A 72,089-nucleotide genomic window follows, 5' to 3' on the forward strand; every position below is an offset into this window, starting at 1 on the left:
TGTGTATATATTTTTTTTTTAAATATGTCAACTTAGAAATGTTGAGCAGTTAAGGCAATTGTGAGTTTTAAATCAGTTGAGATGAGTTGGCTTACAATGCGCTATAAATATTCACCAACTTGTGCAAAATTTAATCTTTGCGCATTTTTGGACTCCCAGATAAATTTGGGTTGAGAAGTTTCAAATAAGTGCAAAAAATGTTACCTTTTTAATTGTATCTAAACTTAAATGAGTTTTAAATGAGCAAAAATTATTCACTAAATTTAATACTTAAAAAATATACATAAAAATAGCGAAACCCGAGTTATCTCCCACATTCTGAATAAATTGAAGATAAATCGTCTCGTCACCAGTCTTTGTCGGATATTCGTACCTAATCTCTGGGCAACGAGTTCGATTCCCCGAACAAGCCGTGAGCCTGATCGTCACCCGGAAAGGTTCTGAGAGGAGTGCTTCGTAAATATTTGTTATACTCCGTATAACCAAGTTATACTGCATGTAGACAGCCAACATGGGAGAGAATGACAACCCATGTGGAGAGATTGAGCATACAAAGTTATTGCGGTTCATTGATCCGATTCCAGACCAATCCTTTTTGCATTTCAGGTCAGGTTTTATCAGCATAATAGTATAATATTTGCACACATTTCACATTGTCCTTATGGCAAAATCGGAAAATTTTTTTGAAGCTTTTTTTGAAGAAGCTTTATCGTCATAGCGTGTTAAGCTCGCCAGGATAGAGTCCCGGAAGAATAACTACCACTAATGGTTTTACAACACTGTCAATGTATACTTGTGCATTAATCTTTACTTTTGGGGGCACTTTGATAAGATCAACTGGTCCTCAGCCAGTCAGAACGCAGACCACCATTCTCCGTAGCTTCCGCGCCCGTGCAACGCTCAACTATCTTGAATTATTTCACCCTTGTCGACGTACAAATTGTTCTTTCTTCCTGGCTGTAATCAAGATAGACTCAAGCCTCATCTATTGTGGCAACAAACTCACTTCTATCCTTCGCCAGGTGGTTTGTATAAAGCTTTCTTGAGTGGTCCTCCGATTTGCAATGTGAGATGGCTTGTAGACGTTTACCTTCCTTTTGCGTCGAACTTCTTTGTTCAAATCTTGAGAAATGACTCACCTGATTGTCGGTGTGCTGATTTCCGCAACTTTTGCAATCCATCTTTGTCTTTGGGGGGTTTCTTTCTCGATTCCCTCTGGACGCGAGAAATAAGCGTTTTCGTCCTTTTCACTATGGGGTCATTTGGGTGGTTCTGTACACCTCGGTTTATTGCATCACGCTGAATTCCATCACCTTGAATCACATTATACAAAAATATCTTACTTATTTCGAATCCATGGTTTTTAACTTCTTAGCAATCTCTCTTTGGGAGTATTTCTCCTTGGAAAGCGTTTTTACAACACGTCCAACTGTGGTGGGTGCCAATTTGGCATTTTTGAATAAAACTTTTTCAAAAAATTATGCTTAGTGGTGGAATATCTACCCAACGACATATGCAAATTTCGCGGCATTCGCATTATTGAATCTTTTTCTATGTATATTCTTAAGTGGTCTCAGTAAGTGTTCCCACCCTGTACATAACATCATGCAGGATTTTTAAAAAAGCACGCAAACCCGAGATTGATGGAAAGAGTTATAGGTTTTGGCAAGTAAATCATGTAATCCGGACCAGAGTGCGACCGGTGCAAATTTACCCCGACTTATACTAGACTATCTGCAGTGTAATAATTGCCTACCGGATTGGTAGTGGTTTATTTCTCAGTGGTAAATTTTTCATTACTATAACTTATATGACAGCACTGCTCGTTATTTCCACGTCAGTTGAGCGCATTCCGGTAAGTAATCAGTTAATACTAGTTTTCTTAGAGTGTGTCAGATTCGTCCAGTGGAACAAACAGCACACGGAGTAATAAAATATACTGATACATTTACCCTACTCATGCGACAAAAAGATATACGGAATCATAAAGTGAGAAGATATGAAGACCAACGTGTCAAAATCCTTTCCACGAATTATTTAGGATTTCTCTTATCCCGTGTAATCTTCACTTCACGCATACGAAATATTCTGCCCAATGGCCTAGTCGTCCATGCAGACAAAAATGATTGATGTAACTTATCTACATTATTACCAAATGGTTTATATCACATCATGTGTTAACATAACCCATGCAGTGTTACTTCGTATATTGTACATGCCAATTTTTATGGTCTCTAATACTCTCATCTGATCATTGCTACACACGACATTCAAGTGCAGGGCAACAATTCATAAAAGTAAATTAAATAAATTCAAATTCAAATTAAATTTATTTTTAATTAAAATTTAGAATGAATCTCGCAATTTTAATAATTTCTGGCTGTGTACTAATTAATATTGTTGCTTTGATAATTTACATTAAGGTGAGGTTTCCGTTTTGTTTTTATATTGTGTCCCTGTGTTCCTTAATTATTTGGGTATCTGATTAATTGCTGGTTACTTATTTCGACTCGACGAGATCAAGTAATTAATCAGTTAATTACACTAATTAAATATTAAATTACAAATTAACTACGTTTCTTAATTACATACTCACATATCTAATCATGTGGGTAAATGTACATATAATTATTAAAGAAAAATATTAAGGTGCGTCTGTTATATAATGTAAAGATTATTTTGTGATTGGTCATTAATTTTTTGCAAAACTTTGGAATTTTCTTAGGCATTCGTCGAAAAAATTTCTGAAAAACTTGAACCGCAATTTTTTTTGTTTCTTAAGAGCTCAGCCTTTGTGGTCATTTTAAGCCCAAAATTTGGAAAATTATCTGGAAACTGAAAAAGTTATTAAGGTTTGAAATTTGTAGAAAATGCAAATTTTTAAGTTTGACGCCACGCCAGGCCGCCAAATATACGCCTTACACGGAAATATGGGCGAATCATACATACGCCTAAGGCCCTAACAAATTCTAAAAAAATTGTGGATAACCAGGACACAAGCAGCAGTCGGGAATAGAATAGATCAATAGACTTTTTTAGAATTAATAATCTAATTAATTACTTTTGTCATTAATTACTACAATACTATCCAAATTGAAACATCAAATATGTCGATTTTCAGTTGTTCCGTGGCACTAACTGCAGAACATGTCAAAAGGAAACGGGACGTGATTCCACAATTGATGCTCCACTTCCACGGGATCCTGCCAGGCCCTTAGAAATTTGCATAGTGCAGAACGATCTCGTCCCAAATTACGATTCGGTCATGTTTAGCTCATAATTCCGACTGCATTTACTTTTCAGAGGGGTAACATTATCTTTAGTAGTGTAAATCTAAATAGAAGGAACCAAATATGTAGCGTTGGCTGAAGTACTGTGACAAAAACCTGTATGTGAATAAATGAATTTACGAGTAGGCTAATACATGAGGTGTAGATCGAGGATATGTTCGAATTTTGGTCACGCACTGACGACTTTAGTGACCCACGGAAGGGTCGCCTATAAGCTTGTCGGAGGGGAGGTACCCTCACCTCGTTATACATATTGCTAATTGCATCCTCTTACGATGTGTCATACATAATCAATCCAGGAAAATAAGAAGTAAGTAAAATGAGTAATAAACCGTTGCAAACGAAATGTAGCAATAGGATGAAACCAAGTCGTGGACCCGTCTATACGGTAACGGGGTCATCGTACGTCGAAATCATTTCGATTTTTGAAATCCCCGCCCCAAAATACGTTTAGAACGATCGAAACGACGCAATTAGACAAATTTCGACATTTTTTGACGTCTACACGGTCACACGGTCATCGTCAGTCAAAATAATGTCGATTTTTGAAATCCTCGTCCCAAAATATGTCTAAGAACGTGGAAACAAAAAATTCGACACCTATTCGACACGGCGTCGTCCCCATATCGCCGTGACCTTACGACCTGCAACGCCCATCTTCGAACTTGTGCGCACTTTTAAAATCCGTTCAGTAGTTAGAGAGGGAACAGACGGACGGACGGACAGACGAACAGAGCATTCCCATTATAGGGTTTCACCCTATAATAAAGTGCGGCAAAGCACGATACATAAGTAGCGCAAAAATGCTGAGAATGCTGGGCCGTGACCTTAGTCGCCATATTTCGACATGTCGACAACACCGAAAAACATGTTTTGCCCAAATTGTGACCATGCGACCACACCCCTGGCGCCGAGGGGGTATGGCACAACTCAGATACACGTAATTTAACTGGATTTCATCCATAGATTAATTTGCGCTATAAATCTCATTTTGCCCCGATCACACTGCGACCACACCCCCTGGCGCCGAGAGGGTGTGGTCCAAAAGTTTTCCGAATCCTCCCCCTGGGGTCATGTGTATGATGCCGCAAACCGATTTCGATTATCTTGATGCGTTCTCGAGTTATAGTGTTGACGGACAGACAGACAGATGGACGGACTAACTAACCGATCGCATAAAGTAGCTTGCGCTACTTAATAAACTACGTCTTTACTTACAATGCGATGGTGTGAAGTGCAACTCTCGGATTTGGCTGAAATTTTAAAATTGAGTTGTCCAAGTCAATGCAACCAACCAAAGTTTTTCCAACTTTGAACTCTTTTGAGAAATCCCAACCATCACACAAACTGCCTCAAGAAACGTGCGTTGGATTGACTTGGCCTACATAATTCCAAAATTTCAGCCAAATCCGATAGTTGCACTTCACACCATCGCATTGTTAGTTCTGCTGTCCATAAATACTTGCATATTTATGCAAACGTTTTATTGCTATGACGCTTCACCCCGCTATCGGTGGAATACTGCATGTATACGTACCATCTAAATGAGTAAAAGTATGGTGTGCATGATATCTCAATCACTTATATCAATTTAACATGTTGGGTTCAGGTACTGATAAAAGAATAAACGGCGATACAATAATGTATCACATCAACATATGACATGGTTATACCGATGAAGTTGTAGCACTTATAGCGTTCCAAATAATAATATTCTCATCATTGCATCCATATCATTGCTACAAGCGAAGTTCAAGTGCAGCGTACAAATTTATTTTATTTATAATGAATTTCGCCATTATAGCAATTTCTGGGGTTGGATTAATTCTTGTTATAGCTTTACTAATTTACGTTAAGGTGAGGTTTCTTCTTGCAATTGTACACTCTTAAAAATAATGTTACCCCTTCAAAAGTAACTCCAGCCCGAATTCTGAATTAAACAAACTGTACTAAATCCAGAGTAACGTTAACCAGTTAAAGTGGAAAGTTTCCTCTCGATTTTTTGGTAATTTACTTTATTCAGATTTTAGAGTGTCTCCACTCTTCTGAAGGGTAGCATAATTTGTAAGAGTTTTTGTATTAAATATCTTATGGCAGCTTCAAACATTGGGTATTTTGATTTGCAGTGGATATGTAGCATTAACTGCGGAACGAATCAAACGAAAATCGGACCTGATTCCACCCACATCATCGTTGATTCTCCACTTCCAAGGGATCATGTCGTCGTAATCAGTTCCACACAAATTTGCATAGTGCAAAACGATCTGGCCCCAAATTACGATTCCGCCATGTATCGTGATACCGTCAAATCTCCAGATATTGCGGACGAAACTTGTCCGCCTCCAAGTTATACAGAATGCTTACAGAATAAGACTTTGAACAGATGACAATTCCCTGCTGATGTACTGTACAAATTGTATCAGAGAAATAAAAAAAGCTATTTATAAACCACTAGCGTACAAGCCTGTCTCCCGTCAGGCGGGACTTATTTAAATCTTTATTTATTTATTTTTTTGACTTCATTGTATCATTAGCTGAAACTCTCTGTTGTAGACGTAAGTCCAAGAAATTTGTAACGGACGTGAAAGTGGAAAATATTTAAAAAAGCTAGACATGATGACATTCTAACCCTGTGGGACCTTTAAGACATTATTAGCCTCCCCCACACGGTCACCGGAGCGCCCAAGGTCAAATTGAGTATCAAATTCGTGCTCAGCGTTAAAAATCAGTTAGAATTGACGCGTCTGACGTGTATTCGACATGTGTGACCTTTAGCCTCCCCCACCCGGTCACCGGAGCGTCGAAGATCAAATTGAATGTCAAATTCAAAATTGAATGGCTGGCTCCGCTCGGCTCGGCTCGGCTCGGCCTAGCCACCTAAGGTCACCCGGCCTGGCGGCCTCAGCCCTCAGATCACCTCCCTTAGATAACAGCCATCATGCTACCACACCAAGATAATCTCCGTAGGATAACCTCCCTAACATAACCGTCCCCCAGATAACCTCCCTAAGATAACCATCCCCCAGATAACCACCCTAAGATAACCATCCCCCAGATAACATCCCTAAGATAACTACCCCAAGATAACCTCCCTAAGATAACTACCCCAAGATAACCTCCCTAAAATAACCATCCCCCAGATAACCTCCCTAAGATAACCATCCCCCAGATAACCTCCCTAAGATAACCATCCCCCAGATAACCTCCCTAAGATAACCATCCCCCAGATAACCTCCCTAAGATAACCATCCCCCAGATAACCTCCCTAAGATAACCATCCCCCAGATAACCTCCCTAAGATAACCATCCCCCAGATAACCTCCCTAAGATAACCATCCCCCAGATAACATCCCTAAGATAACTACCCCAAGATAACCTCCCTAAAATAACCATCCCCAGATAACCTCCCTAAGATAACCATCCCCAGATAACCTCCCTAAGATAACCATCCCCCAGATAACATCCCTAAGATAACCACCCCAAGATAACCTCCCTCTGATAACGCCCGCAAGATAACTAGAGATGCACCGAGTACTCGGCCTGGCCGAGTACTCGGCCGACTCGGCCTGTATTTTCACTACTCGAACTCGGCCGAGTATTTTCTTCCACTCGGCCGAGTATTTTCGCAATTTTTGTTTTCAATTTGATAACACTTTCTTCCGGCAACGGAACTCATACAATGCAATTTTACGCACCAAAGGTGCCCATAATGTTGTGCCAAATTTGGTCGTTCGATATTTTTCTTGTAACATGCGTTATTCGACACGTCTTTTTAAATAGATACAAATAACTACTGGTTCGAAACTAGGGCTAACATGCATAAGTCATGGATTTCTTAACTTTAAAATAAAAATCCGGAATCGGTGGATTCCCGAACCTCTACCTTGTAAGTTGGCTGTGGAAAAAAGAACGTTTTTATTTGAAAACTAAAAGTTTGGTGGTTTTTGCTTTCTGTTCTGAGTTTTGAAATTACAAATCTGGGTATAGCAAGCCTGGTGTCCTACTTGTTTTCACTAGTTTGTTTGAATTACTTGATGACCACAGGTTAATCTTTGGCTGAGCTTTGCTCGGTGCTCGGCCGAGTACTCGGCTCAAATTTAGCAGTAGAAAGTACATTAATTTTTGGTTGACAATTAGCCAGTAAAATTGTTTGAATAAAATTGTAGTTTGTTTGTCAGTTAACAATACGACTCTCTAAAAGTGTATTATTTTCATCTCCCTTCAAAATAGCGACTTATTTTCACTTTAGAAAGGGCACTTATCATCTTCAACCGAGACGCGTCTAATTAAGTAGACGCGTTTTCTCGGGTAGAGATTAGTCGGGCGTTCTACAACGCCCATTCTGGTAAACACACAAATACGGCATAACGATATGGTATAAAAATACGTTTTGTGCCTGAACAATTGTAAAACTAGTCCGATCAAAAATCTAAGGTAATGCCACACCTCCTCATTATCCGTTAATTCCTCAGTAACTTTCAGTCGCAAGGTAGACATCTCGTTATTTAATTAAATCTAAAAAATATTTTTGTTTAACGTAGTATTAAAAGTTGCAGAGAAATAAAGGTACTATAAAATCTAAGTAATCTATGTATTTCATAAGCATATGAACTGCACATACATATCTCAAATAGCGTCCATCACTAAAAAAAGTCAACTAGGGGCCCCGCGATAGCTTAAGCCGCCACTGATTGGTAATACGCTCAACATAAGCTGTTGAACGCTATTGTTAGAAATATCAAGCGATAACACAAAATAATATAATTCGGATGTAGGACAATTGTCGTTTTCTTGGAAATGGTTTGATTCAGGAGGACGACAAAAGTCGTCCTGAAAAATTGTAATCATGCGCGGGACGAAGCAAATTGTCGTTTCCGGAAGTTAAGCGATTTTCACAATTTTCTCTCCGCGGCGTAAAATCTTGTCGTTTTGATGGATTTCCCCTAAACATGCCAAATGTTAAATTTGAATATTTTCTTGTCGAAAATTTTGGCATTTCCTACATATTAACGCAATGTTAAGTTTTTGATTTTTCAGTTTTTTCGAGCTTTGGCAAAACTTCTGAATTCCGCATGACCACAACAAACCTTGAATGTACCCGAATTAACGCAATTTCTTGTAGTTAATCATGCTCCTTAAGGGTTAAATCGGACTAATTTTTTGTGGTGGTACGTACTTTTTGGAATCTGAATTATACATAAATAAAACTCGGTCTGTACATGTACCTATACTTAAACAACAATATAATACAATCTTGGTCTCAAGAACCAAGCACCGTATTTTCGATATGCATGCGCTATTGTAGGAATCTGACACCTCGTAGTCTTACCAATTCACATACATATAAGTAGAGAAACACCTGCAGATACCAATCTTGAAGATACATGTATCATCCATAGTGGTATTGAATCTGTACATATATAGTACCTTACTACTGGATGGACAGATTGCTTCAGATTTGCAGGATTGTCATTACCAAACATTACGGTAATGCTCTTTGTTGCAAAATAGAACAGGTAGAATCATATATGTACATAATCTGACCAGTAATGATTTAATGCCAGTTGGCTAAGTGTGTTCTTGGAAGTCACGTACATACGCAAGCTACTACAATTAATGGATTTCATACCCTTTTATTTGCGCCCATCTTTGGTATACTTGTATTAGGATTTAGTCATCCAAATATTTAATCAAGAAGCATAATAGGTGAAAGTTGATAGGCTTCGTCTTTAAGGTGCGGGTACAGGTGGATAAATGTACCTGATAAATTTTTGTAATTCGATGGTAAATTATAAATTGGTAACTTTTACATGTTTATTTTATTAAAACATAATGTTGTACAAAAATGAACAGATAAAAGTTACGAATTAATAATTTACCATCGAATTACAGACATTTATCCGGTACGTTTATCCCACCTGTATACTAGGCTTTAGTAAAGGATAGCCTTTCCTGCACGCTAAGGCTTATATAAAATGAGGGCTTGGCAGGCTTACTTTAGTATTTCTACCCTCTGAAATATTTATAATGTTCGTAATGTATGTACTTAAGTTAATTTAGTCGTAGTGTGTAAATACATGGAATACGTAGTCTTTCGTAGGATTAATGTGCAGTTTCTTTTTTAAATGCGTAAAGTGTAACCGAATTCGAGACAATAATCCAATCGACATTGAATTGGGAAATATGGCCTAAAAACTTATACATATTTAGTTTTACAAGTACAGTTTATTCAGAGATATTTTAATCATTTTCGAACCAAACATGGAATTTAATTATTTAATTAGTCAACTAATATTATGTCATTCACTTCGTATGCAAAATTTTTAAACTCACTTAACTAACTTATTAATGTAGAACTCATTTAAAATATTAGTATTTTTTAGATATTAAATATTTTATTTATATTATTTACTTATATTATGTAACTCTATGAGCCTCGGCTTGGAAGAGTTATGAAATAAATACAAAATGCAAATGCAAATACGTAGTCTTTCAATTATTCTAATGGAATACATTCCGAAGCTTTATATATATTTTTTAAGAATGATTGTTGTACAAATCGTTTTGGCTTGTTTGTAAGTATTGTTGCCGTACAGAGGACTATAGGTTCTGCGAATTCGAAGTTATATACCACTGTCTAATTCAGGTCGTTTCGAATATGTTTAAAACTTCTTAATGAAGGCTATCTGTACTGTATTGCAAAATTGAGGAACTTTTAAGTATCCAATTTTGAAAGTTATTGGAGTCCGACAGAAAATATGAGACTTATATTGTTTGCGAAAAATTTGGCGACCAAAACCAACCACGATATACTATACATACATATATCGCGATTATAATTCTTACATTTAAAGTAGTAAATTTCAACTGTTCTTTGATTCTAAGTGGGAACCGCTGCAGACACATTTTTACATACACATGAAGATTTCTCGAGATGAAAAGTAATTTTAAACGCCTTCATAAAAAGGATTGCAGCATTGATGTTCCAAAATGTCTGCAAAATTTGAAAATAAACTCATCCACTTATTACTGAGAATGCCGCTGAATAATTTCATTTTGTCTGTTACACACATACACCTCCATTTTAAAATGTCAATTTATTTGTTATGTTCACCACGTGGCCTCCATATTTTACAAATGGGAAACTAATCCCAAAATAAAACACCATTCGTCACAGTCCAAATCATTCTCGGATTCCCCGCATCACAAGTGATCGTTTTAATGGCGGATCCCACTCCTCCGACTGGAATTGCACATCGCCCCGTTACTTTATGCACGAGAAGGAAATTATCCCCTCCCACACTTCTAAATTCCCAGGCATGCCACGGATTGTCATTACTGCATCGATCCGTCCACATTGTGCCCCCATCTGAACTGCCCGTGTACATGCAGCGATCCCCACTCTCCGTGTTTCCGTCAGCGATAAAAGGCGTCGCCAACCTTGAAAATTTAAAATTGGAAATCATCCTTTAACGTCAAAAAATATCCCAGCCGGTGGAATCGAACGCGTGACTGCGTGGTGACAGCCAAACCCTAAATCCTCTATGCCAAAAAGCTTTGCTACCTGGGTATTACCTTCTCTCGCCAACCCCCGGCCCATCCCGGATCTCAATCGAATTAAGCGGATTTCTTCGGTTGGAATACGGACAATCAATAATCTTGGCTTGAATCATATGTCCAAATCGATCCGGCGTTCCGATACACGTCTTATCTGCCACATTCCGGATAAGTTTCCCTTCCGGACGACACCTCCCGCGGAAACAACGCCCCGTTCCCACCCCACATTCGACGTTTTCCAGAGACAGGTCGTGGACCGTGTGATAAAATAAGTTTGGCCTGACGCTTCGTGTGCATTTCAGCTGTTTACAATTAAACGTGTCAGCATCGTTATGATAGGCTGCGGACATGTTGGGGGCTTTTGGATAGTCGAAGGCGCGATCCATGTAGGTGTCTATATAGCCGTCAATCCTTCTTAGACAGGCGCCAGAGTTGGAACTATTTAAGAACAAGAAGAATTGAATATTCTTAAAAAGAATGTTACCCTAAATTCAGTTAACTATACTAAACCCAGAGTACACTTAACTCCACTTACTCTAACTTTATCAAGCCAAAGTTGCGCAGGATTTATTATAATTTACTCAATTTAGCTTACTTTTCAACAAGGTCACATAATTTTCGAGGGTGTAGGTTACATAAAATACATACTTAACAAAGCTGGAAATCTATCGATCACTACATTCCGAGAAGAAATAGCGATATTGATCGTTTCCGTCACTCATGATGAAACCGTTCGGTGCGGAACAACCTGCGCTGGGGTTGTCGTCGTGTTGGGCGCCAAGTCTGCGTTTTCATTAAGGTTTAAGTACCCACCGCGCGGTATTATTATACCGGAGATGGCGAGTTTACCGAAGTACATTACACATACTTTACCTTAACTCTATTTAAGACCCCTTTATTATCTACGGTAAAAGGCTTCTTTTGGCAGAAACATTCGGTTTTAACATAATCACTAAATTTTTTGGTGTTAAGTGTGACATGTGACAGAATTTAAATTTAGAGGGACTTTTTACCTTAACGCTACCTTGCACACAACCTTTTTTGAAAATTGAATTTGAATTTAATTTGAATAATTCAAATTGAATTGAATTAAATGGAATTTGAAATTTTTGAAAAAAATTGGCATTTGTACCTTAAGTCGCAATCTCCCTATTGTAATAATGTTAGCCAAAAATTGTCCACGACCTTAACAAGCTCAATAATCGCCGGGCCTGATCCCAGCTTTGACGAGATCCTGGGCGAGGATACATTCCCATCAGGCACCACTACTTTGAAAACAGAATAAATGTATGGGGTAAATTGAGAACAGAATGCTGGGATAAATTGAGAATACAACGCTGGGGTAAATTGAGAATAAAATTCTGGGGTAAATTGGGATTAACATTTTTACAAGAATCCACTTCTCTGTCGCTTAATTGATCCACGTTTTTCGTACCAGATATTTGAACATCTCTCAAATTCTGCACATGCTGTGATGGAGCTGGGAATCGTGTGTGTCAATGATTTTGTGTAAACTTGGATCGGTACTATTTGCCCATATATTTAGAGGTTTATTTAGTCAGTAAAAATAGTGTACAAATTAATTGTGGGGCAGATGAGACCGATGGAGAACAGACCGACCGTGACTGGTTGACATTGGGTAAAAGAGTGGATAGGAATGATAATGATAATTTGGGTTTTATAGGAGGCCGGTCAAGGTGATCAGAGTTCAAGTAAAATGGAGACATACATAATAGGATAATTGAATTAGTTATGAAATGAGTTTACAATACATTGACTTAAATAGGAGTTTGAGAATGGTTCATAATTAAATTAGTCTGGAGATTAAAAATAAGGGAAATTAGTCATGAGATACAATAAGTTAAGATATGGAAAAACTGCATGGCATTCACTTTACAAACGTTGATTTAGCATTCTTAACATGCTGTGAAACAAATATGTAAACTGATTAGTTTGAAAATTTAAAATTTTGCACAACTACCTGCACGGGGTCGCTCCCTTCTGAGACCCATTGACTGACATGGATCTTCCCACTTTCATCCGCGTTAACAACGTGAACCTGGAAATCTGGGCTGAGCACGGTTTCTGTGGGAATTAGTAGAAGTTTGGGAATTAAGTTTTTTGCATGATTCTTTTTAATTTTTAAAAAATATTACTTTGAATTAAATTATTATAATTGATTTACCTGGCGAGGCTGCCACGCCCTGAAGAAGCTGCACCGCTGCTAAGAACAAAGCTAAAATATTCATTCTGCAAACTTCTATCCCAGCTAAGCAAGAATTTAATAATGACTAAAAATCCTCACCAGCGTGTTTATATATTAGCCAAGTTAACCCGGAATACAAGATAAATATGAAAATTATTTAATCCAGAGAGTTTAAGCACTTGGAGACTTAATCCATTCAATCAAATTAAATTCTTCCGAAATACATTCGTAATTATTCCGTTATGATATAAAGCCACACTCTAAGAAATCAGGCGACAAGCATACCTGCTCTGGTGATCGGGGGTGTTATTATTTCGGTGTGGTGTATACTTCCGCCTGGTGAGAAACTAACACTCTTAAAAATAACGTTACACTTTTTAATTCTATACTTAGTAAAATTTAGTAAATCCATGGTTGTGTTAACTTGACAGGGTGGTGGCTCAACCAATCGTGGCTCTATCAATACCCAGTATAGTCACATAGTATTGTCGCTGTTAATTAAGTACTGAAATTTCTTAGAGTGATATTTACAACATGGATTTATCGACAAATTATGCTTAGGAAAGTAAGTATATGATTTTATTGCTCATTTATGGTTACTGAGAAAGTATGATGATGTCGTTTTAGCATATGTAAGGCGTTAAGCTTGCAAAGCTACATATGCATTTCTGCGGATTAGCTTCACCATTTCCGAGAATTCGAGACTACCGTAATCAACAAACCGGCAACGAGCAAAACTATTTATGATCAAGATTATTTATCGAAACTTGGTACACTAAACTCGGTAATAAACGATTTAGCATTAATGACCTATATAAAAATTGGCACACTGAGTTTTCCTTGTATAGATGTGGCAATTATTAAAGTTGTATAAATCGCAGCTACATAAATAATCCTCTGTGACGTAATACGTGTAAAATTAAATAGGTTTACTTTCCTGATGCTAATCAGAAAGAGCCGTACCATCAAACTGTCGGTATTATATCTTAATTACGAACGTTGTCATAATTTAACATCGCCGATATTTATATGACTCTTCACCCTTTAAGGAGTATGATTAAATACAAGAAAATGCATTAATTCGGGCACATTGCAAGTGAATAGTGGACACGGTCAGTGGAGGAGTCGACGGGGCACACCATGTAGTTCGATGACCATTCCCATCGTTATTCGGACGGATTTACCCATCCAGCGAGCCGAATGGGTAAATTCGTCTAAGGAGGAAAGCTTCACTAGTTGCAACCAACAGATTTCGATGCCCTTTGGATATGTGGTAGTACCCCATGAGAGAATAGAACATATTGAACGGTTTGATGCCATGGCCCCATTTGCACCCGCCACACCCACTCAAAGGTGCGCAAAATGCTGGACTAGCCGCACTCAAATCTTCACCAAAAATCCCATTTTGCTCGGATTTTCAAAAAAGTTACATGTTCTTTATCCCAGATAGTTGCTTAATCATATCCAATAGCAATCTCAAGTTTTTTGAAATTTTGCATTTTTTCAAGTCAAACCCTTGCTCACGAAATTTTCGAAAATAGTGAAAATTTCAAAATAGTTGAGATTGCTATTGGATATGATAAAGCAACTATCTGGGATAAAGAACATGTAACTTTTTTGAAAATCCGAGCAAAATTGGATTTTTGGTGAAGATTTGAGTGCGGCTAGTCATGCCTTTGGCACACCTTTGAGTGGGTGTGACGGGCACATATGGGGCCATGGCATTAAACCGTTCAATATGTTTTGTTCTCTCATGGGGTACTACCACATATCCAAGGGCATTGAAATCTGTTGGTTGCAACTAGTGAAGCTTTCCTCCTTAGATCTTAGTTTATTTTTCTTCGAATTTATCTTTTCATAGTATTTTAATATATTATGAAGCATGAAGGCTAACGCACCTAATATTTCGTCCAAGGTCAAGCAGGGCGGCGAGACAACCCCGTCAGTGATGCGATTTCCAGCCTTTTGTTCAATAACACAAGTTTGTAATGAGCAGTCAGTCCATAAAAATTCAGTGTGAGATTTACGTTTCTTAAAATCTAATACAAGGTTCTCCCACGGTAACTGATAACGACTTTCGTTATATCTGCAAAGTGTACAAGTTATATCAAATTGTAAGAGAATACTGTAAAAAAAGAATCGTAGAGGTAACTTTACGGTACCTATAAGTGTCATGAAAAACTGCAACCTCGCCTTTGCCTGCCAACTTTGGCTGTTATTTTGCAATATCTGTTACAAATATACTGTAACTTCTCCGTTTAAGGTTTCAACACTGTTACCTTTATATAAGGGCAGAGGAGTAGAAAATCTCCCAATAACTTCAGACCTATTGTACTTCTCAAATCCTATACTAAAATTTTCGAGAGATTTTTATACAATCGACTACTAGCTCAGGTCACCCTTTGTGACCAGCAACATGCTTATCGTAAGCATAGATCTTGCCAAACTGCTCTGTATGAATTTACCAACTTTGTTTATTGTAAACTAGACAATCACAATGGTAAAGTTGGTGCAATTTTCATAGATATAAAAGACGCGATTACTTGTATCTCTCATGGCCTGCTTGTTAGTCAATTGTTACATAAATTTAATATAAACCCACACCTTGTTAGACTAGTTTATGAATCACTTACTGGTAGATCATATATTTTTGTGAATGGTATAAAATACTACAAACTACACACAGGTGCGATTTTAGGCAGTCTGATTTTTTGTTTAATCCTCAACGACATTGCCGAAGTCATTGATTTACTGTTTTTAATTTATTCTGATGATATAGTGATATGTACATATGGGAGTGACATCAACGACATAATGTTTAAGTTAGAGACATGTTTTGACAAGATGTGTACATGGTTTCACGAGAACCAAATGTATGTCAACTTTGCCAAAACTAAATTTATGTTGTTTTGTAAAGATCATGATAAGTTGCCATCTAATATCAGACCCTCCATTGTACAAGGTCATGTATTAGAGCGTGTTACAAGTTTCAAATACCTTGGTATCACTTAAGTGATACCATATTTCAAAGCAGGATCTAAATTTAGATCCTGCTTTGAAATACAACCTACATCTCGATTTAGGAGGACAACCCCTCACCGACAAATTCACCGATCTTGATGCCCTTTGGATATGTTGGATATGTTGTCCATGGCCCCATTTGCACCCACTCAAAGTTGCGAAAAACACGAAAAATACCCTGTTTTGGTTCCAAAATTCACCAAAACTCCAATTTTGCTTGGATTTTCAAGCTCTTGGATTTTCATATTTTTGATCCCAGATAGTTGGTTTACCATACCCAATATCAAACTCAACTTTTTTGAAATTTTGATTTTTTCAAAGTCCTACCCTTGTCAGGAAATTTTCGAAAATATTGAAAAAATAAAAGAAGTTGTGTTTGATATTAGATATGATAAGGCAACTATCTGGGATCAAGAATATGTAATTTTTTTGAAAATCCGAGCAAAATTGGACTTTTGGGGAAGGTTTAAGTGCGGCTAGTTTACCATTGGGCGCTCCTTCAAAGGGTTATATTTGACAGTAAATTTTGCAATTCAAAGGTTAATCCGATACTTGGGGGTTTGATATATTCTAGGATAGAATTGGTCCGAACATAGTTGCTGAATTTATTTAGAAAAGTAATTCTAAATTGTATCCCAAAGTATTTAATTTCGGCCCAGCTACAAAATACATATTCCGTATAGATATAGGAAATAGGAAATATACGAAACAATCAATAGGAAATAAAACAATTTCGCCGTTATCATAATCACATTTACTTATATCGTCGGACTAATTCTAAAAAGGACTAAGTGGAGTCGATTCTTAATTCTAAAACAACCTAAATGCCCAATAAAAGCTATAGTTTATTGTGCACTCAGGCTGTTTTAGAATTAAGAATCGACTCCACTTAGGTTAATTTCAAATCAAGAAACGTTCATTATTGAATTAAGAATTGATCACTCATATGAATGAAAGTGAACAGGTATGTTCAATAATAGTAGTTGAGGAGCATTTTGATACATATATCGTATCCCAACATATATTTTTGACACACGTCTTCTTAATTCTTAAATCACGTATATAACAAAATCTGATTTACTTAATGCATCTTGACAAACATTGTTCTAATTTTATTACTAGTTATGTTACCGTCTAGCGTAACAAGATTTTGGATTTAAATCAAGCTTGATGAGAATAAATATTTTTTCCTATTCATTGGTAACTAGATTTGTACTTAATGATTTGTAAATGCGTACGCTTTATACAGAATAGGCACCTTCTAAGAGTAGAGGGGTACAAAACCCTTAAAACTTAAAAAACTATGGTTATGATTATGGTTATTATTATGATTCTGGTTATAGTTACGGTTATGATTATGGTTATGGTTATGGTTATGGTTATGGTTACGTTAAAAAAATCCTTAGCAACCTTAAAAAATTCCTTAGCAACGTTAAAAAAGTCCTTAGCAACGTTAAAAAAATTCCTTAGCAACGTTAAAAAAGTCCTTAGCAACGTTAAAAAAAGTCCTTAGCAATGTTAAAAAAATTCCTTAGCAACGTTAAAAAAATTCCTTAGCAACGTTAAAAAAATTCCTTAGCAACGTTAAAAAATTCCTTAGCAACGTTAAAAAAATTCCTTAGCAACGTTAAAAAAATTCCTTGGCAACGTTAAAAAAGTCCTTAGCAACGTTAAAAAAGTCCTTAGCAATGTTAAAAAAATTCCTTAGCAACGTTAAAAAAGTCCTTAGCAACGTTAAAAAAATTCCTTAGCAACGTTAAAAAAATTCCTTAGCAACGTTAAAAAAATTCCTTAGCAACGTTAAAAAAGTCCTTAGCAACTTTAAAAAAAGTCCTTAGCAATGTTAAAAAAATTCCTTAGCAACGTTAAAAAATTCCTTAGCAACGTTAAAAAAATTCCTTAGCAACGTTAAAAAAATTCCTTAGCAACGTTAAAAAAATTCCTTAGCAACGTTAAAAAACGTCCTTAGCAACGTTAAAAAAGTCCTCGGCTCATCTACTTTCTCCGCTGCGCCCCGTCATGGAGGAAAATGGATGCCCTCACTCATTATGACGCTACCCTTAAGGACGCGCTCGAGGGGATCCTCAACTGTACTCTCTCGGAGGCTGCATGGATGCAGTCGTCCCTGCCGGTGAAGGAAGGCGGCCTCGGGGTCAGGCACGCTGTGGATGTGGCGATACCGTGTTTTCTTGCGGCCGCCCACAGCGTCCTGCCCCACGTCGAACGTCTCCTTCCGGAGTATCTCCATGGCAACGACATCGCCATGGCAGAGGGGGTGCAGCGTTGGACGGATCTCGGCCTCACGGACCTCCCACCTGAAACCGTCAGAGGAGTCCAAGCCGCGTGGGAGCGCCCTATTCTGGACAAGACTTTGTCCCATCTCTCCGATTTGGCAGTTATCCCGGAGGATATTGCCCGACTACGCTCCCTCCGCAACAAATACGCGGGGGTGTGGCTCAACACCCTCCCTTCTCCACAACTCGGCACCTTGCTTTCCAACGAGACCTTCCGTGTCTCCGTTGCTCTCCGCCTCGGCTGCGACATCTGCCAGCCGCACAAATGCTCGTGCGGAGCCCAGGTCTCCTCCCGCGGCCTGCACGGTCTCTCTTGCCGCCGGTGCGCCGGTCGTTGGTCCCGCCACGAGGCCGCCAACGATGTCATCGCGAGGGCCCTCCGATCAGCGGAGGTACCCTGCATCAGGGAGCCAGCGGGGTGCTTCACCACGGACGGCAAGCGTCCTGATGGGATGACGCTTGTGCCGTGGGCAAGGGGGAGGTCCCTCGTGTGGGATTTTACGTGCGCCGACACCTTCGCCCCCAGCCATTTACCCGACACGGTGCGCCATCAGGGCGCTGCAGCCAGCAAGGCGGAGGACGCAAAGAAGAAGAAGTACGCATTTCTGATGGACCGGTACATTTTTGTCCCGGTTGCCATGGAAACGACTGGAGTTTGGGGGCAGGAAGGACTCGCCCTTATCGAGCAAATTGGGCAAAGGATTGCCTCCACGACTGGACAGCTAAATGCTGTCAATTTTCTCCGTCAACGAGTTTCCCTCGCCGCGCAAAGAGGGAATGTGGCGTCGATTTTGGGTACACTTCCTCCAGGGAAAGAGTTGGAGGAGGTGTATTATTTGTAACCCCGTAGCTTTATTTTCTGGAATCTTGACTTCGATTTTGTCACGATTTTTCTGCGATCGTCGTCTTTAGAAAATTTAATTTAAAATTTTTTTTACTTAAGTAGGGCCTTTTTTTGTGCGACTCCCGCGTAGTCAGATTTTTCGTGATTTACTAACTCTGTGATATACTTTTCTGTGTAATTCAATTAATTTCAATGGAAATAAAAATTCAAATCCGTAGTAATAAGATGAAAAATTCCTTAGCAACGTTAAAAAAATTCCTTAGCAAGATTAAAAAAATTCCTTAGCAACGTTAAAAAAGTCCTTAGCAACGTTAAAAAAATTCCTTAGCAACGTTAAAAAATTTCTTAGCAACGTTAAAAATATTCATTGTCAAAACTAAAAAAAATATTAACTTGATTAGATTTACAATATACAGTTCGAGTCGTATTGTCGGTCTTGATTCATGATCTTTACATAAGGATAAGGATTCACTGGCGGAATTAACCCGCGTGAATTTTGTCCGCCAAGTAGTCAGAAGCTGAAAGGTTTTTAGATGACTAAATGCATTTCTGCCAGGTAGTAAGGTCAAAATATTTCTACTCAAGTTGAAAAACAAATTCTTTGAACTACATGATTTCCCTGGAGAGCATCATGCAACTATAATATAATAAATATGATTGTAGAGGAATTTGTTCTCAAAAGAGATATTTTAGGGAGTTTTAGCTGTATTGTGTACTTGAGTATTTTATAAAGCATTTCTTAAGCAAAACTGCTTTGAACCGCTATGATTTAATAATTTTCATAGTTTAGTATCCAATTTTAAATGGGGCCCGTCTTTAAGACGGGCTTATAGGCTAGTATACAATAAATTGGAGAAAATCAGTCGATTTCTGAGGTTGAAAACAGAATTTCAAAATATGTGAGAATATCTTGAAAAAAATTAAACGAATATTTTCTTCGAAATATATTTTTATGTAGTTTTGTTAAATACATATATGCGTCGATTAAAATTCGACGAGGATTAAAATAAAATGCATATCATGAAAAAGATGAGCAACTAACATTGCACAAAAATTGAATATGTTACTTCATACGTATGCATATCCAGAACAAAGAGCGGGGACAGAGAACAAAGAAATTTCTCCATACCTTACTCACTCACCTGCAATTAATCCTACTATTCCATACACAAATCTGTCAATCAAAAACGCAGAAAGGTAAGAATACATTCTTTTTAAATTCTTTTGTTCTTATCATACGTGTGTTTTTCTTAGTCGTGTGACCAATGAGTCATCCTGACCACACCTAGTTTCTCAGGCCAACTTTCTCTTGCATACTTGTGTTTTTACGATTCGCTAAAATATTATTCGTATTTGAAGTAACTTTACTTTTTAAAACTTTTTTGAAACCGTCTAAATACTGAGGCTGTTGTTTCTGCCTGACTTAAAAATGTAAACTTCACGAGTGAAAGTAGCAAAACTTTGTCTCAAGTGGAGATGTAGCAGTTATTTAGTTGATATGTACGTGGACAATTATCTCTGCATGGTGTAAATTATTATATAAGTTGTGACCGCGGAGGTCGGCGAGGACATTAAACTTCGAAATCACCAAGACGACGAAATGTAACGCATATAAATCCAAGATTATTTTTACTGTATGACTCAAAAACGTGACGTCAAGAGTGAAAGTGGCCACAAAAATTTTACTGATTTGTATTCTTAGTTAAAAATATCCTTCATATTTCAAGCAAATTACTCTCATGCTGTTTAACAAAATCCTAAGCCGCCTGCATCCGAGTTTGTCGCAGGTAAATTACATAAAAATGTGAAAGTGAAAGCAGTAAAACTTTATCTCAATTCGAGATGTAGCAATTATTTGACTGACAGAGATGTAGACAATTATCCAATGATGGTGTTAATTATTACTTCCGTTAATTAATTGGAGATCATGGATGTCGAAGGGGGAATCGATATGCGAGCTGCCCAAGACGACGAAGGGTCCCGCGAGGTCTGCCGTTATATTCAGCGTAGCTCTTATCCCCGGCTCGTTGACATTATAAAACGGCGATGGAGAAATCTTCGCATCCGGTGGGGAAATTTGATGAAGTTCCAACCATCCCAGGAAAATGCGTGTGTCCGAATTCTTCACAAAGTTCCCGGTTTAAAGCAAAGTGCACAAGCTGGGCTGCATGTTTTAGCCAGGTGAGAAAAAAAAGTTTCCATGAATAGACATTTTATTTCAAACTTCCGATAAAATAATTTTAGGAGAATGCCCCATACTTAGTAGTATGTAAACAGTGACGCAATTTGCATATTTACATATTTATATGCAAGTATTACAAGCGACTTTCATGCGTTGAATCTTCATAGAATTGTAATTTAAATTATCCACCACTCGTACATATTTAATCCGGATTAACTTCTACAGAGCTTATGAGTATGGATTTTGCACGTTTCACATGGTTCCCCTTTGAGAGTCTTAACTTGTGGTATGCATTTTTTTCCAAACTGATTACAGTCTAGTTCCTGCACTGCAAAATGTCCAGAATTGGTGCACCTGTAAGTACCCTCCGGGGCACATTTGATCGTGCTGTTCTGAGGCTTTAATTCGTGCCCACAAAAATAGCGGTAGGTTCCTAAGGCATTAGTGGGACATAAGCAGCCTGATACAATTTCACCCTTATGTATCGTGTCGAGCCAATTGACATCCTCGTCAGTTGGAGTAATTTCCCTAAACATTATGCAACAGATCAAGAGTACCAGGGTTGAGTGAATTTTCACACTGGAATTGAAGTGAGACACCATTTCTGCAAAATAAGGTGTCAAAACAAGAGTTAAGTATTCAAGTTTCTTTGTAAAATCATTAGAAACGAACAAAATCTCACCAGCCAAGATTGTTCCAAATTATTCTCTCAGCTCTCCAAATTTACGGCTTCGTTAAACCAGAGTCAAAGTTAAATGTGTGGGGAACGAGAAGCAAAGCTTCATTAATTTAATAATTTTTTACTGTTTCAGGGCCTTCTGGCTGCTCGTGTTCGTATTGTGTGTGGGTATTGTTTTTTACATCATCCGGGAAGGAATTCGGAGAACAATGGGGCATCCACTGACTGTTACATTCGAAACCGAGGAAATAAACATTGGAGATGCTAAATTTCCACAAGTTGGCATTGGTCCAAATGGAGGATTTAAGTTGTCCTCAATTAATGATGCTATGAGGTAGGTCTAATTTGTGTAATTAGTGTTTATTATATTTGTGCCTATGCTTGCAATTAATGACAAATTACTATAGAAAATTGCACCAACTGGGAATGGGCATTGAGGTCCTGGCCAACGATGGATCTGCATGGACCCAAAACGACGTTGAAGAAGCAATGAAGGTCATCGATCACACCTGTGATGGTGACGCAACATATGCTAGCAAGAATGGTATCAAAATTCAGGACGAGCACACCTCGTTTGCCAGGCATATAAACGTACATGAAACTCATGTGGACAACGTTTCATATGAGGGAGTGAAACAGAGGATTATCCCTTTCATAAGGGAGGTATTTGAGTATACGTTACTTTTTAATGTCGCGTAACGCTAGCTAATTCAATACATTTAAAAATGATCATTATCTCTAGGGAATGACAAACTGCGCTGAAATCATAAAAGGATGCCTCTTGAACGGGCAAAGTTACGACTGCAGTGTTTTATTTAAACAACACTATTCTGCATGGGGAAGCACATGCGTCTTCAACGGGATTCCTGGGAAAGCAACACGGCGGTAGTCATAGGCTATTTTATTATTTTAAGCGAATGCACAATTAATAATAACAATAACATTTGGATTTCCACAGCCATTCAACAATTCAATCCGAGTTGGGGGGAAGCACCAATGAGGAAGTCGAGCAGTGGAAGCAAGCAGATTTAGACGAGGATGTTGCAAATGTTAACAAAAAGAGCGATACAACGGAACGCCCTGCGGTACCATGGAGGCAAATGGCACCAGGTAAATTATCCGGACTAGCATTCTCCATAAGAGAAGAACTGGACAACAAAGCTTGCATTCACAGCGATGGCACCGGGTTTACGGTAAGCTGATAATAGGATAATTGGCAACAAATTTGCATCGTAAAATTAATTATTTCATTTCTGTCCAGTTGGGCATTAACAATCCACGAGACGAGATGCAAGTAGAACAATTTGGAGTAACATTGCCATATGGCCGCGAGATCGACGTTGCGATATACCCAGAAGTCCTCCTCGCCGAGAAAGATGCCAAAGATATTGAATTGGTTAGCATTTCAAAATAAATAAAGAACCCACTAATCCTCAATATAATCATTTAACTAAGGACCGGCGTGGCTGTTACTTCAGCGATGACGAGGGTGATGCTCATTTGGAGTTCTACAGGAAGTATTCCAGACAGAATTGCTTGGAGGAATGTTTCGCAAAAGCAGTTTATGCAAAGTGCGAATGCGCCAAAGTCTCATCTCCTGGTAACACATGAACCGAGTTTCCTCATATCTTAGCGGCATGCATCATTATTAGTACTATTTTTAGGACCCCGAGGGCGAACTTTGTGCTCCCTTAAACAATTAAACCTTTGCGTTCTAGAGGAAGAAGGTGAGTATTTTAATCAGACAAAGGCGCTTATTAATTGTCAAAGTGCAATATTAAATATGTTATGTGCATTCAAGAAAAAATGCATAACCAAGGACTGAAACGTGTGTGCCCAAAGTGTTTGCCTAACTGTCGAGACATCAAATACCGGACTTCAGTGACCTCGAGCCAAATGACAGAAAGACGTATGAATGATTACAAGGATATGTACGATGGTCCCATGTATGTGATGTAAAAATATAACCACCAAACACAATGACGCGAAAAAATTGTTCATACAGGGGAGATAAGAAGTTCACCATATCAGTTGTGAACGTGTTCTTTATGGTGGACTCGGTCCATCCAACACGAAGGAGTGCAAGATACAGCACCTTTGAAGAAGTTGGTAAGGCGTGCATAATAATGTAATGTTAATAAAATTAGAGCGAGAATTTGTTTTTAATTCCGGCAAGGCCTCGTTGGTGGGACAGTCTCAATGATAACTGGCTTAACGTTGTTGGACGTGATTGAGGTTCTCGTACTAATCGCCGTAATAGCCGTTGCAAGGTACAAGGTGTGGAATAATCTTCGAAATATGGGAGGCCCCAGTTGTAAGTAACTTGCGCCAGTTTTATACAGATTTAAATAACATTTTGCTTTTCAACAGATTAAATACCCTTATTCATCTTTTGCATATTAATTATTTTCAGTTAATTGGACCATGAGGATTTTCAAGTTCTTGAGACGGAATAATAGGGTGGCTCCCGAGGAAATAGAGATGGATACAGTCCAACCGCGACCTGTCGAAAGGCCACAAAGGTCAGCATTGGAACGCCCGTTCCATCCATACGAGAATTTTCCTGGATTTATTCCCTAAATCGTGAATCCGAAAAACCGTTCGAGATCAAAACGTAAGGTCCTCTAACTAAAATTCATTGGTATAATGAATCTGAACATTGAATCAGAATAGTTTGCTACATAATTGCTTAGCGCTGATGCAAGGACATAATAATAAAGTTAATATTAGGTCACAAAATCCATGCACGATTCCCTTCCTACAAACTCAGCTTAAATTTGCTTACATTGTAAAATTATAAACAATAGCACAAAGTAGCGTTGTAAATATGTATTGTTCCTTTTATTGAATCGTTAAAATTTAGGATAAAGTGCTTATTTCAGCATCACAATAATACAAACTATGCGCAAACGTATATCTCTTCAATTAGGGATAAATTTAGCACAAAAATTCAGAAAGCTTCCAAAAAATATTTGCGAGCAAGCAAGTCACTTAAATTGATATTACTTGTTACGATTATAAAATAATGCAGCGAGTGAATAGTACATAAACTAGTCATGTTTAAAATTGCTCAAATTAAATCCTTCATCGATTCAACCTTCTAGCTGCTACGTATTGTCTAGATCGACTACATTGATTTATTAGAAACAAATTGAATATAATTTCATCCTTAAAATGCTTTTTTGTCTGAATACGGTACGATTATTTTAAGTAAGATGATTTTACATCAAAGTATTGAATTTGATAAATAGTGATGCGTTTTGAGAACACGACTTTTTGACATATGTTAAGTTGACGGCGAAACACTAATTTAATCATTACCCACAAATAGAACACTGTAGTGACGATTTGCCAACGAAAACAAGTTATTTAAATTTACCATTATGCAAAAATAATTCATCCAGTTATGTATAAAGTATCCTGCTTGGCTTCAAAAATAAAAAAGTTAGAATTTGGCCATACATAAATATAAGCGAATGATATGCACAAAAATATGAAAATATGAAAATTTGCACGTATCTATTTGAAGTCCATAATTTAAAGAAAAAAATATTCGTCTATCGATAAGTGTATTTCGTGCACATTTACAACTGGTTTAGTACGTAGATGCACATGTACTTAATTAGTAATTTAAGTAATTTAAGCACTTTAAATATTTTACATTCTTCACATACTAGATGAATATGCAAATTACACTGGTCAAAAAGCAATTACTTTTTTAAATAAATATAATTTAGTTTCAGTATTTGTAGTTTAATTTAAATTTATTAAATAAATAATTTTAAAAGAATAAAAAAAATCATAAAATTATAGCAACACGTTTAACATGATCTTTGGGTTAATTATGTGGGATTTTAGTGCTTCTGTGTATACTGATAATTGTTTGGATATTTAATTATATAATTATCGTAAAGTTAATATTTGCATAGTTTGCACGTTTAATTTAAATTAAGTACATTTCTATTTAGACCTTATTCACCATACACATAGATAAGTATGTATGGTTTGATATTCCGATGAACATCACCTCCTAAAAAACCAACATATTTAAATAAATCACGCTACAATTCCACGCACCCAAATTCGAACGACTTCGCATTTATCCTGATTTACACATTTGCATATATTTCCAACTAGCTTCCATTTTTTGATTCAGACAGCGTGATTCTCTCAAAACATTCATCATTATGCATTTATCATTAAATTTGAATTGCTGGAAACAAAATCGATGTTTTCTTATGATTTTGACTCAAGGAACTTAATGTTTAATATTATGTCAATCGCATTGTAAAATTAGATGAGATGAGCCGGAGTAGTTGGTATGTGTGATACATAAGGAGCTTCCCAATGCCAAATGCACCTTATACTTCCTAAGATCCAATTTCTATGTTGTTAATCCAAACTACGAAGCCATACATTGCTAATGCATTATAAAATTAGTCAAGTAACATAGGGAATCTGACTAACTTGGGTAACAATTTAATGTTTGCATACAAATGTAATGTGTGGGAAGTTAGCCCAGCGCAGCCCAGCCCAGCTCAGCGAAGCTCAACCCTCGGGTTGAGCCGAACCGGATCTTGTCTTATATGGCCATATAACCCACTGGGGCGTAATTAAAAGGAAAAGGGGTGTGGCTCCACATGACCACACCCCCTCGGATTGGGGCAAAGTGAGATTTTGTACCAAATGCACGGATTATCCAAAAATAACACGATATACCCTTTTTGTTACTCTCCCCCACTCGACCACACCCACTTTTGGGGCAAAATGAGATTTAAGTAAAATTCATTGTATTTCTGGAATTAACCATATGGAAAGTATGTGGGGGCTGCATGCACTTGACCACACCCCCGTCTGGGGCAAAATGAAATTTACATGTAATACGTCATTTTTTCGTCACTTTCACCTACCTGCGAGCCAAATACTTACAAATTCAAAACGTTTCACAAAGCTACCATGTTTGCACTAAATTTGAATAACCTTCCGGACTGTTTGCAAAACCCTGCATGAATTAATACTGGGGAATAATTAATGATATGAAATATAATAAGGAAGGCAACCTGCAATTTGATCCAGGGATACTTTGCGCTCCCGCCACGGGAATTCGGAAACGCTAATGAATCTTGGCTTACAATGAAATTGCTGGCAAGCCAATTGTTCACCGAAAATAAGATGCTAATGTAGGCTAAGATGATAGTAAAATCCTTTTAGTCGTTACCGACTTATCCACCACTCGTTCAAATTGCAGGATTATTAAAATATTTTCAAGTACTTCGTGAATTTCTGGATTTCTTATTCTAAGCGGCGCATGCAATTTTACGAGCGAAATACGATGAACAGGAAGTAAGAATCCCGCCCAATAAGTTTGGACCAATTCTTAACCTGGGCGAACTCAGAATTTTGAATTAAGTGAATGCAAGATTATTAAAATATTTTCAAGTACTTCGTGAATTTCTGGATTTCTTATTTTAAGTGGCGCATGCAATTTTACGAGCGAAATACGATGAACAGGAAGTAAGAATCCCGCCCAGTAAGCTTGGACAAATTCCTAAGCTGGGCGAACTCAGAATTTTAAATTGAGTGAATGCGGGATTATGTAAATATGTTCAAGTTTTTCGTCAATTTCTGGATTTCTTATTCTAAGAGGCGCATGCAATTTTGCGAGCGAAATACGATGAACAGGAAGTAAGAATCCCGCCCAATAAGTTTGGACCAATTCTTAACCTGGGCGAACTCAGAATTTTGAATTGAATGAATGCGGGATTATGTAAATATGTTCAAGTACTTCGTGAATTTCATAATCCCATTACGGTTTCAGTCGTAGTACTTATGTACATATGCAGTGAAATTCGTAATTCTCGTTATTACCGGGCAGTTAGAGTATCTAATAGATACTATCTATGTATGTGCCTTGGCCAGTAGGGATTTAATGCTAGTTTTCTAAGAATGAACATGAAGCGCAGTAATGCTGATTTTCGAAAATCTTCAAGAACAGTTGCCGGAGTTACCTTCGAAATATGGTTTGATTTTTACGACCTCGCTGTAGTTTATGAATTTATTAATGTGATAATCTAATTGAAGCAGATGTTTCCTAACCAGAAAAACTTTAGAATAAAGGAACTCGTTTCTAAAATTGTATGCAGGTATTTAGATCAATTTTATTGGAAACTGTTCATTTTTTTATATCCCTGTATTATGTATATATAATTTTCTTTGACAAATGTGGATTCAAGCACGTATGTTAATAGACTGGAATTGCAAATTTGAATCTGTATTTGACAATATGAAAGTATTATTCATAATCTTGAGCTTGCTGTATTTGCTATCATATTTCGCTACATCCCTGGTTTCCAGGGTTTTTGATTCCTGGTCCATATTGACTGCAAACTTTACCTGAGGCTTGACCCCTTCGAACAGAACTAATTTCTTCTTAATATTTGAAATTTTACTTCTTGTCGTCAACATTGTTGAGATTTCGTTTCTCACTGCTTGTCTTTTTTGTATTTGTTTAATGACTTCTGCAGCGTGTCCACATTTGTCAAAAAATGTCCTCCCAATTGGCGTCGTCTTCATTAAATCTGCCACCATCTGATACCGAAATTGTCGAGCGTTATTGCGATCCACATTTTTAAGATGGTCTAAATTCTGAAGTCGAATTTCAAGATTCATCAAACTAATAACGACACAGTCGTTGTGAAATTGTTGAACCGAACCTCTGTTAAATACTTTCCAATTACGAAGGGAATACTTGTTGAACAGCAAATTCTTGAAACTGTTAAACATTTGGTTCATTTCTTGCTTGTCTATGTAGCCCTCCAACGAATCAAAATAGTTGATAGATTTATTTTCAAATTTGAGCTCCACTAAAAAGGAATGTTGCTTGAAGAATAAAATCGTGTAGAGCTTCCCATTTATTATGTCGAATTCTTTTTCACTCGGCAGAAGGCTTGGATTTTCCTTGAAAATTGGCAAACTGACCTGGAATTCGTTTCTGCTTATGTGGTAAATTACTTCCGAACTTACGAGCTTGATTGACCGCTGGGATAAGTATTCCTGCACGCGTGCTTCCATTATTTGATTCGCATACGGCATTGCAACTGCAGACGAGACGCATGTGTCAAAACGTAATGAGAGGAGCTCCGATTCAACGCCACTAATTCCAAACTGTCCTTCATTGAACACGACCAATTCTTCAGTATCCGTTACCCAGATTTTATCCAGTATATTTAGTTGGTCAGGAAGATCAACCGAGTTGTGGTCTTCGGAATCTGAACTTAAGCACACAAATTCTGGGGTTTCATTTTCATACTTGGTTTTCTCAAATTTGGGCAATTCTTCGCCAGTCGCTGGTCGAGGTTTAATTGATTCTGATAATTTGGTGGTCTCCAGCTTAATTCGATCCTGATAACTCTTCTTTGAGCGGTTCGTTGACCCAGATTTCCATTTTGCAGTAGAGTACTCAAAAGACTTCTTATTTTTTACCGGCATTGTCTCGGCGGCGACCGTTTCCTTTAAATTAGGCTTGAAATCTTGATTTCTCACATTCTTGCTTCCCAAGGTCAGAGCTCTGTCGATCAAGTTTATCACCACATCTGCATGATTCTGAATGAAGTCTGGTCTGCATTCTTTTTTGGTGTGGAACGAATGTTTCGGGTCCTTGAAGTATGACTCACAAGTTGCATTGGTTATTGACCCAACGGGGGGTGGACCGGTAGACACAAATCCCATTTTGCTCCATAATGGTAGGTAAGTAATCCATCTCTCAAATGTATTTAATACCATTGGAGAGTAAAATCGATTGGAGTTCTTATTTTGCAGGTCGATTTCTTGCCATTTTTTGCCGAGTTGGTCTCTTCGTTACCGAAAGTAGAGGAAAAATTTGGATTTGTCCCTCTGCAGCTGCGGGTCAAGTTTTGGGAACATTTGCTTCATGGTTTCGTCATCCCGCATACACATTTCATAATCCTCCTGCATCTTGTCAAAATCTGTACGGCGGCCCGCAAGCTTGGCTGCATACGAATCACATAATTCCTCAGGAAGGTTCTGATCCCCAAACAGGCAGATAATTTTGGAGCAAAGTTCTTCGAAATCTTCTTTGTCGCAAGTTTCCACCAGTTGAGCAAATGAGAACATGGTTGTCTGAATAATGTGTTTTTGGATCACTTTCTTGTGTAGATATCTCGATATTGCGTGCATAAGATGATTGGTACAAACAAATACCACAGTTTTCTTCACCTTAACATTCTTGTCAAAATTAAGGATACGATCGTACACGTTGTTTATGTAAACATCCAATGACTCCTTATTCAGGGCCAGAACTGCAGCGTGGAGATCACGAGGCTAAACACATGTCGACTACAAATAATTGAGGCTGCCAGTTCGATTTATATTTGCGGACATCTGACACAAACTGTAAGAGAAATCCAGCGACCGCCGTGACGTCCATTATTGGTACGGCGGGAGTGTTGGGACATAAATTTAATTTGGCCACCGCCGAGTGGAGGAGAACTTGTTTTCGTTCCTCAGTGTCGCCGATATTTTCAGGATGCACTATATTTCCAGTGGCGTCGAAATATAAAATGTCGCATCCTTTAGCAAATCGTAATTGTGATGGTGCGTAAAGAAGAGTAATTTTATGGGGGGTGTCCACGTTTCCTTTTACGTAGCCAGCGAGATCAGGGAACCGATTTTCCTGAAACCTTGAGTTTGCCTTGAAAGAAGCTTCAACATCTCGGATTGCTATGACTGCGTCTACGCCACGACGACTTCCAACCAGGTTGCCTTGACTTCTCAAATTTCTCGCAACATCAACACTTCTTGTGGGCAAGTTTTTATGAAGAAACGAGACGTTTGATAATTTTGAGTACTCCGATAAATGGTGGTTGAGTGCCGTTTTATGCTTCATTTCTTGTTGAAGCTGCGCTCGAGTTTCCCCGCGACATTGCCGCCCCGTACTGTTCTCTTGAAAAAGTTGGAATTCTCCTCCGATATCGACATCAATTGTGACCTGGGTCGCATCCTTGTCAAAATTACGGACTCGGCATTTAAAGGTCGTTTTGCACACATTTTCGTTATTTTTTCGGTACCGACTGCCACCACAAACTCCTCTAAAAGATGCGCAGATTGTAGAATTCTTCCGTCGAATTGGGGTCTTCCCACGCGCAGAAAATGAGCACGGGATTTGGTGTTGATTTTTAATTGCATCATTGATTAGTTGGGCGTAATCGTTGATTGGCAAAAAATTAAGTTGCACTTCCAGAAACTAACAAGTAAAAACTTAAGCGACTTACAATTGGACCTTATCCTTCGATTCGTTAGGCAGCCACGATTAACTAAAAATATTTCCACCTCCTCCATGGTTTACATAAATCCCGTACTCGCTGAAAGGGTGGAGGGATTTAAAATTAAAGCCTACGGATTGATAAATAATGCAATTGTAAAATCTTAAAGTAAAACTAACTTACCTTGGGAATTACTTTCACAATTTCGCCAATTTTAAAAATACTTAAAACATTCGGAAATATGCAAGAGTACTAATTCGCTGAGTATCAACACAGCTGAGGACTGAATGGTGGGTAAAGGCAAAGGTAAAGTTACTCAGTTTGAATTGTGCGATTCTCGGGGAAGTGTGAGAAAAGATGAAACAAACCATGTATGTAGTTCCGATACTGCAACAATATTATGTATGAAAATAAAATGTTTCAAAAAATGCGTTACTTTCTGGCACCGAGTTTGATCGAAGAAAGTGGACAAACTTTTGACAATTTGCATCTCCCAAAACCGGACCGTTTTTTACTCGAAATCAGCTAGATATGATGGGACATGTTTTTTACTATAAGATTGCATCGTAATTTCCAAAATAAACAACCTCCCCGATACTCTTCAGGGGTGTTTTTCTTCCACTCATTATTTTAAGAGTTCCAAAGAACGTTAAAATTCGTAAATTCGTTGGTACAAAAGTTATTGTTCAACGATGAAAACTCCGAAAATCCAAACGGTCAATGTCGGATGACGTAAGAGGAATGCATTGATTCTTATGACTGCAGAACCAAGATTAGCATGTATCGAACATAAAACTAAAAGTATTGTTAAATTAAATACGCTCGAAATGAATTGAACAATAAGCATTATGATCAGTTCCATTGCATTTCAATGACAATAATTTACGGGTTAATGACACACTGAGAAAGGCTTAATGCTGTAATCACATTAAATGCCGATTGCAATTTCATTCAAACAATTTGAAATTTGGCATGTAAAAATATGGCAAGTTCGTCCCTCCTGATTTACACTGAATAAATAACTGACAAATATTGAACTCTAAATGTTATTGATCCAAGCGGATTGGGTGCTCCAAGCACGCATGAAATTTATTTCGTCGATCACCGTAGAAATATGACCCAAAAGTTTATGCAAAATAAGCCTGTAGTCTAGTAACCTAATTTCAAGCAACTTATATAAAAGGAATTCAAACAATGTTTTGATGTGACACACCATTTTTATAACGCTGTTACTTTTCTTCTTTTCGCGTTGTATCATTTTTAACTTCAAAATATTGCTCGCAACTATCGTTCGAAGGATTGAAAATACCTTTTTTCAATCTTAGAAATTTAACAGAAGATAAACATATTAACGAAAAAATCAAACTGTAAATTTTGTAAATTGTAATATTTGGATCGCAATTTCTTTGAGAATTGTCCCACATGATTTCTGGTAAAATTTTTTGCCGTTTCCTGACAAGTCGTCATTTTAAAATTAATTACAACTTCAAGGGTAGACACACAACCAAGATAAAGCCCAAATACATATTTTCAAAAAATGTGAATCATATTTCACTTATCAAATGGCATGCGTCGGTAAGAACATGGAATCAAGAGGTTAACTTGGCCATATTTCAATAAGTCCACATTCATTCAAATCAACATTCTAATTTCGCCCAGCTTAGGAATTGGTCCAAACTCACTGGGCGGGATTCTCACCTCCCGTGCATCATATTTCGCTTGCAAAAGAGCATGTGGCTCTTAGAATAACAAAACCCAGAAATTCACGAAAAACTTGAACATATTTACATAATCCCGCATTCACTCAATTTAAAATTCTGAGTTCGCCCAGCTTAGGAATTGGTCCAAGCTTACTGGGCGGGATTCTCACTTCCTGTTCATCGTATTTCGCTCGCAAAATTGCATGCGCCTCTTAGAATAAGAAATCCAGAAATTCACGAAGTACTTGAACATATTTATATAATCCCGCATTCATTCAATTCAAAATTCTGAGTTCGCCCAGGTTAAGAATTGGTCCAAACTTATTGGGCGGGATTCTTACTTCCTGTTCATCGTATTTCGCTCGTAAAATTGCATGCGCCTCTTAGAATAAGAAATCCAGAAATTCACGAAAAACTTGAACATATTTACATAATCCCGCATTCACTCAATTTAAAATTCTGAGTTCGCCCAGCTTAGGGATTTGTCGAAACTTACTGGGCGGGATTCTTACTTCCTGTTCATCGTATTTCGCTCGCAAAATTGCATGCGCCTCTTAGAATAAGAAATCCAGAAATTCACGAAGTACTTGAAAATATTTTAATAATCCCGCATTCACTAAATTTAAAATTCTGAGTTCGCCCAGCTTAGGAATTGGTCCAAACTTAGTGGGCGGGATTCTTACTTCCTGTTCATCGTATTTCGCTCGCAAAATTGCATGCGCCTCTTAGAATAAGAAATCCAGAAATTCACGAAGTACTGGAAAATATTTTAATAAACCGTTGTAACGGTGGAAGTAGCTCACCCTGTCTGTAATAACCATTTTGGTATAATTTTATACCAATGATACAGAATATGCGGAATAAATGAATACGCAATTTTGGCAAAATTTTACATTAATGGTGCAGAATATGCGGAACAAAGATATATGTAATTGGGATATAATTTTGCATCAATGGTGCAAAATACACCAGGGAAGAGAAACCCTGATTTTGACATAAAGCCTTAAAAAATTTGACGTCAAAACCATAGGTGTTTCTTTCGGTTCTTCTGCACTTTTTGTGCGTTTTTCACCTATTCCATCAATTGTTTGGCACCATTTTGAGTCGCCGCTTGTTCGATACCAGTGGTGCTATTAAGTCTGGCACGAACGTGAATAAGTCGCAGTAATTAGCATCAATTGATGCAAAAGAGTCGTTAACAGACAGACAGACGGACAGACGGACAGACAGACGGACAGACAGACGGACGGACAAGAGGAATTCAATAGCTCCTCTGCTGCGCAGGGTGAGCTAATAATCCCACATTCACTCAATTCAAAATTCTGAGTTCGCCCAGCTTAGGAATTGGTCCAAGCTTACTGGGCGGGATTCTTACTTCCTGTTCATCGTATTTCGCTCGCAAAATTGCATGCGCCTCTTAGAATAAGAAATCCAGAAATTCACGAAGTACTTGAAAATATTTTAATAATCCTGCAATTTGAGCGAGTGGTGGATAAGTCGGTAACGACTAAAAGGATTTTACTATCATCTTAGCCTACATTAGCATCTTATTTTCGGTGAACAATTGGCTTGCCAGCAATTTCATTGTAAGCCAAGATTCATTAGCGTTTCCGAATTCCCGTGGCGGGAACGCAAAGTATCCCTGGATCAAATTGCAGGTTGCCTTCCTTATTATATTTCATATCATTAATTATTCCCCAGTATTAATTCATGCAGGGTTTTGCAAACAGTCCGGAAGGTTATTCAAATTTAGTGCAAACATGGTAGCTTTGTGAAACGTTTTGAATTTGTAAGTATTTGGCTCGCAGGTAGGTTTAAAGTGACGAAAAAATGACGTATTACATGTAAATCTCATTTTGCCCCAGACGGGGGTGTGGTCAAGTGCATGCAGCCCCCACATACTTTCCATATGGTTAATTCCAGAAATACAATGAATATTACTTAAATCTCATTTTGCCCCAAAAGTGGGTGTGGTCGAGTGGGGGAGAGTAATCCGAGGGGGTGTGGTCATGTGGGGCCACACCCCTTTTCCTTTTAATTACCCCCCAGGGGGTTATATGGCCATATAAGACCAGATCCGGTTCGGCTCAACCCGAGGGTTGCGCTTCGCTGGCCTGGGCTGCGCTGCGCTGGGCTAACTTCCCACACATACAAATGTATGCATAATGGATTAAGCCTTTATGAAATTTTTCCACAAGATGAGCAATTTAATTTATGCAAAGGCTGTAATCTTGGCATTCTGATTGATAGAGTATAAATCAAACCGGAATTAACCCTTTCAAGAGTATGATCAACTTTTAAAAAAATGTATTAATTCGGGGATATTATGATAAGTGTGTTGTGGTCATGGTGTGGGAGGAGGAATTTAGCTATTTTAATCAAACTCGAAAATACTGAAACATCCAAAATTTTACATTGCGTTATATTAGGAAATATCCCATTGTTCGGCAAGCAAATGTTCAAAATTTTCTTATCCTTAGTTGGTTGGTTGGCGTAGGAGAAACCCCCCAAATGAAAAGATCTTAAGCCTCGTAGTGAAAATCGTTAAAATCAGTAACCTTCCGGAAACGACAATTGTCTTCCTCCCGCATCGCGACCACAATTTTGCAGGACGATTTTAGTGTTCCTCACAAATTAAACCATTTCCAAGAAAACGATTGTCTACCCGAATTAAAAGGTTAACCTTTTGGTTAACTTGTACAGCATTCAAGTCGGTTCAGGAGAAAATAAGATATCGGGAAATAGGGTATCGTGGAAAATGATCCGATCCCTGCAACCGACGAGGATCAATGTGGGCAGCGATTTTATTGACAAAGGAACGGCATTGGTTACGCAGGATTTCTGCATTAACCAAACCGTGTCACTTCTCCCAATGTAGTTCAACGTAGATCTAATAATTGCACTCGTTGTCGTGATGATAACTATAGTTTGTGGAGATAAACTGATTCAAATGTAATCCGTAGCATTCTGTAAGAATGAGATATAACATTCGAAAAGTGTAAAATAGGTCGGTTTTGGGGCTCGTTTTTGCCTCTTTTTAAGCCGAGATCAACGCATTTGCCAGAGAAAAATGCCCATTCTCGCTCACTTATAACATCAGTACTTTGTTTAAACTGAGGATGAGCATTATGAAAAAACCCGAAACACGTGTTCAATCATTTATGCAAATTTTTATAATTATGTAGTTTCGTCAAAATCGGAGCGAGGCCGCTGGCGTCATCGCATTGTTAGTGGTAATGACGTCGAAAAATTGAGAATAATGTACAATTGCTAACTTTTAAAAAATTAGAAGCGCTGTCAATGGCTTAATTGGTTTTTGAACTATCGAATGTGTGTAATAAATTGACAATATGTTCAAAATTATTTATCGTAGATATTTTATTGAGTGAAATGATATTCCGAGGATATAAATTCCTGCAAATTTTCTTATTTAAAAAAAAGTTTGCAAATTTATTCTTAATTGGTCAAGTAAGTCATTTTGAAGAAACATGTTTTCAATTTTTTGATTGGCGCTAAAATTCAAAAAGGTTAAATTAGGGATTTTGGAAACCCGCGGTTTTGGCTGGAAATCGGTTTAAAATTCTTGCTCAAATTAGCGCACTATGAAAAATGAAAATAAAGAGTTAAGTATGAAATTCTTTTGGATAATAAAATTAAATGTTTGTCACCATAGGCGCTGGTTTCACTTCGTCTTGTTTGTTCTTGGTGCGTTCTGGTGGACAGGGGAGCTCGTAAATTCTCAGCTATTGAATTTAAATCCACTTGTAAATAATGTGAGTCTATAAATTGTAAATATTTGCTTAATTTATTTGTCAAATTCCTAATAATTTTGTATTGTTATGCGGTTGGATGTAATTCCTCGTCTTTTCGCTGTGGACCGACCTATCGTACCGTCATTCCATCCTGCAATTTCTTTACTGGTCAATGCTATTGTCTAGATTATCAGGTAAAGTATTACTTGGACAGAGGTTCCTGCGCAAAATGGAACGTGCATGCGGTGTGACGTACATTTTGGATGGAGGCATGTGAAATTTTAAACTTTGTCGTAGAGATGCGAAATTTGGCATGCACATGCCAACATATGTTACAGACATCAATTCCCCTTCCATTCGCTGTGAATTTTTCAGGAAAAATTAAAAACAAAATGTAAATCATTTTACATTCCATCATGTTAAAGTGTGCTGTTAAAAAATCATATCTCGGCAGTGGGAAATATTTTACAAATTCCGTTTTGTGGATGTCTTCTACAGGAGCACATAGAGTTTTTGAAGTGTAAAAACACTCCTTCCCTTTTAACCCTGCAAGGGGGTGTGGTCCAAAAATTGATGAATTTTTTATCCTCTTTTTCCGTTTTTTGAATCACAAAAGTCGTCTTGCCTCATTACCTGATTACCTCCCAGACTTGCGTCACTAAAATGCTCATCACTTTTTCAAAAGTGATTTTAACACGGAAATTTGTGCATATTGTGTAACACCAATATATTGTGCATTGCATACATATAGTGGGATGGCTAAACTCTCCACCCATGTTAATAGCTTACCTAGTAAGCATAACACGTCCATAGCTTAATTATATTGAATGCCTTTCGCCGTCTCTCCGTATAGGCTATACGGAGAGACGGCGTATAGGCTACGTAAAGGCTATACCATAATCGTATGCTATACGGTATAGCATACGATTATGGTGAAGGCAGGTTTTATTATGTCCCTTGTTTGGATAGAACGCAAAAACCGCCAGCCTTTTGAAGTTTCAATTAAAAAACGTTCCCTTTTCTTCTGTCAAATATGAGTGGGCGAAGATACTCGGCCGGGTTCGACTAGTGAAAATACGCGAGTACTCGGCCTCACCGAGTACTCTAAACTCAATGAGTGTGCAAAAAAAATTAGACGTTCGTGACACTAAAAATCTAAAGTTTTGTTGATAATTGAAAGCAGTGGAACTTCCGTACCATTCCTCCTTTGCACGAAACCATATCTAAAATTCAATCACCAATCTGTGTAGCTATTTATTAAATTAGTATGACGATATGTAAATTATTAAACTAAAACTTGTACTGTTGCGGCGAGGCATAGGTTTAATAATGTTTAATTTATGCGTATAAAGTCCATGTAATTTTATATGGTAATTTGGTTAAGTATTTAAGTATAAGTATGAATGTCAGTGTGCAATTTCCCCATGACGAGGTGGCAGTTGCCATGGTGATATGAGTTTGAGTGGGAGAGAGGACGCTTGTCCTTTGTCAGCGAGCGAGTGAATGAGAGAGTGAACGTTGAGTTAAGTCAGTGTCTTGTAGTAAGTCGAGCGAGCAAGAAGCTCCATTTTTTGTAGTAGAAAAGTATTCGAATAAATACTAAAATTTAATTGACGAGAAGTTTCTAATTAAAGTTTTTTAGGTATTTTATTTACGTATACTCTACATTAAGCAAACTCAAGCACTCAACAAGCATAAAACCAGCATTTAACCAGAATTTAACTAGTTTTTAGACCAGTTCAAGTTCAAGTCCAGTATAAAGTCCAATAAGTCTACGCATAAGCTAAGTAAAGTCCAATTGGCACGATTTAAGCCGTTTTGGCAAGATTTTAGGCCAGTTTTGAGTTTCAAGTCCAAGTTAAGTCTACGTTTAAGTACAAGTCAAGTCTACGCATAAGTTCATTACGGCACGAGGTCAGATCACCAGAAAACCAGTTATCACGAGAAGATAATTTCTGAAGTTGATAAGCCCCGGCCGTAACATGTACTTTAACCACTAATTTATCCATTAGTGCGACAACGCGCAACAAAACTGCAGTTCCACCGTTTGCAAGCCGAACGAGAAGGCGGAATGTGTCCTGGGAACGAATGGGACCCTTACGTAGTTACAAAATTTCGAGCCAGAAAATAAAAATTTACCAAGGAAATTTTGAAGTAAAAGCATTTACGTAAATTTTTATGCATAAGGCCCGTAGGCTTTTGCAAATTGCTGAGAAGATTATACGTAAATCTTTGTCGTATAAGTTTTGTAGTTAAGCCAGGCATAAAATTACCATTTTCGCCAAATGTGATATTTTTTCGCCAAATTGTAAGTTAATACCCTATGCAAAAAATTTCGTGGAGTGGGTAAAATTTTGTTTTTGCTAAATTGGATTTTAAGAAAATTTTAAGAAAAGGTTATGGCGGTTTTTAGAACAAAAGGTGCAAATTTGGCCGAATTTTGGGCCACGCCAAGTCATCAAATCTGATATTTAAACAGAAATGTGAATGGATGCTTCACCTAGGGTACTAGTAGATTCGAAAAATCATAGTAGGTACCCTGGGTAAGCTAAGCAGTCGGGAAGCATCCCTTGTGAAATATTTCAATTTAATGATATTTCTTTGTTCTTTACAGACTGGTAGGAGGCTGCATGGACGGAGAATACATAAAGAATTTGGGAGTTGGTCTTCATCTTATGAGAAATGAAAATTGTTTGAACATCCCTCAATCCACGCATTCGTGGTACTCCTGGGATTGGGATAAATCTCACCTTCTGGAGCTGGCCTATGCAGACGCAAATAAAGGGACCATAGCCGCAGTTGACCAGACTATCCACACAATCGACGGCATATTTACAAGGTCCCCAAAGGCATTTACAGACCTCAAGTCTCAAGCTGAAGAATTCGGGAAGGATGGTAGTAAATTACTTGTTCCACTGCAAAAGTCAGAAACTCGGTACTTGCGACATCAGCATGACGTGCTTTCGCATTTCCTGAACAACTATCCTTCAATTTATGATTTTCTTGAGAAGGATGACAATCTGAACAGGATGAATAACGTTCCGTTCATTTTGCGCACTGCATATACGGCAGATGTGTTAAATGTCCTGCAAACAGTGTCTCCGAAATCCCAAACAGTTGGCCTTCTATCATGGAGGTTGTACGACTATATTGATGACGGACTCATAACACTAAATGCAAAGAACAATTCAATTTCAAATAATAATTTTGAAAATCTGCACCATGGCTTGAAGAATTTCAAATCAGTTCTGGATGAGTTGGGTGACGGAGATGGGTGACGGTGTCCAATCGTTCAAAGGAAAGGCTCTGTATATGTCACCTCAAGTTCAAACTCGAACCAGGGGTGCCGTACCGCAAGCCTCAATGGTGGAAGGGGCTGAAAACGTTAGAGTGAACATTGAGGAACATGTGCAGACGATCGAGAAAGAGTGGGAGTGCTTTCTAAAAACTTTCACCGATGGATACAAAAAAAGAGCAGAACCTAACATCCCTGCTTCGTATCAGCTTGGCTGGAAAATATTTTGAAATACAATTTGGAGGGATCTGTTCCCCAGGAGTTTCTGGAGTATTTCCGCCGAAGCAAGGGCCCAGGCTTTATTCCGTCGAACATTACAGAAGAAAATATCGCAGAGCAATACAGGGTATTTTCGTCTGTCGTTGCGGATCTGGTACAACACGATGCACAATTTCATACCACGGCTCTGGATGAAGCACCCTGGGAAGTGGAACAACGCGTCTTCAATAAGATTTGTGGAAGCGCAACACGAATGAACATTGCCGATGCTACCGACCTTCTCCTAAGTTCTATGATGCGGGCCCATTGTGAAGCAATTTGCGAGTCAATGGGAAGGGTGGCCAAGAACATAAAGGAGCAAAGGAACCTCACCCACCGAAATTTAATGGAAGAGCTGTTCATCAGCTATAATGGACCCCACCCAAGTGATTGCGACGAACTGTTAGAACAGGCATTAAACATGCATTTTTCGCAGCAAGAAGACAAAAGCTGGAGATTTTACAGAAAGGGGAAGGCAGGAAGTGGTTTGAAGTTTTTTAATACGTCTCAGGTTGTGGATAGGAAGAAGGAAGAAGCAAAGATTCACGCAAGGCTCCCCTATAAAAAATCAACATAAAATCAATCAGCATAACATAAAATCAAATCAACACACAGAACAACTAAAGACAGAAGTCGGATTGATGGCGAAATAGAATTATTTCAGAAATTACACAAAAATACAAATACAAATACAAATATTAATAATAATAAATACAAATATTATTTATCATATTCGATTGAAAATGTACTGAGAATATACAATAAAGCTATACTTATTAATGTAATCCGCTCCCCCATTAATCTAAAAAAAACAGGCAAATTGTCTGACCTTTTTGCCGGAGACCCTTTTTTTGTAGCCCCCCTCGTCCCGGTTTTTGCCCTCGCTTGACACTGTCCATGATGTCCATGATTTCAGACATGTCTGAAATCAAACAAGACTTCAGTTTGTAAAAATACGAGTTGCTGCTAAATACCTTCCCCTGCGGAGAAATTGAAAGTAAAGGTCTTTGAAATTTTCTCAGGTTTTGGAAAAAACTGAACTTGCGGAAATTTGATAAATGCGAAAAACTGACTTACCAGTATTGATGAAAACTTGATTTGGGGATGTGAAAATCAGTGTTAAAGCAAATGTCCTCCAAAACGTTGGATTTGATATTATTTACACACTTATTTCTATACTTTTTGCATTTATGTTATGCAGGTTTATTTGCACAGTGAGAAATCCTGTGATGGACATATAGTCACCGCCCGGTGGTAATCCGGTGATCAAATTTCTTAGAGTGTGTATTTAAGTATGCGTGTAACTGTTCCTTACCTTTATGTGAACATGTATAAATACGGACGCGAAAAAAGTTGCTTCATTCCAGACTAATTTTTATTGAAGATTAATCCTAAATCAGAATCCTTAAAATTTGTTTCACCGCAGCAAATTAAGTACATATTAGCATAAGCTCGAATAATAATTATCCAGTAAATATGTACATGCTACAGATTTATTACGGGGTACATATGATCTTCCGTAGTCAATAATTCTCAGAAACAATAAAACGGACCAATACTTAACGAGTACGTATGTATCTATAATAACGGCTGGATACTTATTCTTCTTTAAATAATTATATAATAAAAACAATGTCGCACTTCATTTCCCTATTTTCCTGGAAAGTTATATAAATTGCAAAATACATGCTGGGCAAATATAATAAATTAATTCAGGTACAATAAATGCTGACTGAAGGCACCGACTTATTACATTAATGGGTTTCTGAAAACCTCAAACAACTGGGTCCGTATGGAGTTTCACAATAATTCAATTTTACTTTAAGCAGGATGAAATAATACAGTGAGTAATTTTCACATTGAAATATCCTTAATTATGGATTATATAACAATGCGAAGGCATGAAGTGGTTCTCTCGGATTTTGACCGGACTAATTTTAAATTATTCACACACATAAATAAGCGGACCCGTATTTTTGCGTTTTCTTGAATGCGTGTGTTTTCGCCTGTGGCGGAATTTTTTAATACATTTTCAGCCAAAATCACGATTTTTCAAAATGCTGTAAATTTTCGAATTACGACCAAATGTTAAAAATTCGAAAACATGTTTTCTAAGAATTATGTTGAGTAATAAAAAAATCTAATTTTGAAAAACGTTGAATTTTAAAAAAATTTTGGAATTTTCAAAATTCAAAAACAGCATGAAAATTTCAAATTTCAAAAGTTTTTTTAGAAACTTATTTTTATAATCTCATGGAAGTCATTCTGAGCGGACATGTTTTCCAATTTTTGACATTTGATTAATTTAAAAATTTACAGCTGTTTTAAAAATCGTGACTTTGGCTGAAAATTTATTCAAAAATTACGCCACTGGCGAGAACACGCGCAATCAAGTAGACGTAAAAATACGGGTCCACTTATTTATGTGCGTGGGCTATTTAAAATTAGTCCGGTCAAAATCGGAGCGAATCACTTCATGCTTTCGCATTGTAAATTATATAGTTTATATGCATATAAGGTTTAGCTTGATTAATATTATTCCTCATCCGTCGGATGACATCCGACCTAATTAAATCGCATAGACGCTGCTAACAAAATGAAAATTATTGTCTCCTACATAGCCGTTGTTACGCTGTGGCAGGGCGTGTCGGGTTCTCCGGGTAAGTTGAGGATATTTTTTATGAAAAATTTATATTTAAAATTTTCAAAACAAATAATTCTCGCAGAAACCGTGCTAAGCCCAGATTTCCAGGTCCACATAATTGGAGCCGATGAAAGTGGAAACCCCACTATTCGGAAATGGGTATCTGAAGGGGCCAACCCCAACAGGGTAATAATCCATTTAAATTTCTTCTTCTGGAAAAATTACACCTTGTGAATATTTTCGTCCAGAATTTGAGAGACGCTGCTATAACCAACGGGCCAAAACTAGACTACCCCAACTACCGAATAGATTCCCGTAACAATTACTTAAATTACTACTTTTCCGTTTACTAAAAAATTTACATATTTGCATTCTTCTTCCTATAACAATTAAAGTTGTTGCCGATCGTAATTTCTCGTCGGGAATTTCTTCAATAATGGCCACTGGTCCGGCAAATATAGAAATTGTGATTGTCGTTGACAAAGAATTTGGTGACCTCTTTTCCCACAACTATCAAAGAATCGTGGATTATCTGACCGTTTACTTTTGGGATGTCAATATTCGCTACAAGACACTCCCAAGTCTGGATATATCCTTCCGTGTGAATGGATTACTAATTATGGAGGTAAATTTGCCTCACGTGTAAAAAATGAGTCAGTATATTAGTAATTGTTCCTATTTCCCACCCAAGTCGACACAAGCTCAACCGTTCATCGAGAAAGCGCGTGCGTCCGACGGCCGCGCAGAATTTGGTCGAATTCTAGGTCTTTACATGAATTGGATATACGAGCAGCGAGGTTGGTTGGTCAGACACGATTTGGCGCCTCTAATAACGGCTACAAGGTTGGAATGGGGTGGCGGTCTGGCATGGGGAAGTGGAACTTGCGGAGTCGATAATGGCAGAAGGATTGACTGGGGAACGTGCGTTTGGAATGATGGCGGGGATTGGGGTAGCGTTACCGTCGGGGCGCATGAGATGGCGCATACGTGAGAAAAATTTCGCCCTAACATTACAACATTGACAAGTGTTTTGATTTGGTCATCTCTTTTTACCCCATTTTCGGTTTTCTTACTGTTGGCAGTATTGGAGCACCACACGATGACGATCCAAACGCGAATTGTCCTCCACCCTACGGCTTCATCATGAGTGGAGGAAACGACAACTATCGATACTTCTTTTCAGACTGTAGTGACCGACATATATCCCGTTTTGTTAAGTAAGTTAATACAATTTGTATTAACTGGAAGTGGAATTTTCTTATATTACCCCAAATCTATTTTTTAAGTTCGGACTCTGCCGCTTGTCTGAGAAGCATTGATGGCTTACCAACTACCCCGATGCATCCTAGATTCTCTTCTCCTAAAGCCCCCAGTGTGTTGGATCTTTGCAAGAAAAGTCTAAAGAATCCCAACGCTTGGGTTGATGACGCTGATACGTACGACTGTAAACAATTGAGGTGTAAACGACGTGATGAATCAAATCCGAGCGTTATCTGGACCCATTTCTTGGGCGTTTTGGACAATTCAATTTGTGGCAAAGGATCAGGTCGGTGTTTCCGGGGAAGATGCCGACTGAATGGAAAACTTATCCAAAATCAGTTTGATGGAAATTGCATCGCGACACCGGATCTGTTTGGACACATGGTTCCCGCCAAGATGTCCAATTGTCCACCTTCAAAGGATATAACGCCGCTTAATTCTCTAGAAATTCGGGATGGTCCAGGCGACAAGAGGTTGGGAACGCCCTTCACAGAGTCGGGAAATACAGAGAATGCCGAGCGATGTTTGTATGCGGGGAATGGAGCAGGCGGAACTATTTGGACGGATCGTTGCAATTATGATAACCCGTGGCATGGATGGGAATTTAGAAGTGTGGGAACAGTAGGTAATTTCCTTCTTGTGCATAAAGTTACTGGACTATGTGCAATTCCGGCGGGTGGGGTGGATTACATGATTCAAATGTTTCCTTGCAAGTCGGGGAATATGAGAATGGTTTGGAGATTGACACCGCCGTGATTAAGGTGCACCTCAAGTGTGGAATAAAACAAAAAGCCGATATGAAATTAAAATTATTAATAAAGTAGAAATAACAGTATTCCATTAAATGTGCTATTTTCATGCAACATATATCCACAAGCAATCACACCATTTTGTCCCCTCGTGTCTCATGAGAGCCCTACAAAACATATGCATATAAATAGGGTTGGTCATCCGACGGATCGGTTCGGATCGGATCGGATAAGCAGTCCATCGGATCGGATATTACACTATCTCGGATAATCCGATCGGATATGAGGGCCTATCCGATCCGAATCCGAGTAATCCGCCGGATATCCGATCGGATCGGATAATAATCCGTAAAATTTTGAAAGGATATCAAATGCGTTAATTATCCATGGAAAACATGAATAATTAACTTATTTAAGTAAGTATTGCAGTAATTAATTATAAAACCATATAATTGTAACTAATTAAGTAACTAACAACAATTTGTTTTATAATTAAGTACTTCGTTATCTATAAGAAGCATAAAGAAGGCAAAATGAATGGGTAGTTTAACTGGTAATAGGATTTAATGGCAATGTAATTGAAATTAGTAATTAATAACTTGGTTTCAGTTGATGCGTAAAGCAATTAATTACAATACGTAACTAATTACCTTAGGTTACAATTTTAATGCGTCTTGTATAAAATCTTGATGGGTGAGATTTGATAATAAAAAATAATAAAAATAATAACAAATTACACTAATTAATTATGCTAACATTTATCAGGTAAGTCAGCCATTTGAATTTACGCACATCAGGAAAAATATTCTCGCAAAGTCACCAGCAGACTGCAGAATTTTAGTAAATGTGGATTATCCGATATCCGATCCGATATCCGAAGTATCCGTCGGATTGATCCGATCGGATAAATAGCCTTATCCGATCCGATCCGATAGCTGTCGGATGTTTTTATTTACGATCCGATCCGATCCGACGGATCGGATATTCTCGGATCGGATAGACCACCCCTAGTGGAAAATAAACGAGGAAAATGAATTCATAATTTTGACATAAAATCGTGACAAATTCGAACTAAAAATTCTAGTTATTTTTTCGGTTCTTATGCACGTTTGGTGTGTTTTGCATCTATTTTCCCAATTGTTTGGCACCATTTTGTGTTAGCGACTGTTCGAGACCAATGGTGCTACTAATTTGCTAAGGTTTACACATGGGGCATGTTAATTAGCATGAATTGATGCAAAAAACTCGTGAACAGACAGACAGACAGACGGACAAGAGGAATTCAATAGCTCCCTTGCTACGCAGGGTGAGCTAATAATGGTGAGAGTTTAGACTTTTATTTTACCTTAGCCGATGAATGTATTTAAATATACATAATTTGGCATATCTGGATGCCCGAGTTACACGACAAAGCAATATATATGTTAAGCCATCATTTAATTTGATTTCCATTTTTTTTAAGTTACTATCAATATGACGAAAATATATATCGCACGTGCCATGTTGATATCGGAACAGTAAATCTTCAACAGGACCAATAGATATTAAGACAATACTTAATTATTTTTCGCAGATGGATAAATGGGTGGCCATCAAGCAATCTTACGGTGCAAATGTACACTCTAAACAATTTCGAGACAAAGCGGTTATATTTTTCACAATTCCGATGTTTGATAAGTACACGTAAATGAAAGCGGAGTCAATTTTCAGTTTACGTAAATTGTTGACTGTCAAGATCTTGACTATGAATAAAAAATATTTACCCGTCCTTTGACAGACGGTGTTTTAAACATAAATACATACATGTACATACATTTATTTAGAATGTCATTTTTTTTCCTACAAAACTGTAGAGAAAATATCACATTAGGGACTGCTATAAACCCTTTAAATTAAACAGAACCCAGTCAAGGGAAAGATTTGTTTATAAATAAATATATTACTATTCATAATATTTAATGGACTTCAGGTCCCATTAGCGACACAATGCCAAGGGCTTCTCTAAAGTAAAGGGCTAACTTTTTCTGGATGGTGAAGGATTTCAGAGCAACTTTGTAACCCCATTGGGCTTCTTAGCTCACACAGACTTGGCGTCAGTTGACTTTATAAAAAAATATGTCAAATGGGTAACCCCGACCCTGATGCTAAACTAAAACAGTGGCCGCGGAAGTGTGGGGATAGGGGGCACTGTCCCCCCACGGTTATTCGATGTCCCAATCATCTCCCCATGTAAACCCCTCCCTCCCCTAATTTTCAATATTAATGTCCCCATGTTGTAATTACTGTAGGTATCTATAATTTTAAACAATTGCATGCACAAACATATAACACTGTCAAACTACGTGGGAGCGTTGACCTAAAGTCAATGCACCGCTGGGTTTAAAATGATAAAAATACCACGTAGCACAATGAAAGTTTTCAAATTAGGACCATTAAACACGACTTAACCCTTTTTCCCCAACAACGGAGCCGACTAAAACAGCATACAAAGTAGCACGGTGAGCGGCGTCTTTGTGATAAAATACCCACCTCACATTCTTTACCCTTCCTCACAAAATTTTTCACTCATGCGTACCAGGAACGTGTATATATTACGTTATAAATCAGTATGGTGAGTGAATGATTTTGGGTCGCCTAACTATGATAGATGGTGGGTGGTCTAAAAATCACAATTTATCACAAAAATGGAATTTATTACAGCGCAAATTATGGACGTTCCCTCAACAGTAAATTTTTCCACATATAAATACAATAAAACTTTCCTAATCTCTCCACTCTTAACTTAACCTGCCAGCCCGTCATAACACCTCCGTCTTTTGTCTCGTCGAAGAAAATCTTGATACAGAAATGGGACGCTTTCCTGTCATCCAGAATTTAATCGGGGTCATCTTTCTAGCAAGCTTTGTATTGCATCTGGTCCTACACGTTGATCCAGTCGGTGAGTTTAAATGCCAGAATAATATATAGTTTTTTCTTTACTTTCTCTCTTACAATAGAAGTCTCTCAGTATGATTTCCGATCTTGAAATAAATTAGTGTCAATCGATCACAAATTTTTCTATGACGACCAGAAACCAAGGAAAAACGGAAAAACTCCATTGCAAAAAGTGAAATGTTTGTGGACTTTTTCTGCCAAACATTTTGCTACATATCAAAGCCATGTCAAAAAATGGAATTTTCGAATTTTCGAGTTTTTCATTCACTTTTGCATATTTTCGATATCTGACATCTGAAGTAAAATGGTAGCTAACGAAGTGTTGAAACCCTTAGCCCTTTGTGTTGTAGGGAAGGGGTTAAAGGCGCGTTTTTTCATTTTTTCAGCTAAACAAGCGCATTACGAGATTACGCAACCATATCAAAGTTTGTAATCAATTGGTGCTAATTTTGCAAAAATCAGAAACCTCCCTTGTTATGTTTGAGGGGCAATATTACGTGAAATTGGGGAATCTTTGTGCTAACTTGTATTTAAATTAATTAACAGCGTCACTGGCACTGGGCCAACAATGCAAATCATCCGTAGCAAACTTTTCTCTTATTGGGACAAAATGTGAAACGAGTTGCACACCTGCCGCCATTCCAAGTTTTCTTGCCACGTGCGACACAGGTTTGGTGTGCTGCTTCGTTACGCCATCTTTGAACTTGACGTCAAACGGAGCTGCTCATAAATAAGTAAATTTAACACAAATTTTGTTAAAAGTGTTATTCCATTTCGTTCAAATTGGATGAAAAATAATGTCTTCAATAAAATAAATTGTAGTAAAACAATTTTTATGATTTTTTTTCGATTAACATCAGACAACATTTTGTGCTAATTGGTACAATTACAAGCTCGGGTTCAAATTTACATACGTCAATACGACAATGTCAAAATCTACCAACTTATAATTTAATATGTGTGGCAATTTCCACCCTAATTTCTAAACCTATTAGGAGGTCGTATTAAAAAATCCCTTTCAATAGCACTAGATTATGTTCGTAATTGATTTTTTTGTCTCTTTATTTTTTTCTCTAAAACGCACCCTCGAAATTACTTCACCATTGCGGCATTGGATTATTAAACCACAGAGAAAATAAATACATATCTATGCTGTTTTTTTCATAAATTTCATTTTTTTCATAATTCCGATTCGGTGCGAAACACTGAAGAATTTTAATTAAACAAATCATTAAAGAGAAGTACAGTTCGGGGTGACTCTTAAAAATAATGTTACCTGCTTCCAATGTAAATGCGACTTAATTATGTAAACTACTTAAAATCCAGGGTAACATTAACTTCATAAAGGGTAAAATTTATGTACTCTAGATTTTGTATACTTGACTCAATTTAAAATTTAGAGTGTATCAATTCACTTTTCGGAAGGAAAGCAATATTTGTAAGTGTGCAACACACAAAATTCAAACCTGGCGCAATAAGGTCGGGCGTTACCGTGTGCACATCGGGTAAAACCCCCTTCGAGTCATATCGTAAATCCCGTGTTTTTGTCCCCACGGTTCTGCAAAAAAAGAAATACCTGCTAGGCCGATAAAACCTTTTGCACACTCTTAGAAATCCAGTACTAAAATACAGATAATATCCAGTGTTACATATGCACAGAAATATTTATGACGGATTAACTCATTATTTTTAAGTAATACATATATGCGGTAATACTTAGTTCGGTATTGTAGTTTTCCCATACCAGTGACAAACTTTTATAATTTTGTCGTGTCAATTGGTAAATAATATTTGCGTGATTCCTAACAGTGCAGGGTAACAAAAAGGGAAGGGTTGGCTAGATTTTCCATATATTAAGTCGCTATAAATACACATAAAGGGCACTGCACCCTTAACCCTTCCCAAATTCCATACACGAGGCCTTTTCCCATTCACAACTCGTCAAGCTGGCAACAAGTTTATAATAAAATCGCACCTTAGATTTTAGCGAAGCTATTGGCACGTGGTAAAAAATTATTTTCAATTTTTTGCTTTTTTTGTACTTACAATGTGAATTGAAAAACTCGGAATTTGAATGGTTGAAATTTGGAAATTATTTAGATACATCTATCGTTTCTTCCTTCACGTCAAAATATTTCACGTCAAACTTGAAAGAATGGGTGATTTATTTTCTTTGAAGGTTAGTTTACTTGGTAAAAAGTGCCCGTTTTTAGCCCGAACCATGTCAACTTTGACCTCAAATATTTTGACAAATTCCCACCATCGCACAAACGTCATCAAGAAACGTTGCTTGTATTCACTTGAACTACATAATTTCAAAATTTCAACCAATTCCGAATCTTACACTTCATTGTGGTACCCGTATTTCGCAAAACTTTAAGTATTTATCTTACCTGAAATGGAAACTACCGGGCAAATTTAACTTAACGCGGCTTATTTTCTATTGATTTTAAAGGTGATAAAATTAATTCTGATAATTTATTTTCCGCCCAGAAAAATTTTAAATAAGTAAAAAAATTCAAATGAATACATCACCCGGAAATGGCGCAAGGTGCTTAGAAACGACGGAACACAAGGCCGGGAATGATTCGGCATTGAAATGCAAGGTGAGCCAGCCACAAAATTTGTGGAAAGAGCTTAATATAATTTTTCAAGTTATCAAAATTTCTCCAGATTTGCCGCAAAATTTTAAAAAATGCAAGCATATTGTCTTCGCACATGCGGAATCTTCACAGCGGCCGGAAACGACCAATTTGTGAAACATGTCGTCGGGAGTTTTACGCCTCGACCACTTTACGAAACCATATTGCCGCCGTGCACGCCGCCATGGAACGAACCCGCATCCCGTGCGGATTTCCACGTTGTGAAAAGACCTACCTGAGCCAGCTTACTTTATCGAGACACGTAAGAGCTGAACATACCGAAAATCCGGTCCGATTTCGGTGCACACTTTGTGGAAAAGAAACTAAATCCAGGGCCAACCTTGAGACTCATATTGGGACCCATACGACCGAAAAGGCGTACAAGTGTGCCACCTGTGGACGAAAAATTAGCAGCAGTTCCGACCTGAAACGTCACGAGGTAAATAATTTTTTTTCGTGACACTCTTAGAAATCCAGTATTTAAGTAATACCAGGAGCATACGCTGGGAGATCTCCAATGTTAGTTTTACTGTAGTAAATATGTACATAATTGTACCAAGTTTGTTCCAACCTGTCCAAAAATATGCAAAAATCCAGAAAAACAAGTGAAAAATTTAATGGGCCCTGAAGCTGTCTTAAATCATGAGTAAAATGGCTTAATAAGACTTTAATTTGCAATTTTCGGAGTTTACAATTTTTAAACGCAGAAATATTTAATTTAATTGTCAAACATGTAATTATAAAAATATATATTTACATTATGGAAATAAGTCAAGCATACCAGTAATATTTTTTCAGAGAAAGGGAAGGGTGGGAAGATTCGCTTGAGTCAGATCGATAATAATCTATATCCAAGTTGCTGACCATTTCAAGAGTTGTTTGAAATTTATAAAGAATTGTTTTATTCTGTGTCCGCAGTGGAAGTTTTACTCATCCAGATGACTTTTCCAATTTAGCTTTGCACGATGATTGGCACGATTCTTGAACCAAATTTAATAATGGCTCTTTAAGATATTAGAAAGACTGACTTTTCCCAGATTCGAGGCAAATTAAGACAGTTTTACTGGATGATTTAAGTCAGTCTCAGGCCCCATTAATTACCACCCCAAAAACCCCGGGTAAAATCAACGAGGTTACATTTTTCTAGAAAAATTCCGGGGTTTCCTGAACCCTAAATTATAGGGTTCAGGAAATGTTTCTAATCTAATGTCTAATCCAATCTAATCTAATTTATCAATTAGATTAGATTATAATTTAACTTATAAGTCGTTTGATAGGGAATGTATCCAACCCGTGCCAAAACTTTCATGTCCCGGCCCTGATCATTTTTTCATACCCGGCTCTATTTAATAATGTTTAACATTAATACATAATGTATCGATACTAATGTCTCGCCGTGTCAGTATAAAATATTTACCGACCAGTATAAAACTAAAGGGTAGCTATGTATAGCAAGTAAAAAACCAATACATACCTACGTTAGGGATCATCCATATATTCCGTCATCAACAATGTGTTTTAGTAATTTTGAGTCGCCTATATTAAGATTACCGTGAGTAGGACAGTGGACGAGTGGTCTAAAAATCGACATTAATGTATGACATCATATATGGGCGCTCCCTTACAAGATTTCCAACCATGAATAAATTTGTGTAAAAACAACAATTTTGAATAACAACTCTCAAAATTGTATTTCTATTCCAGGCCACACATTTGGAGAAATCCGTCCGAAAGAGTTTCCAATGTCAAGTCTGCACTCAGACATTCTTGAGTAGAGTTTTATTAAAACGGCACATCCGAATTGTGCACGAGGGCCAGAGGAATTTTCCGTGCGAAGTTTGTAGCAGAAAGTTCGCAACATTGGGCACCCGGAGGTACCCATGCAAGCCAACTAAGCCTAGAGGTTAGAGGATTCATCTCTAATTTTCAGAGGTTCGATTCCAACAATTGCATGTATTTGCAAAAAGTCTGGATTGAACTGGTTTGCAAGACGAATTGCTGTTCGGGGCCGGCAGATAATCTGCATAGATTAGTCTGGGCTAACCTAAGGTGGTATGCGCTCTCCTTATCACATTCCATTCCGATCCCTGTCCCATCCAAATCTTTCAATTTCCATAATTTCTCCCATTCCTCTACAGTCTCTATCCTAGAAACCTGAGCTAGCCCTAACTGTCCCATACAGCAGTTACATATGTGCATTTAGTGCATTTAGTTCGCCAGTATCCTATCCCTGTGCTTCCATTGGAAACGATCTGCCCGCATATCACATGGCAAGTACGTTAAATGATTGAACAGAACAGAACAGTACCACGTGGAGGCGAAGCACCCCGCGAACAAGGAAAAGACACACGCCTGTGACCAATGCGGGTACCAGAGCCACTCGAAACGGAATTTATACAGGCACATGAGACGACACAATGCTGCAAGTTTGCGTCCCTGTTATTTCTGTGGGATGAAGTTTCTTACTTTCCCCGAATTAAGTAGCCACTGCAGGAACATACATACTCTGGAAAAATAGTTAATTAATTTGAAAACAAATCTATAGTCCCTCCATACCTAGTTTCACAAATTGTTACAAATAAAAATTGCTCCCAATTATTTTAGAGTTTTAATTTTTTTACTGAAATGCAATCGTCTATCAGAAAGAAATCTAAAGTTTGCCTCGCAAAAACCAAAAAGTGCCTAGAGCAAAATTGCAAATTTTCAGATAAATTTGTAGCGTAATTGTGAGGACATCGGGTAAAATGGGGTTTGTTACTAACCGCTGGTGAGTTTTTTTTTTAAATTTTATTACATTTTATTAATTTTATTTCACCGGTTTTTAGTGAGGACAATATTTCATTTTGCAATCATGCCATATACACACCTTGCTAAAATAATCTCCAAAAGAAATATTTCCCAAACAAAATTACATAGTGTATTTCACCGAAAATCATTCCACTTGCGAGAGCAACATTCACATAAGCATAATTAACCAAACGAACAACACTTTCATTATGATCAGAACCGTCATAAGATTGGGTGAGCAAGACAAGCAAAGTCACTGAAAACAAAGTCGTTGAGAGCAAAAGTGTCACAATTTTAGTCCCAACGAGGATCTCAATCCAGCGTATAGTTTTATTATTATTAGCATCGTCATAATTCATCATCACATGTACCCTTAAACTGCTAGATATTAGAGCCACCGTAAGAAGAAATGTGAACCTCCGTTAAAACCGGTGCATATCGAGAAGCGACTGGAATATGCCAGGAAGTACAGAGAGTGGAGAAAGTAGTTTTCAGTGATGAGAAAAAGTTTAATTTGGATGGGCCCGATGGATATGCATACTACTGGCACGATCTGCGAAAAGACAAGTACATCTTTTCAAAACGACAACAGGGTATGTATTTGAGATGAATATTTCCCGATTTATCTACAATTATGTAAGAAATGAGAAAATGAGTGGATTGGAATTTGTTGGTTAAAGGCGGTGGATCGCTTATGGTCTGTTGGGCGTACGGCTACCACGGCAAGCGTGAACTTGCCACGATCAGTCATAGATTGAACTCCCAGGACTATCACGGAATCCTTCAAGACAGTTTGCTAAGAGCTGGTCCACAAATTGGAGGAAGGGGGTGGATTTTTCAACTGGACAACGCGTCCATCAATGTATCCAGCTCCACACAAGCTTGGTTAGACCAGAAGAGTTCGGCGTCTGGACCACCCACCCCAAAGTCCCGACCTCAACCCGATGGAGAACCTTTGGGGAATAATGGCTCGCAATATATATGCTCATGGAAAGCAGTACGCCAACATTAGAGAGCTCGAGCTGGCCATTCATGCAGAATGGGCGAAAATTCCATTAGAGGCAAACCTCTAATGGAATAGCGTCTGTACCAAATTCCGGCTTTGTGCGGCAATTTTGAAATTTTGGTGCATACCCCACCCACTAATATGACCCCCACCGGTCAACCACTGGACCGATTTCACCCATCTTCGGACTCGGTTCCTAACTTTGTCCAATATGCATATGATAAAAGTTTCAAGTCGATCGGTCAACCCGTTCGAGAGTTATCGAAAGACAAACGGACGGACGGACGGACGGACAGACATGACGATTACATAAGTCCACTACTCCCCAAGCCAACTAAGTGTTTTATATTTTTTCATGAATGTGTAAATAAAAAATATAAATATGAAATGCCCGATTATCTCAAATACAACAAAATAAGTCCTGGTTCGGGCTAAAAATCAAATATTTTTGACATTTCACCTCATGTACACAGTCAATGGGTCGTCGTAGGTAACAATGAGGGTGATTATTGAAATCCCCGCCCCAAAATACATCTAAAACGATAAAATTTATGTGCAAAAAGTCAAGAAAATGAATTGCATCACGAAGGAAGGGATTGAACCTGTGCTTATGGCAGTATGAAGGCGAGGCATCAAACCACTCCGCCACGAGGGCGCGTATTTTGGAACCAGCCTCGCTTTCCTCGACGAACGATGCCTACGTAAGACTGGTGACAAGGTGTAATTATGTATAGAGGAAACCGGTTATACCAATAAATGCCCATGAATTGATTAGATATTGAATTATATTCGAAATATTAGGGAAAATATGCGTTTCTTTAGGTTTTTGGACACCTAAATAAAATTATTTTGTTCATTACTCTGTCGTTGATGTATTTATTGGTCCAATATTTTGCACACATGTTATGCATTAACTACTTACTATTTGGTACAAAGCTTGTTCGATTTAGTTTAGTTAATCATAGGAAAATTTCCATTTTTGCACGTTTCTTTAGGTTATTGGACAGAGTGTAATGCACTCTTAAGAAAATCTGTACAACGTGGTATTGATATGTGACTTTAGCGCCTTGGTAATGATTTTGTAATAAATTAAAAAAATTAACACCATGTGCTACAAAATTTAATACAACCCGGCAATGAAATAGTTACCACATAGTATTATTGCAGTACCGAATCTATCCCAGGACATTATAACAGTTTAATACCAAAGTGGTAAAGTCACATATCAATACCACTCAGTCTTTTTAATACCCAATTTCTAGGAGTTATATTACTACACTCGAGTGTAGTAATAATTATTCATTTAATGATATTAACAGAATCTCGTTAAAAGGTCGCTCGGGGTAACACAAAATCGAGGCAAAATATATATGAGTGGGTGATACATAATGTAACGTTATTTATCACCTTAGCAAATTTATACCATCAGATCAACAAAATTTTTAAATGCAGCCCATACACATCGTGTTTCAGTGATATACTTGATATATTTAAAATTCTCTAAAAAATCATCGACTAGGTTGATTTTTATAAAATTAAGTTTGTTTGGTAGTACAACTACAAGAACAAATTTTGAGCCATGATTTAAGTTTGTAATGTTTATTGGGACGTGGTGGTGACAGTGTTCCCGATAAAACCCAATTTTTGCATTATACCCGTCGACGGGTATTAAAATTGTTCACATTGCATTTGTATTAAACGTTTATTGAAAATTCAGAAATCCTAACTGTAAAGTGTTGATTTGCTCGCTGAAAAAATTGTAACTAGGCTAAAATAATTATCCAGATTATTACCAACAGGGCAAATTCCCATAGTAATTTAGCCGTTGTCAAGCTTTTCCAAAAAATTATTCTAAAAAGAGACTATACATATTTCCCTTATTTATGATGAAAGCATTATTTACAAATCGGAACAGTATTAACATAAAATTAGCAATAAATTCCTCACCACTGTTTGACATCCAATGCAATCCATCCAATGTAAACTAACCTAACCAACGTAATTTACGAACGGCCCCTAGCCAAGACCAGATATCTTTTTATTTTTGCTTTCTAGACGTGGTTTCCCTCAGTAAAAAAATTGCTTAGCTTCATTGCATATCAGTATTAATTTTATTTGCATAATGCGAAAAATCTGTATATTTAGTTAAATGATTTTCAACATGCATAAAACATTGCAATGTTTTAATCTCCCTCATGGCAGAATCCATACCACAAATCAGTCTGTGCAGTCAGCTAATCTCAATTATTCACTTGTTTTTGGTATCTGAAGATAACAAAACTTAAAACAATGAATTGCCTACAGTAAAAAATTGCCTACAAAAGCAAAACCTAATCTTAATTGACTGGATAAAATTGGGTGATGCATATATCCTGTATTGTCTTTTTTGGTACTTGGTTACCATTAACACAAGTGAATGCAAGTAGTGAATGCTCCTGTAAAAATAAATTGCCCACATTCCACCTTCCTTGCTTATCAAAATGATTACGTCTCTGACTAATTAGCCAACGCCTAGAAAACTCTGGAACTATTCTGTAACTTGGTCCAGTCGACATTGAAGATTGAGGGTCTCATTTTCCACCTTCTTCATTATGGACAATATTAATTTAAACAACTTGTCTTTACAAGATGACGAAGAAACTACGGAAATTTTCAATAAAAGGAAACTACGAGAATTTGGATTGGAGAGTGAACAATGGCACGACCTCCTGCTCTCGGAACATGACATATTCATAAACATGATAATTTTAACTTTCAAAAATTAAAAATTTGTTAGATTTTTATTCAATATTTAAAAAAATCTGCATTTTTGATTTTCATAACCTAACTTCATTTTCACAGAAGGACGAACTGAAGCTTATTCTGAATGAGGTACTTCTTCGAGCTCATTGTATGCAATTAATATAAGCTTATATTTTCCATGGCCAGATTGACTCGAAGTATGAGTCTCGCACCTTATCGACAAGCAATCCTGATAAAGGTAGCGTATTTGGTTTTACTCGTCACCACTCCACTGGAGAACTTCTTCCTGCAAATGTACGAGTCGCAATTGTGGCCAAGATCCTTCACAATCCAATAAGGGAGCTGGATACGCATTCGGGACAAAAAATGGTGCAAGCCCATCCCTCAAAAATATTTTTGACTGTGTTAAAAAGGACGTTGGGGGAGACTTGTTAGAACCAACTGGACTTCTTGACGGGTGGATAGCGCAAGGAGTCTTGTTGATTAACGCGTGTCCATTATACATAGTACATACTTACGAAATATTACATAATTATGTACACTCTTAAAAATAATATTACTTTTTTAAAAGCAGCAGCCCTCTCAACTCTATATGAAGGAAAACCTGCTAAATCCAGAGTAACATGCTTACTTTTTAAGGATTTAGTGTAGTTTACTTAATACAAAGTTGTTATTTTAAAAAAAGTAAAATTATTTTGAAGAGTGTATGTAATATATTTATACCCAAATATATTTTTTAATACGGCAGCCCGAGGGAGATTTTAAAGATCGTCTAACCAAAGTAACCCAAGCTTTCATTACCGGCCTAGTGAAAAAGAATAAACAAACGTTTTTCATTTTAATGGGAAGTGTAGCAAAAGCCCTTGCTACTCACAATATGGTACGCACGTATTTCTTTAATAACGTTTAATACTGATGCAAGTTCAAAGTACTATCAAAGTATTTCATCATTCAAAAATTTAAAAAGTTGAAAATAACTTAGAAAGTAAATGCGGAAAACGTCGTGGTGACGTGTCATCCCGCGTGGAAAGAATATAACAAGGAACGTCCCGAAGAATTTGAAGAAAAATTTTACAGCAAAAAACCGTTTAGCAAAGCAAATTCTTGGCTTGAAAAAACTAACCAAGGACGTGCCATAGATTGGCTATCCTTTGAATAACGCATTGCAAAAGTTTGAGTTAAATCTAAGTATAGAATTAACTGTTGATTATAATTAGCAGGAAATTACTTGTAACTCGTCTTCTTGACCAGTGGAAATAAAACGGAATAATTTTATTCCCAATAACTTTATTTTAGCTTGCTTAGCTTTACGCTGCGAAAGAAGTTTGACAGCGAAAGAAGTTTGAAGCATGGTGGGTCTAGTTTCTCTCCAAATTATAAATCGTTGTCCTGTTTTGTCTACATCGCGGCAATTTTGGCTCGAACTTTTCCAATTTTTGGAACCCTCCAGAAACAAATTAAGGATCGACATCAACGTAAATGATGTTTTGGGGGTAAATGCTATTACCCTGATCAATTTATGATTATCCACTGGTCACCGTCCTTTTCCTATTGTACGAATTGAGGTTGAACTTTGTCCGTTCGTTTGCAGTCGGCCTCGCAGCTTCGATGATTACAGTTACATGAAAGTTAATAAGATATGGCTCTCAATTGTGGAAAATGGGTGAGCAGATGTCTAAATGTTTAAATTTATATAGAAAATTTTGTACTTTATTTTATATTTTATTCTATACCTTTTTCCATTCGTTAGAAAACTACTGTCTCATTCCCAACCAATGACAACCAGATTAGAAGTATTTTCGTCTCTCAAAATGCTCAACATTCTCCAAAACGAGACAGCTGCCCCTGCTTTGTGGTCAATAAGCGAAAATTTCTTGCTAGCTGGTCAAGTCTGCTCGCATGTGATGGTTATACGATTTCTGAGCAGTTTACAGCCAACTTTATTCTTTATGATGGAGCTTGTGATTGGATTGCTGCTGATATTTCAGGGAAAATGTATCAAAGCTGGGGCTGAAATGATTGGAATTTCGACCAAGTTGAAAAAATTTTGTAGATATTTTTTTTAATTATAGGATATGTAAAATGTCTCACGTTATTTTAATTTCTGTGACAGACTGTTGCTCAATTTGGGACTAAACTCGAGAACAAAGTTGCCAAATCATTGCACCCCTTAAGAGTGAGCGTCGGCTCGTTTCACTACTTTGAGGAGTCAAGGTTCACGACATGTTTCCAATCCCATCTCGACACCGCCATTAATGTTTTTCTGAGTATCTAATCATACTTTGTTGCAAAATTCAAGATTTCACCATGGCTAAAATAGGCGGTATACAAATATAACCAATATTGTAGGAAAAATCACTATGCATACATGTTGCGGCGAGGCATAAGTTTAATAGTGAATAATTTTACGTATGAATTTCATGCAATTTTAGATGAGAATTTAGTTAAGTATTTAGTATAAGTATGAATGTCAGTGTGCAATTTCCCCATGACGAAGTGGCAGTTGCCATGGTGATATGAGTTTGAGTGGAGAGAGGGCGCTCGAGGAGAGCACACGTCAGCTGCTTCTCCTCTTTTTGTAATATTTTTTACTTTTAAAAAACCTGACGACTTGGGTCACCCCCCTTTTAAATTTTCACCGAGCTAGTCCCTTTAGGCCCCTAGTGGGCAGTGAAGTGTCTTTCGCCGTTGTAAACCACACCCGGGATTTTCTGCGATTTATTTTTTGCTCCGTTTCTTCTCAACACGGATCACCTCGCCCCGACTCCCCCTAGCAACCGGTTGCTAAGGCCACGATTTCTTCCGTTTCTGGTGGAATTTCGACCTGAGCGGACAAGGAAGGATCACCCACGGTTCAAATCGTGTAGGGGGGAGGTCCCTGCGCCCCCAGAAGTGGCGCGGAGTTTGAGCGACCACTTTCTGCAAGGGCTGGCCTCTCTCAGGCATTATTAATGTCCAAGTCAGGCGAGAAATTTTACAAAATTTCAAATCTTTTGGTTTTGTTCAATTGGCTTGGAGCTAGAGGATCCTACTAATTGTTTTTGTTTCCTTGAGTGGGATCAATTGGTCTCTCTGCGCGCTCAAGGCCCCCCGCAGCCATGTCCACGACGCAACACAATTCTGACCCCCCTTCTTCGCAACCACCGCGGGACGACTCCTCACCTGCGCCACGTCCACGCGGTCGACCGCGAAAATCAATTATTGGATTCGCTCTCTCTGCCATTGGTCTAGGTGGAGATGAACCTTCTTCGAGTGAGGTGGCGACACCGGCCCCAATTCCCGTCGTCGACCCCCCTTCCACTTCAGACTCGTCACTCAGCGTTCCCCGTCCATGCCGGACGTCTGTCGCCCCCACTTCTCCCGGTGTTACCAAAAATGACACTATTGCGTCCGCCCGGGAGTGGGTACGCACTTCGTTCGTGGTAGCCGACCCCAACGCCCTACCTCAAATTCTACTTAAGAAAGCGGACGTCTTCACCCGCTACTCGGTTTTTGTCGCCCAGAGCGGGGAGGGTGGAGTCACCGAGGCCACCCTCGGCAAATATATCAAGAATTTTTTCCCCGACTCCACGACTCGTCGCGTTGGAGTCAGAGGAGGCTCCCAATACTGCTACGAGGGCATCCAGTGGGCGGATGCACCTCCTACTTTACCACAACAACAACAACGCGATTGGGGAGAAATCTTGGCTCGCCTGAAGACCACCACCCCGACTTTGCGAAGAGTTCCTCGGGGTGCGAGGAGGCAGGTGGCGCAGTGCCTCACCAAGATTCTGGAGCAAGCGACGGAGTCGACCGACGAAGAATGTTGGGGAAAGCTGCTCCTTTTCCCCTATGCAACACTTCCCGTACCCCAGAAGGAGGACCGTGTCAAGAATTTGACCACGTGGGTCAAGAACAATACAGATTTGTGGGGAAAGAGCGACTTTTCCATACCACGGTCCCTACCACCGCGCCCGCCTTCCAACAAACCTCCACTCGACATGACGGCGAAGAAGGTGGAGGCGAAACTCGCCGATGGGGACATCAAGGGAGCAATCCGCCTCGCCTGCTCCGATGACACCATCGCACCGTCCAACGACGAAACCCTTGCCGCGCTGCTCGCCAAACACCCGGCTCACCCACTACCAACTAATTTCCCACCAGCACTTGAGGATCACGTCATTGCCCCAGTGCTGGACGAGGAATTGTCCAAGGCCATCTCCTCGTTTCCGCCGGGGTCGCCGGGGGGTCTAGACGGGATGAGGCCCCAGATTTTGAAGGACCTTTTGTGATGTGTTCAGGGGGAGGACGGCGACCAACTCGCGGAGGCGATGCGAGCCTTCCTTAACAAGGTTCTCGCCGGTGGAGTCCCGTCAACTTTTTGCCCCTTCTTCTTCGGAGCGTCCCTCACCGCGTTGAAGAAGAAGTCGGGAGGGATTCGACCCATCGCTGTGGGAAACACTTGGCGGCGACTGGCCGCGAAGATCGCCGTGGGGAGAATTACCCCCCAGTTAATTCAACATTTCTCTCCCCACCAACTCGGAGTGGGCATCAAAGGAGGTGCGGAGATCGGCACCCACGCAGCCCGCATCTACTACAACCACCCCCACACCTCTCCAAAGGCGTTCCTGAAAATTGATTTCAGGAACGCCTTCAACGAAATTAGGCGGGACACGCTTCTCGACGTCGTCCGCGACCTGTTCCCGTCAATTTTCCCGTTCGTGGCGCAGTGCTACGCCAGCCCCTCGTCACTTTTCTATGGGATGATGCCCATCCCCTCCCTACTCGGCTGTCAACAAGGGGACCCTTTGGGCCCCGCCCACTTTTCCCTTGTGGTCCACCCCATCGTCGAGGCGGTGGAAACGGAGCTCAACTTGTGGTACCTCGACGATGGGGCCATGGGGGACCCGCCAGAGAATGTTTTGGCCGCCCTAGCAACTGTTGCTAGGATGAGCGGCGAAGTTGGCCTCCACCTCAACACGGAGAAATGTGAAGTGGGGATCCTGGGGGCGGAGCGCGAAGAAGCCATCGACATCCTCCTCCAATTCCAGCAAGTTGCCCCCGGAATCCAGCTAATGTCCCCCGATTCTGCGATGTTGCTAGGCTCCCCTCTCACAAATGAAGCGCTGGAGGTTGTCCTGGCAACCAAATCTCAACAACTTGCAACTTTCTCCCAACGACTCCTCGGCCTCTCGGCCCACTCGGCCTTTTTCTTACTCCGCGCGTCAATTTCCATCCCTGGGCTCATCTACTTTCTCCGCTGCGCCCCGTCGTGGAGGAAGATGGATGCCCTCACTCACTACGACGCCACCCTTAAGGACGCGCTTGAGGGGATCCTCAACTGTACTCTCTCGGAGGCTGCATGGATGCAGTCGTCCCTGCCGGTGAAGGAAGGCGGCCTCGGGGTCAGGCACGCTGTGGATGTGGCGATACCGTGTTTTCTTGCGTCCGCCCACAGCGTCCTGCCCCACGTAGAACGTCTCCTTCCGGAGTATCTCCATGGCAACGACATCGCCATGGCAGAGGGAGTACAGCGCTGCACGGACCTCCCACCTGAAACCGTCAGAGGAGTCCAAGCAGCGTGGGAGCCCTATTCTGGACAAGACTTTGTCCCATCTCTCCGATTTGGCAGTTATCCCGGAGGATACTGCCCGACTGCGATCTCTGCCCAATAAGTACGCGGGGGTGTGGCTCACCCTTCCCTCTCCACAGCTAGGCACCTTGCTTTCCAACGAGACCTTCCGTGTCTCCGTTGCTCTCCGCCTCGGCTGCGACATCTGCCAGCCGCACAAATGCCCGTGCGGAGCCCAGGTCTCCTCCCGCGGCCTACACGGCCTTTCTTCACGCCGGAGCGCCGGTCGTTGGTCCCGCCACGAGGCCGCCAACGACGTTATCGCGAGGGCCCTCCGATCAGCGGAGGTACCCTGCATCAGGGAGCCAGCGGGGTGCTCCACCACGGACGGCAAGCGTCCTGATGGAATGACTCTTGTGCCGTGGGCGAGGGGGAGGTCCCTCGTGTGGGATTTTACGTGCGCGGACACTTTCGCCCCCAGCCATTTACCCGACACCGTGCGCCATCAGGGCGCTGCAGCCAGCAAGGCGGAGGACGCCAAGAAGAAGAAGTACGCGTTCTTGATGGACCGGTACATTTTTGTCCCGGTTGCCATGGAAACGACTGGAGTTTGGGGGCAGGAGGGGCTCGCCCTCATCGAACAAATCGGGCAAAGGATTGCCTCCACGACTGGACAGCTCAATGCTGTCAATTTTCTCCGCCAGCGAGTTTCTCTCGCCGCACAGCGAGGGAATGTGGCGTCGATTTTGGGTACACATCCTCCAGGGAAAGAGTTGGAGGAGGTGTACTATTTGTAGGACCCCCGGCTTTCTACCCATATTTTTTCTACGATTTGATTTGATTTGCTACGATTTAATTTTGATTTGCTACGATTTAATTTTATCTTCAGATAGGGATTTCTTTTGTGAGGCGCCCGTCGTTTAGCTTTTTTTAAAATGAACAATATGTAACTACGCATTCTTTCAACTCTGCGAACACAAAAAATTTCTCTGCGATACAACTTATGCTATGATCAATAAAAATTTTTTATGTTTGAGTGGGAGATGGGACGCGTTTTCTTTGTCGTTGAGAGAGTGAGTGTGAGAGAGAGTGCGAAGTAAGTAAGAAGAAGTAAGCACCAGCCGAGCAAGTAAGAAGCTCCATTTTGTATTCGTAAAAATTATTCGAATAAACTTCAAAAATTAATTAATTAAATTATTAGCATTAATTATTAGCATCTAATTAATTAATTAAATTATTAGCATTAATTATTAGCATCTAATTAATTAATTAAATTATTAGCATTAATTATTAGCATCTAATTAAAAGTTTTTTAGTTATTTATTTACGTATACTCTACCTCAAGCTAAATTAAGCATAATTGGCACGATTTAAGCCGTTTTGGCAAGATTTTAGGCCAGTTTTAAGTTTCAAGTCCCCGTTAAGTCTAAGTTCAAGTCCAAGTCCAGTTTAAGTCCAAGTCCAGTATAAAGTCCAATAAGTCTACGCATAAGTCCAGTATAAAGTCCAATAAGTCTACGCATAAGTCCAGTATAAAGTCCAATAAGTCTACGCATAAGTCCAGTATAAAGTCCAAGTCTTCGTATAAGTTTCATTACGGCACGAGTCAGATCACCAGAAATTAGTTATCACGAGGATACTTCTGAAGTTGATAAGCCCCGGCCGTAACAATACAAGAAGGATGCCGTTTATTACTTCAGCCAATCATAAATATCACAATGTGGATGCCTTTCCAACCCAAGCTAAAAACTAAAGTATTCTCCGTTCAACGGTTTGTTTACATAGCATTTGCACTACGTAGCCTCGTTTAACTATCACTTTGTCTCTTGAGAGCTGCATCATCATCGAGAGAGAAATGTTTTTCATGGGCATTGCCTCCTATGGGAAAGTTATCAGTTTCTTTCTAATCATTTCATGTTTATCCAGGATAATAATCCAGGCACCGAGAATACAATCGCTATTTACATGCGTACTAAATGAATATGTGTAAACTCTATGAAATTTATTATGTTGCAAATACATATGTATCTGCTTGGATCTATTGGGGTATCATTGCATATCGTAAATTTGTGATTCTAAACTCATATTGTTTTCTAACTCGTGTTAGTGACTTATCCTAAATGTTTTGTCTACATATATAATGACCCGTAAAATTTGCGAAATCTACTTATACAATACATAAATGACTACACACGTATTTAGCTCTTACCTTTCTTCATAAAAGAATAATTTATAAATTGAATATATTTATTATTGGAAAAATCCTTATAAAAAGTACTACTTCTCCAAGTTATGAATGCGACCACAGTGTCTCACCAAATCTTGAAAAGAGGCAAATTTCTTTCCACAAAAGTAACATTCATGCTTCTTGACGTTATGCCGTCTTATGTGCATGGCTAAATTGTGTTTTGAGTGACTTCTGTACTCGCACTTATCGCAGGAATGAATCTTCTCCTTGCTCACGGGGTGTATCGCATCCACGTGTCGTTGCAAACTATTTAATATCGAGAAACTTTTGCCACAAAATGTGCAGCAAAAATTCCTCTGATTTTCATGACGACCGCGAATATGCGCTTGTAAGCCATCCCTATGCAAGAAAGTCATCGGACAAAGGTTACAGTTTAAAACTTCTCGTGCAGATTTTTCCAAGTGTGTCACCTGAAAAATAAATAAAAACTTGAAATTGTTCTCCATTTTTCATACAATAAATTTACATAATTACATACCTCGTGACGTTTCAAGGTTTGCCTGTTTGCAAACGTTTTCCCACAGGTGGCACAATTGTGTGGCTTCAGGATGGGAATGTGCGGCTCAAACAAACTGTCTAGACTGAGAATAAATACGTTTGAAATTTAAGAAATGCTAAGAGACAGGGTTTCGTTTTTGCCACGGCAGTGGGGAAAACGGGAAAAATGGTTTTTACCGTTTAAAAAGTGAAAATATTGCAACCCATGACTCCAGTTATGGAGAAACTTGAGTTTTGATAATACAAGTTAGTTAGGGCCGAATTACTAATGGACACTTAGGGGGCTTTGAGTATAAGTGAACCCTTACCTCAGCACTTTTTAAATTAATAACACTTCTTTAATTGATAGTCAATATTTTCAGAGTTCGACTTCATATTCGTCAACCCCATGAAATTCTGAATATTTTGATACACAATGCGAGCACTTTTTAACAGTTTTGATTTTGTTGCTTATTTTTCCATAAGAATACATTGTAATTTTAAAGATTTCCCGATTTTAACCGTATTTTCTCAGAATTTCATGGAGAATACGAATATGAAGTCAGATTTCGATTTTAAGAAGTTGTTTTGGATCGCCCAAAACCACAGTTTTTTCCCATTTCTCCCACCTATTTTGGTGAGTCGTAAAAAAAGTACCGTTTTCCCAGTTTTTCCCACTGCCCTGGTCAATTTGGTTTTTACCAATCGAAACCCTGCTATAATGGAAGAGTACATAAAAAAAATAATTTTACAAAGTGTTTCTCCTCTCCATGGTATGTTTGTTAGCGCAGTGGATCACCAAGTTTTGAAAAGAGACGAATTTCCCCCCACAAAAGTAACATTCTGGCTTCCAGGCATCATGCCGTCGCTTGTGCATGGCTAAATTCCCTTTCGAATGGCTCCTGTACGCACATCTGTCGCAGGAATGAATCTTCTCCGCCTTGTTCGCAGCATGGACCGCTTCCACGTGGCGTTTTAAATTATTCGATGCCGAGAACCTTTTCTCACAATGTGCGCAGGCGTAATTACCATAATTTTCGTGAACCAGGCGGATATGCGATCGTAAGTCGAAACCACGGAGGAATGTGTGCAGACAAAGTTTGCACTTCAAAACAGCATTTTCCAAATGTGTCGCCTAGAAATACAGATACATATCGTCGTACTAATTCTAAAAAGATCTATGTCCACGGGTTTTTTAATTCTGAAATGAACTGGTTTGTTAATTCTAAAACCAGCTATGTCCAGCCAGTGCTTAATTCTAAAAAGAGCTAAGTGCACCATAAAACCAATGGTGTGAACGGTGCACTTAGCTGGTCTCAGAATTAAGAAGTGACTGCGCTGAGCAGGTTTTGCGGTTAATGAATAACGGCACATAGATCATTTTAGAATTAGTACCTACAATATAGTTACATGTATATTTACCTTGTGCACTTTTAGGCCTTGCAATCGTGCAAAACTTTTCTCACAAGTGGCACACTTGTGAGGCTTCTCGGTCGTATGAGTCAAAATGTGAAGCTCGAGGTGCGGTCGGAATTTATATTCTTTGGCGCAAAGTGTGCACGGAAATTTTACCGGGTTTTCAGCGTGTTCGGTTTTCACATGCTTTGAAACATCACGCCGGTCCAGGTAGGTTTTCTCGCAGGTGGAAAATGTACATGGGAACCGGGGCCGTTCCTCCGATCCGTGCACGGCGTCGATATGCATCCGTAAAGCGCGGGAGTCACAAAATAGCCGATGACAAATGTGGCAATTGCGACGGTCCCGGTTTTTATGAATTCTCGCGATGTGGCCGGCCAGGGCGACCGGGTTTTTTGAAATTTTTCCGCAAATCTAAATACATTTTTATGGTACAATTGTTAAAGTTAATTTCAATGTCAAAATTAAAGGTCAAGGATTAAAAGTGCACCTCGCATTTCATCCTCGCATCGGGATCGTGCGAGACGACGTGATTTTTCAAGGACTGCTTGGTTTTGAGCGTTTTTGAGCACTTGGGACATTCCCATTTCTTCCCTGAATTTCGACCCATCTGTGGCGAATCTATTGACTTGCGTCGTGTTGGAGGCTATTTTATTACTAAATCCAGTTTTATGTAAGAGGGGGAGATAGAGTAGTGGAAGGTCTGAAAAAGGTTATAGTTTTAACCTTGTGCGAAGCAGAACTGATGGGTCAGTTCAATTTCTATCTTTTAAATAAGTAGATCATTTTGAATGCCTTACATTCGAGGGTTGCTTAATCCGTTGGCCGACCCATTGTTCACTTTCTGAATATATTTACCTTCACTCCAGGCTGTGAACCTTTTTCGTCTGTGGTAAAATTTATGTAGAGGATTTTATGTGAACCCTGCACCACAAGCCTTGTCAAACTGGAATTTTGCACGTAAAAGACTTGCATTCTTATTGTGCGATCGGTTAGTTAGTCTGTCTGTCGGTCAGTCAACACTATAATTCGAGAACGGTTTGTCGAAGCGACCTGAAATTTTTAACACATTTTCTTCGTGGGTAGGGGGTGACACCATATTAAGGGGGTGTGACCACTTTGTCGACATCATGCCCAAAAACGTCGCCATGGCCGTATTTCGCCATTTTTCGGTCGATTTGCATGAAATTTGGGTAAAACATGTTTTACAGTGTTTCCACATGTCGCAGTATGGCGATTAAGGTGTCGACAGATTTTGTCGCCATGGTGTAATTTGGCCATTTTTCAGTCGATTTGCATGAAATTTGGGCAAGGCATGTTCTTCGCTGTTGTCTACATGTCGCAGCATAGCGCATGTGGCCAATTAAAGATAATTAGTTTGTTTTTAATTAATTATTTTTTTAGGTATTATTGAAATTTGAATCGGTTAATTATTTGCTGTATATTGTGGGGCATTCTCAGGATTTTTGCGCTTCCTAGGTATCGTGCTTTGCCGCACTTTATTCTAATGGAATACATTCCGAAGCTTTATATGTTTTTTAACAATGATTGTTGAACAAATGGTTTTGGCTTGTTTGTAAATATTGTTGCCGTACAGAGGACTACATGTTGTGCCGGCGAATTCGAAGTTATATACCACTGCCTAAATCACGTGGTTTCGAATGTGTTTAAAACTTCCTAAAATGAAGGCTATCTGTATTGCAAAATTCAGGAACTTTTAAGTATCCAGTTTTGAAAGTGATTGGAGTCCGACAGAAAATATATTGTTTGCGAAAAATTTGGCGACCAAAACCAACCACAATATACTATATATCGCGATTATAATTCTTACATTTAAAGTAGTAAATTTCAGCTGTTCTTTGATTCCAAGTGGAAACCGCTGCACACACATCTTTACGTACAAAAGAAGATTTCTCGGGATGAAAGGATTGCAGCATTGTTCCAAAATGTTTGCAAAATTTGAAAACAAACTTATCCACTTATTACTGAGAATGCCCCTGAATAATTTCATTTTTTCTGTTACACACATACACGGTGTATGTGTGTAATATGTAATATGTCACAATGCCAAAGCAATATACACATATTTTACATATATCGACTTTTGGGACATATAAAAATGTTATTACATATTTCGGCGATTTTGCCAGAAATGTAGATTTTTTGATAAGCATAAATTAGTTTTCTTTAATATATTTTGGTGATTTCGTCAAAAATATATATTTTTGGATGCCATAAATATGCTATTATATATTTCAGCAATTTTTCCAAAAATATATATTCTTTTAAAAACAGTCAGAAATTAAGAGTTAATTAATAATTGATAAATATTGAACTCCAAATGATATTGTGTTCGTAAACTACGCACGAAACTATTTGCTTCCGATCAACGTAGAAATGACACAAAAGCATGTGAAAATGGTCTTAGAATGTCTGAAATGTTCAAGCATTTTCAGCATTGTTGTATGCTGCAAATTGCAGTTAAAAAATTAAATTTAAAGTAATTTAAAAGGCACTTTAAAAAAATGTTTTTATACATATATCGGCTATTTGGTTAAACGTATTGCGTATATATTTCAGGGTTTTCAAAAACACGTGTATTTAGCCGGAATCTGCTAATTACCTTAGGTTAAAATTTGAATTAGTATTGTATAAAATCTTGATATGTGAGATTTATTAATTAAAAATAGTAAAAAACTACAACAAACTATACTAATTAATTATGCTAAGCAGTTGTTATTTATGCCAGCCATTTGAATTTACGCACTTCAAGGGAGAATATTCTCGCACAGTCACCGCCAGACTGCAGATTTTTAGTAAATGCGGATTATCCGATATCCGATCGGATATCCGAAGTATCCGTCGGATTGATCCGATCGGATAACAAGTCTTATCCGATCGGATAGTTCTCGAATATTTTTATTTACGATCCGATCCGATGATTATCCGATCCGATCCGACGGATCGGATAATCTCGGATCGGATAGACCAACCCTACTTGCGCTACTTGTTTCGGGGCTGGTACCTTACAGGCGATGGCTGTTCCGGAAATTTATATTTTCTTCTACTTCCAACGGAGTTACAGAAATTGTAGATAGAAAGTGAAACAGTATCAGGAAAATTTCAAATTAGCCACAATTTCCGACATTCCCCCTTCGGAAAAGCTGGTCGACTAGGGACGACAAACTCTCGCAAATTTTTATCAATTTTTGTAACCAAACATTTATTCTACACCAATTAACTACGTTTCGGAAAAATTATATAAATACAAAACTCCCTACTTATGCAATTTTTTCGGTAAATAGAATTTTGTCAGTTTTTATACTGCTTCAAATACTATTTGGGAACCTGTATATCGGAATAATTCACAACTTTCATATGTAGTGTAAAAGCATTATGTCTGGCTTATCCGAGAGAATTTTTCGGAAAAAAGTGAATCAGCCGTTATAATTTTTATTATTTATTGTTCTAAACCTTAATCCTTGTTTTCTAGCTTAAATTTAATTTACTGCACTTTTTTATCGACTTTTTCCCCGAAAAGTATGCCACTGTGTACATACATGTATATTTTATTACCAATGAAGTAATATCTGGATAATCTCTTACAAACTTAAATTGATTGATCGGCCACATAACCTTTTAGGAGAAAAATTCTGCCGTTTTGTTAGATCAACCATAGAGCATTGCTTTCGCGACCTACCGTATTCTGTATGTTTTTTTAAGTGTTTCAGAATTTTTCTAGTATCACACCCCTCTCCCGTCATACGCACTAAAAGATTTTAGTACGTGTAAGCGAGACGTACATATTTTCGTATAATTAGACAGAAAGGGGAATTTCCTACCCAGACAGGTACACACAATAATGTAGAAAATGTATAGAGATAATTTAAGTAATTGTATGTATGTAGATAATTTATAATGTATATACAAACTTTGTACCTTGAGCCTTTCAATCAAAACTTTTATATGCGTAATGGACAACTACACTCTTAATAATCCGGTAAATTCACACAGGTAATGATTTCTCGGTAATAAATTTGGTAATAATATTTTACCAGGTAGTAAAAATTCGTTACCATAATGGTAAAAATTTATTACCATACGGGACAACTCATCATCACCACTCTGGTAGAGTCATATACTTGTGCTTTTCGGTAATGTTTATTACCATATTATTTACAGTGTATATGCGCAAATCCAAGCCTTTATGTCACGTAACAAAATAACGTTGACAATATCATCACTCACCTGTCCAACCTTATTTGCGAAACTGGGAGATAAAACGAGAAATAAAATTGTTATCTAGTCAAGTTACAAGGAAAATAAATTAACACAGGTACACACATAACAGACATATGTACAACTTCGCGGAGCCCTACATATGGTTTATTTATTATACAACGATTCATAAATTAGATAACTTCACTTTATATTATCAAATCTTCAGTGTAACAACACCTGTACCCAATTACCTACCGCTATGCTATTTGCAGCATTCTACAACTATTTTGAATACAATGATCCAACATCCAACCTAAACGAGGCAGGCACACAGTTCAACCATAACTGTTCACATTCACTCAATAAAGTGAATTTGAATAATGAATGAGTGTGAATTATTAAAAATCAAATGAATTTTGAATGAATAACCAAGCTTCATTCATTTATTCATTTAATATCGAACAATGAATATGGTCCATTCATTTATTCAATGGATATTGAATGAATGAACAAAATTTTGAATTGCATAACGGGATGTACCAAACGAATTATGAATAAATTTGTCACTCATTTATCACAATCTGAAGTGAATGAGTAGCTGCGGTATGACATTTCCCATTCCTTCATTATGAGTGTGGTAGAAATTTTTATGTATTATATGCTTCATTACATTTCGAGAACCTTTTTAGCTGATTTCTTTATTACGCTATAAATTTATGTTAACTTTTAAGCTCTAGTTCGCCCGCATATAAATAAATATCATATATTTTGAGCTACTGAATCAGCAAAACAAATGATTTAAGAAAATATGGTGTATGGTAAACGTCAACTTCGCAACTTTCGAATAAATGAATAAATAAATGAATAAGTAAGTGAATGTTTGAATGAATGAATGAATGTTTGAACGAATGAATGAATGTTTGAATGAATGAATGAGTGATTGAATAAATGAATATTTGAATGAATGTTGTCCATACAACATGTGAATGAATGAATAATTGAATGAATAATTTCTCTTGAACACGTATAGTTCAACCACTTGCTCGTTTTGCC

At 38.3% G+C, this 72,089-nt stretch overlaps 4 protein-coding genes and 2 long non-coding RNA genes across 7 annotated transcripts; 4 read left to right on the forward strand and 2 right to left on the reverse strand.

The window, feature by feature from the left end:
* The first annotated feature begins 2,000 nt into the window (after positions 1-2,000).
* Positions 2,001-5,749, forward strand: LOC110850226. 2 transcript variants are annotated; one of them, XR_004835052.1, is made up of 3 exons: positions 2,001-2,423; positions 3,122-5,295; positions 5,417-5,749. It is a non-coding gene; the product is annotated as an uncharacterized LOC110850226 (long non-coding RNA). The 2 variants fall into 2 exon arrangements; XR_002547955.2 differs by having other exon boundaries at positions 3,122-5,147.
* Positions 5,750-21,139: 15,390 nt separating this feature from the next.
* LOC110850458 (pickpocket protein 28) lies at positions 21,140-24,653 on the forward strand. The gene is made up of 12 exons (XM_022097891.1): positions 21,140-21,393; positions 22,207-22,407; positions 22,481-22,736; positions 22,816-22,958; positions 23,032-23,266; positions 23,335-23,469; positions 23,529-23,673; positions 23,792-23,800; positions 23,875-24,019; positions 24,079-24,182; positions 24,250-24,387; positions 24,487-24,653. The coding sequence occupies exons 1-12, from the start codon at positions 21,140-21,142 to the stop codon at positions 24,651-24,653; spliced, it is 1,932 nt and encodes a 643-aa protein (XP_021953583.1).
* A 16,135-nt stretch (positions 24,654-40,788) lies between these two features.
* On the reverse strand, positions 40,789-41,881 carry LOC118435945. Its single transcript, XR_004835059.1, has 3 exons — positions 41,675-41,881; positions 41,189-41,281; positions 40,789-40,917 (listed from the first exon to the last, which is right to left on the reverse strand). It is a non-coding gene; the product is annotated as an uncharacterized LOC118435945 (long non-coding RNA).
* Positions 41,882-42,906: 1,025 nt separating this feature from the next.
* On the forward strand, positions 42,907-45,098 carry LOC110850459. Its single transcript, XM_022097892.2, has 7 exons — positions 42,907-43,019; positions 43,086-43,189; positions 43,252-43,318; positions 43,399-43,628; positions 43,695-43,990; positions 44,086-44,220; positions 44,290-45,098. The coding sequence occupies exons 1-7, from the start codon at positions 42,956-42,958 to the stop codon at positions 45,017-45,019; spliced, it is 1,626 nt and encodes a 541-aa protein (XP_021953584.1). The 5' UTR covers positions 42,907-42,955; the 3' UTR covers positions 45,020-45,098.
* A 16,335-nt stretch (positions 45,099-61,433) lies between these two features.
* On the forward strand, positions 61,434-63,471 carry LOC110850460. Its single transcript, XM_022097893.1, has 2 exons — positions 61,434-62,507; positions 62,626-63,471. The coding sequence occupies exons 1-2, from the start codon at positions 61,434-61,436 to the stop codon at positions 63,469-63,471; spliced, it is 1,920 nt and encodes a 639-aa protein (XP_021953585.1).
* Positions 63,472-64,890: 1,419 nt separating this feature from the next.
* Positions 64,891-67,430, reverse strand: LOC118435767 (zinc finger protein 26-like). Its single transcript, XM_035852181.1, has 5 exons — positions 67,306-67,430; positions 66,822-67,229; positions 66,152-66,534; positions 65,401-65,503; positions 64,891-65,332 (listed from the first exon to the last, which is right to left on the reverse strand). The coding sequence occupies exons 1-5, from the start codon at positions 67,423-67,425 to the stop codon at positions 64,952-64,954; spliced, it is 1,395 nt and encodes a 464-aa protein (XP_035708074.1). The 5' UTR covers positions 67,426-67,430; the 3' UTR covers positions 64,891-64,951.
* Between the last annotated feature and the right edge of the window lie 4,659 nt (positions 67,431-72,089).

Source organism: Folsomia candida, unplaced genomic scaffold, assembly GCF_002217175.1.
Source record: "Folsomia candida strain VU population unplaced genomic scaffold, ASM221717v1 Fcan01_Sc005, whole genome shotgun sequence".
Lineage (NCBI taxonomy): Eukaryota > Metazoa > Arthropoda > Collembola > Entomobryomorpha > Isotomidae > Folsomia > Folsomia candida.

What these genes read in the sequence shown, in the direction of transcription:
- LOC110850460 (XM_022097893.1), top strand. Translation starts at nt 61,434, where the DNA reads ATGCGAGCCTTCCTTAACAAGGTTCTCGCCGGTGGAGTCCCGTCAACT. An exon ending in TGAAGGAAGGCGGCCTCGGG is followed by an intron (nt 62,508 to 62,625) that starts GTCAGGCACGCT and finishes TCGCCATGGCAG; the next exon opens with AGGGAGTACAGCGCTGCACG.
- LOC110850459 (XM_022097892.2), top strand. Translation starts at nt 42,956, where the DNA reads ATGAAAATTATTGTCTCCTACATAGCCGTTGTTACGCTGTGGCAGGGC. An exon ending in GGGCGTGTCGGGTTCTCCGG is followed by an intron (nt 43,020 to 43,085) that starts GTAAGTTGAGGA and finishes TAATTCTCGCAG; the next exon opens with AAACCGTGCTAAGCCCAGAT. An exon ending in CATATATCCCGTTTTGTTAA is followed by an intron (nt 44,221 to 44,289) that starts GTAAGTTAATAC and finishes CTATTTTTTAAG; the next exon opens with TTCGGACTCTGCCGCTTGTC.
- LOC110850458 (XM_022097891.1), top strand. Translation starts at nt 21,140, where the DNA reads ATGGATGTCGAAGGGGGAATCGATATGCGAGCTGCCCAAGACGACGAA. An exon ending in GGGCTGCATGTTTTAGCCAG is followed by an intron (nt 21,394 to 22,206) that starts GTGAGAAAAAAA and finishes TTACTGTTTCAG; the next exon opens with GGCCTTCTGGCTGCTCGTGT. An exon ending in TTATCCCTTTCATAAGGGAG is followed by an intron (nt 22,737 to 22,815) that starts GTATTTGAGTAT and finishes CATTATCTCTAG; the next exon opens with GGAATGACAAACTGCGCTGA.
- LOC118435767 (XM_035852181.1), bottom strand. Translation starts at nt 67,425, where the DNA reads ATGGGTCGAAATTCAGGGAAGAAATGGGAATGTCCCAAGTGCTCAAAA. An exon ending in AAGGCCTAAAAGTGCACAAG is followed by an intron (nt 66,535 to 66,821) that starts GTAAATATACAT and finishes CTGTATTTCTAG; the next exon opens with GCGACACATTTGGAAAATGC. An exon ending in ATGGAGAGGAGAAACACTTT is followed by an intron (nt 65,504 to 66,151) that starts GTAAAATTATTT and finishes ATTTATTCTCAG; the next exon opens with TCTAGACAGTTTGTTTGAGC.